This window comes from Ranitomeya variabilis, chromosome 1 (assembly GCF_051348905.1).
Source record: "Ranitomeya variabilis isolate aRanVar5 chromosome 1, aRanVar5.hap1, whole genome shotgun sequence".
NCBI classification, from domain to species: Eukaryota; Metazoa; Chordata; class Amphibia; order Anura; family Dendrobatidae; genus Ranitomeya; species Ranitomeya variabilis.
Genome location: NC_135232.1, coordinates 604,881,102 through 604,953,190, shown reverse-complemented (window position 1 = coordinate 604,953,190; position 72,089 = coordinate 604,881,102). Strand labels below are relative to the sequence as shown.

At 45.6% G+C, this 72,089-nt stretch overlaps 2 long non-coding RNA genes across 2 annotated transcripts; one reads left to right on the top strand and one right to left on the bottom strand.

Annotated features, from left to right (window-relative positions):
- Nucleotides 1-16,506: 16,506 nt before the first annotated feature.
- On the bottom strand, nt 16,507-39,657 carry LOC143770152 (uncharacterized). The gene is made up of 3 exons (XR_013214559.1): nt 39,535-39,657; nt 17,780-17,990; nt 16,507-17,521 (listed from the first exon to the last, which is right to left on the bottom strand). It is a non-coding gene; the product is annotated as an uncharacterized LOC143770152 (long non-coding RNA).
- Nucleotides 39,658-39,878: 221 nt separating this feature from the next.
- LOC143770158 (uncharacterized) lies at nt 39,879-54,732 on the top strand. Its single transcript, XR_013214561.1, has 2 exons — nt 39,879-39,977; nt 53,814-54,732. It is a non-coding gene; the product is annotated as an uncharacterized LOC143770158 (long non-coding RNA).
- The last annotated feature ends 17,357 nt before the right edge of the window (nt 54,733-72,089 follow it).

Below are 72,089 nucleotides of genomic sequence, written 5' to 3'. Positions count from 1 at the left end.
ACATTAAAAATGCCACTGGCTATGTTGGGTTCTGGGCAGAGACCAAATGATCGGCATGTGTCGCGATAAGGAAGCTGATAAGTGTTGGAACAGGAGCTTTGGCGTAAGTACTGGCATTTATTTTTTTTATTTTTTTTTTTAAAGAATAATAAAGGGAACACTTTGCAAAAAAATAAATGTCTACCCTGGAAAAACCCTGTAAAAATAATCATAGGCTCATTCCTGTTCTCTGGAGTCAGATGGGTAGAAAGGGGGTGTTTCGGATCTACAATTGATTCTTTTAAGCTGTCATTTTGTGTTGCACCAATGGATGCCTATAAGATTGGACATTGTACACGTGCAATACTAAAGCGAACACTGATTTGGGCCGGAAGAGTCAAGTGGGTGGTTTCACAGGTTTAGATGTGTAATTACAGGCTAGTTCTGCCTTTTTGCTCATGCGTCTGCCGGTGGCTCTATCAAAACACTGCCTATGCTCCTGCTCCCATTTCAAGTGCTGGAATCCTCCACTTCCCATGTGACTCTTCAGTGCTTAAAAGGTTTGTCCATCAGTAAAATGAGTGACTTATTAGAATAGGCTGTTAGTATCGGAAAAATGGGGTCCATTCACGCCTTATCGATTAGCTGAAGCACATCGGAGGAGACATCGGAGCAGACATATAAAGACTTTTGTTAAATGTGGAACTGTGCACTGGATTTTTTTTTTTTGTACATTTTAACTATTTAAAATGTCAAATGTTATTGCAAAAGTCATCTTTATGGGCTCACAAAGTGCTGTACAATAGGCAGCCATCCCTCAAGAGTCTGTGCTGTGATTGAGACAGAATTCGGGAAGAGTTGTGTCAAAGCTGTTGATTTCATGTACTTGTCGAGATGCGTTTTCAGCAGCCGTTTCTATGGAGACGGAATGTAAATTGTCACTTGATTTCGCCGGTCTGACAGCTTGATGGTGGACGTGACTGCCACATTCTAATGATGTGTGCCTGGAATAATCATTAAAGGGACTGGTATCAACACAGAAGGCCTGTTCAGATCAAGTACAGGTGCTTGGAGCACTCTTGGTGTGGCCAAATATTTGAGTGCACTTTCCATTTGCTTGATTTCTATTTATCTCCACCCTTCTCTAGATTTATAAAGCCAGAGCTGTCAATCAAAGAAAATAAAGAGAAAACAAGTAAATGGGAAGGTGCACTTAAAGGGGTTGGCCACTACTTGAACAACCCCTTCTCAATTGCTATAGTCCCCCTTCACCTCCTTTTCCAGCAGCCTTCCTGTGATGTCTGCACTGACTCTCCGGTTGCTCACGTCACGTGAGCACTGCAGCCGTTCAGAGGCCGGTTCATTCTCACTTCACGTGAAACTGACAGCCAGAAGTCAGAGCTGCGGTTGCTCCTTGACTTTTTCCGAATGTCCGTTGTGTCCAAAGAAAGTGAGAATGAAAATAATGCCAATTGGCTGCAGGGCTTGCATGACAAAAACAGGAGCAATGCGAGAGCTAGTTCTGACATCACTGTAACAACATCTGAGTTGAGTTTGTTATAAGAGGAATTATAATTGAGAACTAGGTTTCTGAGTAGTGGACAATCCATTTAAATCATGCTGAAGATGGTTGACGTAAAGTTCATCATCGTCATTTTTTTTTTCTTTCCCCTTTTAGTTATTAGTTTTTTTTTTGATTCAACAAAATTTTTACTATTGACAAAAAAGTCTAAATTTTACTTTAACTTGAACCAAATCCTTTCAAGACTTAACCCTCTGTTCTAGGCCATTTAAAATCTGAACTCTAGCATTTGGCGCATTGGATCTGAAACTTGACTTTTGTGAGTAGTTGAATTTATGGGAATGGGACTTTACTGGCAGCGTACAGTGCACAAGAACGATGGTCTTGGCCTTTTTGGTAGACCATATTTGGTGGACACTTGAAAGGCACTGTTCACACATCCGCGGTCCTTTCAGCAGCTCTAAATCTCGTTGGGTTGACTGTTGAGCCATGCTCAGTTTGTAGAGGTGGGACTTTAGGGGAATCATTCTTATCTAGGCGATCAATAGCTTAACCTCAGCGGGTTGAACCGGTGACTCATTCTTGGCTTGGCCAACAACTTGATCTTGGGTTGTTGAGCAGAAAACTAATTCTTGGCTTGGAGGTCGATAAACCAACCTCTTAAGGTTAGACCACTGACTAACTTACTCCTGCCTTGGGGATTAATAGTCTGGCCTCAGAGGGTTAGACCAGTGACTCATTCTTAGCTTAGGGATTGATAAACCAACATTGGAGGCTTGAACTGCTGATTCATTCTTGCTCTTGGAGATCAATAACCTGACCTCAGAAGGTTGTACCAGTGACTCCTTCATGGCTTAGGTATCGATAAGGCTGGGTTCACATTGCGTTACTGCAGTCCGTTCAACGCATGCGTTAAACGGACTGCGTTAACGCAAGTGCCCAAAAAGATCGCGGTATGCGACCGCACTAGTGCCGATGCTCTATGCGCTAGTGGTGACCCGGAAACGCTGCAGGATGCATCCGAGGGTCCGTCACAAAATGACGGCACATCGCTAGCGCATGCCCATTATGGCATGCGTTGGCGATGCGCCCGATAATAGGGGTTAATGGCAGCGTTAACGGACTGCGTTACACCACGTTATGCCACAGTGTAACGCAGTCCGTCTAACGGACTACCGTAACGCAATGTGAACCCAGCCTAACCCTGCCTGAGAGGCTAGAACTGATGACTCATTCTTGGCTTACTGATCGATAACCCAGCCTCCGGGTTGGTCTGGTGATTCGTTATTGGCTTATGAAACCATAACCCAGCCTCAGAGGATTGGACTGCTAGCTCATTCTTGGCTTAGGAATCGATAGCCTGGCCCCAGAGGTTTGGACTGATGATTTATTCTTGGCTTTGGGTTTGACAGCCTGGCTTTGAAGATTGGATTAGTGACTCATTCTTGACTTAGGGATCGATTGCCCAGCCTCAGAGGATTCGACTAGGGACACATATATTGACCTCTCAATCACTTGGCTAGAAATAAGAGCTGGACTATCAAGACCCCCTGTGTCCAATTAACAAAGTGAGAATTTGTGGCGTCGGGCTCGGACTGGCTCACCGGAGGATTCTCCGGTGGGCCCAGGCACTGACACCTGCTGGCATGCCTGCCAGCAGCTGCCTAGGGCCCCCACTGCTCCAGGGGCCCCCAGCCAGTGGCTATAGGGCCCTTGAGTCAAGGGGGCCTGCCCTGTGCCAGCGTAGCAGCAGTTGGAGACAGGATCCTGTCCCCGCTGCTTAAGCAAAATGAATATTCATGTTTCTCCACGCCCCTATGGGCGTGGAGAGGCGGGAATACCATTTCTCTTTAAGGCTGCCGTCAAACTAGCAGTATTTGGTCAGTATTTTACATCAGTATTTGTAAGCCAAAACCAGGAGGGGAACAATTAGAGGAAAAGTATAATAGAAACATGCACAACTTCTGCATTTCATTCTCGCTTCATTGGGGCACACAGGTAACCATGGGGTGTATGCTGCTGTCGCTAGGAGGCTGACACTATGCAAATAAAGAAGAAACAACTCCCCGGCAGTATACACCCTCCGACAGGCAATAGGCAGAAAACCTCTCAGGACGTCTGTTTCATTTAAACGGATTAAGCGTCCCTCTAGAGTTTTTCCCAATCACAAGGAGTTTGACAACACTACGTCTAGACACTGGGAAAACCCTGGTAAACGTTTCCCTGGAAGGAAATGGCTGGACGTTTTATACCGTTTTCACTCAAACCTTGTTAGCAAATGGTCTGAGTCTCCTAAGGTAGACCCCCCTGTGTCTAGATTATCCTCACAGACAGTTTTGTCTGTTCCGGACGCGGCATCCCACGGACAGACAAATCGAGGCGTTATCCAAATCAGCGTTTGAGGCTTCTGGAGCCTCCCTCTGTCCTAGTTTCGCCTCTTCATGGGTAGCGAAAGCTGTGTCAGCCTGGGCCAAGACCCTGCGCAGAGGCATTTTAGCCTCAGCTCCTGCTGACGAACTGTTTGATTTGGCGGATCAGATTTCTTTTGCGGGTAAATACCTCATGAATGCCTCCCTGGATGCGGCTGCTTGCTCGGCAAGGGCAAACAGTAATATTGTGGCTATTCGCCGAGTTCTTTGGCTTAAAGTGTGGAACGCAGATCCCGCTTCTAAAAAATCCCTCACTGGCCTGCCCTTCTAGGGCTCCAGACTCTTCGGCACACAGCTGGATCAAATGATCTCGGACGCTACTGGTGGTAAGAGTACCTCCTTACCTCAGTCTAAGCCTAGGTGTCCCTTCAACAAGATGGGCCCCATTTCTTTCTTTCGCCCCTTTCGGTCCTTTACCGCTTCAGGAAACCCCGCTCATCAGGACCGGTCTTCCTCCCAAGGAGAACGGAGGAAACCTTCCTTCTGGCCTTCCCCGCACTGGAGAACTAAGAGCCACTCCTCAAAACCTTCTGGACCTTGAGGCCACAGATTTTCTAATAAATGACGGGTCACCCCCACCTGGAAATCTTTCCAGGGTGGGAGGCCGGCTTCTTCTGTTCTCAGAGGTTTGGCTATCGGTAGTCGACGATGCCTGAGTCAGGGAGATCGTCACCTCAGGCTACAAGATAGAATTTTCTTTGCCTCCAGGAAGACGTTTTTTTCTCTCTCGTCCTCCCAAACAGTCCTCCCAGCTCCCAGGGCTTCTCCAGGCCGTCGATTCCCTCCTCGCCTCAGGAGTTATAGTTCCGGTCCCTTATCGCGAGCGGTTTTCGGGTTTTTACTCAAACCTGTTCGTAGTTCCAAAAAAGGATGGTTCTCTCCATCCAATTTTGGATCTCAAGCATTTAAACCGCTATCTCCGAATTCGGCACTTCAAAATGGAATCACTGCGCTCGGTGATCGCGTCCATGGAACCGAAAAAATTTCTGTGTTCCGTGGACATTCAGGATGCGTACCTACACATCCCGATTTGCGCACAGCATCAGTTTCCTCCGTTTCGCGATCCAAGAACATCATTACCAGTTCACGGCTCTCCCTTTCGGTCTGGCGTCTGCTCCCACTGTCTTTACGTAGGTCATGGCAGCGGTCATGGCCATTCTGCGTTCAAAGGGGATTCTCGTGATCCCCTACCTCGATGACCTCCTGATCAAGGGTTCGTCTCGTCGGGTTTGCAGCCAGAGCCTCCAGTTTAGGCTGGACATGCTTATCCGCCTCGGCTGGATAATCAACTATCAGAAGTCCACCTTGATTCCGACCCAACGTCTGGAGTTCCTGGGCATGGAATTCGACACCATTCAGGCTCAGGTCTTCCTCCCCAAGGAGAAGTTCCTTTCTCTTCGTCGGGGTGTCAGAGCACTAAAGGGCCTGAACCCTCTGCCTCCTCGCCTCGCCATGAGGGTTCTGGGGAAAATGGTCGCTTCCATGGAAGCGGTCCCCTATGCTCAGTTTCACTCTCGCCCTCTCCAGCTGGCCCTTCTGGCTGCCTGGGACAGGAAACCACTTTCCCTGGACCGCCCGGTTCGCCTCTCTCCCAAGGTGAAGCAGTCTCTCACTTGGTGGATGCTATCCACCTCCATTCTCCGCGGGAGGTCATCAACACCGACTCCAGCCTACAGGGGTGGGGAGCGGTCTTTATCCACCTCACGGCCCAGGGCCGCTGGACTGTTCAAGAGGCACGTCTTCCTATCAACCTCTTGGAAATCAGAGCCATCTTCCTAGCCCTCATCCACTGGCAGTCCCTCCTCTCGGGAAAGCCGGTCCGCATTCAGTCGGACAACGCCACAGCCATGGCTTACATAAACCATCAGGGAGGGACTCACAGCAGACAGGTCATGAAGGAAGTGGCAAAAGTTCTGCGTTGGGCGGAGAGCCACGTTCCCTCTATATCAGCCGTCCACATCCCAGGGGTGGACAATTGGGAAGCCGACTTCCTCAGTCGCCAAGGGCTCATGGCGGGCGAGTGGTCGCTCCTCCCCTCAATCTTCAGCCAGATTTGTCAGGTGGGGCGTTCCAAACGTCGACTTAATGGCCTCCCGGGCAAACCACAAGGTTCCCCAGTACGTTTCCAGGTCTCGGGATCCGATGGCCGTCAGATGCGACGCTCTCGTGATCTCGTGGGCCCAGTTCCAGATGCCTTATCTGTTTCCACCCCTCCCCTTGATCCCAAGGGTCATAAAAGAGATCAAAACAGAAGGGGTCCCTGTTCTCTTGGTAGCTCCAGATTGGCCTCGCAGGGCCTGGTATGCGGAACTAGTGAACATGCTATCAGACGTTCCATGGAGACTACCGGATCGTCCGGATCTTCTTTCGACACCCGAGTTCTCGGTCTCTGAATTTAATGGTATGGCTGTTGAGGCTGCGGTCCTGAAGGTTTTTCTCATAGCGTCATCCATCTACCATAGATGTTGGAAGGCATTTTTCCGATGGTGTGAGGACAACAGTCTGTTTCCTATGATCTTTTCCCTTCCATCACTTCTCGGTTTCCTTTAAGCAGGTCTTGATTCAGGGCTTTCCCTGAGCACCTTGAAGGGTCAGATTTCCGCTCTGTCCATCCTTTTTCAAAGAGACCTGGCCTCTCTTCCACAGGTGAGGACCTTTATACAAGGGGTCGCTCATATAGTTACCTCTTATCCTCCTATCGAGCCTTGGGACCTCAACCTCGTGTTAGACGCTCTCCAGCGTGCGCCTTTTGAACCGATTCAGGACATTTCTTTCTCGCTTCTATCATGGAAGGTGGCCTTCTTGGTCGCCATCACCTCGATTAGGAGAGTCCCTGAGCTAGCAGCATTTTCCTGTCGTTCTCCCTTTCTAATCCTGCACCAGGACAAGGTGGTTCTTCGACCTGTTCCTTCCTTTCTACCAAAGGTAGTTTTGGCATTTCATATCAATGAGGACACCCTCCTCCCTTCTTTGTGCCCTTCCCCAGTTCATCCCTTGGAGAAATCTCTTCACAAGCTGGATGTGGTCAGGGCTATCTGGATTTATCTTTCCAGAACTGCTTCTTTTCGTCAGGCCGATCCTCTGTTTGTCATCTCGGAAGGGCGTCGAAAGGGGCTCCCCGCCTCCAAGTCAACAATTGCTCGTTGGATCCGTTCGGCGGTTCTGGAGGCATACCGTGTCCAACACAAACAGCCTCCTTCGGGGGTGAAGGCTCACTACCCGGGCTGTGGGAGCTTCCTGGGCAGTTCGTCACCAAGCTTCGGCCTCGCAGGTTTGCAAGGCCGCAACGTAGTCATCCATTCACACCTTTGTAAAATTTTACAAGGTGCATACTTAGGCTTCTGCGGACGCGAGCCTGGGTAGGAAGATACTGCAGGCGGCGGTTTCTCACCGGCCAACCTAACTTCTCCTTTTCTGCAGAATATCCCGCCCCTTGGGACTGCTTTTGGACATCCCATGGTTACTTGTGTCCCCCAATGAAGCGAGAAAGAAACAGGGATTTTTGGTTCTTACCGTAAAATCTCTTTCTTGGAGCCTTCATTGGGGGACACAGCACCCTCCCTTTAGGTTGTACCGTGTTGGCCAACGTGCCGTTGTTTTGGGTTGGTACATAGGTTGAGTTTAATTTTACACTTGTTCCTACTACTGTTTTTGCACCAACTGAGTTGCCTGGTGCCTATCGGAGGGTGTATACTGCCAGGGAGGAGTTGTTTCTTCTTTATTTGCATAGTGTCAGCCTCCTAGCGACAGCAGCATACACCCCATGGTTACCTGTGTCCCCCAATGAAGGCTCCAAGAAAGAGATTTTGCGGTAAGAACCAAAAATCCCTCTTTATCACCCACTCCTGGCTTTGGCTTACAAATACTGATGTGAAATACTGACCAAATACTGCTAGTTTGACGGCAGCCTTAAAGAGAAATGGTATTCACGCCTCTCCACGCCCATAGTGGCGCAGGCCGCAGCTATCACTGCCCGCATGTAAAGCCCCACCACCACTGCACCACTTACACATGCGCACAAAACACTGCACACATACACAGACACACAGCTCACCTCCCGGCGTCCTGCTTGAAACAGCCCAGCTGGATGACGTCATCATCCAGCGCGCTGTATCAGACAGAAAGCTGCCAGTGAGGAAGAGGCTGCCGGGATGTGCTGCTGCTGCGAAGTGATGGGCAATGATGGTGAGGGAGTCAATGATGGAAGTGATTGGCAATGATGGTGGAGGAGGCAATGATGAAAGTGATGTGCAATGATGGTGGGGGACGCAATGATGGAAGTGATGGGCAATGATGGAGGGGGACGCAATGATGGAGGTGATGGGCAATGAGGGCGAGGAGGCAATGATGGAAGTGATGGGCAATGATGGAAATGATGGAGAGGCAACGATGGAGGTGATGGGCAATGATGGTGGGGGGGAGGCAATGATGGAGGTGATTAAATGGGCAATGATGGTGGAGGAGGCAATGATGGAGGTGATGGGCAATGATTGTGGGGGAAGCAATGATGGAGGTGATGAAATGGGCAATGATGGTGGGGGAGGAAATGATGGAGGTGATGAAATGGACAATGATGATGGGGGAGGAGGCAATGATGGAGGTGGGGGAGAAGGCATTGATGGAGCTGGTGGAATGGGCAGTGGTGGGGAGAATGATAGGGGTGGTGGGGGAGAAGGCAATGATGGAGGTGGTGATGACAATGATGGGGTTGGAGAGGGGCTACATTATATTCTGTGGGGGACTGCATTATTCTCAGGGGACTATATTATGGGGTGCTACATACTATATGAGGGGGCTGCATTATTCTCTCAGGGGACTACATTATATTCTGGAGGGCTACATATTACTATATGAGGGGGCTACAGTATACGCTATGGGGGCACCATTATATTCTGTAGTGGGGCTGCATTCTCTCAGGGGACTACATTATATTCTGGGGGGCTACATCATACCTTGTATCTATTTCTATGTAGCTACATAGTGGGCCCCAAGAATGATTTTCTCTGGGGACTACATTATATTCTGGGGGGGCTACATCATACCATATGAGGGGGGCAGCATTTTGCCCTATGAGGGGACTACATTTTATTCTGGGGGGCTGTATTATAGTCTGTGGTGGGCTGCAGTAGACTAAATGAGGGGGGCTGCATTATATTCTATGGTGGGGACTGCGTTATACCTAAGGGGGTTGCATTATATTTTGTGGGGTGCTGCATTATATTCTATGAGAGGGAACTGCATTATATTTTATGAGGGGGCTACCCCAACCCCTGCTACATAATTAAGACGTGTACTACCTTATATTATACCCCGATATTAGCGCGTTTTACTGCACACTTTGTGGTCTTGTATCTATTTCTATGTAGCTACATAGTGGGCCCCAAGAATGATTTTCTCTGGTGGGCCCAAGGTGCTCCAGTCCGACAATGAGTGGCATCCAGCCTGGCCAATACTTGTGATGTTCAGACTCAATGAGTCCTAAAAGTTATACCTACCATGAGACTGTGAAAGAAGTGGTTTGTGAAAAATGGAAACATTACCACAAATATGTAACGGGTAAACCATCTATAAGTAAACTGTTCACTGTTGATGCACCTTAGTATAACTCAGGTCAGCGCCTCTTACTTACACCTGTATAACTGGTGGTGTTCAATATCCCATGCGGAAGTCTGTTGAGCTCTCATAAAAATGCAAGATCCATCAACAGCTGCATTTTAATAGTTTCTCCCCATAATAAGTAGTCCTAGTTCTAAACTCCTGATCCTTTTTAGTCAGTTTGTATCTTTTCATAGTAAATGGAGGAGTCTGAGGTCTATAAAACTGTATAATACAGTGCCCTTTCTTGGAACTAGCTGCTATTTCTGCTGCTTTATAGGTACAGCATAGACCCATAGCAGACTGTAGGTGGCATTTTACGGATCTATGACTAGTAGTGTATGTAAACCAAAGTGAACCCAGGACACTGAAAAAGCATCTCCATTTTTATTGGATATTTCACATTGCGCACACACAAATAATGCTGGAGCACATGAACAATTCAGCAGATACTTTTGGGAGCTGGTATTTATCTTCCTTCATGTATATACTATTACATTCTGAAGTGCGCTGCCCGAGGCCTTATCTTCCTCTGTTATCACAAGGTAGAAACTTCAAGTTTCCATGGAAACAGTAGACATTTTTTTTTCTTTGCTCAGACAAACCTCCGTCTTTGGCACGAAAAGGATCATTCCTGGCAGTGACTGGTCCCGCTTTAAATTTCCACCCAGCGCTTAAAGAGGAACAGTCAGCTCTCCTGACATGTCTATTTAGGAATCGCATGTTTTCCTTCCAGTTTCACACCATTCCTCTGGAGCTCATCCGGTCACAAACTGATACCTAGCCAATCAATGTCAGAAACTGTAGAAACCCACTCCTTGGATAATGGAAAAAAGGAATCACCCAATTGTTAATTTATTTACATATCTCTAGGAGTGTTAAAAGAGGAGCAGCACAATGCAATGTTTGAACAAAAGATGCTTTTGATTTGGAATTTTGAAGGAAATATATTTACTGAAAACGGACATGTCAGTTGAGGATCCTGGTCCCCTAAATTAGAGATTGTAAATGTAACCATCAGATAACAGCGCTTTTTTTTTTTTTTTTAGGATTCTTTAAAAAAAAAAAAAAAAAAACAATAGAAGAAAAAATTGTTCAAAAATGCCCAACTTGTCAAAAGAAGGCAAACTTGGAATCTAAAAATATGCTTTTTTTTTGAGAAAAGACACCTGCACAAGATCATGGAAGGTTCGAGAAACAACCCCTTTGAATTGTGTTGCCAAAACTTTGTCCAGGTTTTTGGCTGGTCTTGCATTGGTGATGATGCTGTTGTAGATATGCGGTGAGATTTTGGTTTAGCATTACGATGCACTTGGTGTGCCGATAATCATTCGCATAGTCAAGAATAAAAACACCACAACTTCCAAATTCGTAAACATAGTATTTCTAGGTCAGTGTCTGTTCCAATAGAGGTTTTAGTTTTTTTTTTATCCTATCATTTTTTTACAAAAATTTTTGAAATATTTTTGAGGCATTTTGGTGTTTTCAAAAATTAGAGAACATTTCTAACCTTACGTCAACATAATTATGGATCGTGCAATATAAAGAGAAAAAATGAGCGGCACAGTCCCATCTACTGAAAAAACAGACAGTCACTTCTGTGGGGAAAACCCAGGTTGGGAACCCCTTAATGCATAAACCAGTGCGACCACGGTGCTCCTCATCGGAAAACAAAGGCTGTGTGAAAATGCTGAAGTTGAGAAAAAGCAGAGAGGGCACTCACCGGTCTTCTATAAAATCACTTCTTTATTTTAAACTTGACATCCAGAGTAAAGGCGGCGGCCGGGGGAGAGAGAAGGAGCAGGGGTGGACGACGGCCGTTTCGCGCTTGTCCTGCGCTTCTACGGGTCGACCCGTAGAAGCGCAGGACAAGCGCGAAACGGCCGTCGTCCACCCCTGCTCCTTCTCTCTCCCCCGGCCGCCGCCTTTACTCTGGATGTCAAGTTTAAAATAAAGAAGTGATTTCATAGAAGACCGGTGAGTGCCCTCTCTGCTTTTTCTCAACTTCATAATTATGGATCGTCTTTATTTTTAATTTAGATAGATCAATTTCTGGTCCAATAACTGTCTGTTCTATTTCCATTTTATAATTCGATTTTGTTTTTCAAAACTAAAAAAATATATATTTTAAAAAGCCCCTGGAATACCTCTAAAGTACAATTCAAAGCATAAGACTGAAGCCCAGAACGTTTCTAACCTTACATCTACATAAAAATGGATCTGCTTTTTTTTATTTCTATGCTCACCTTACAACATCAACACAGAACTCACAAAGTAGCGACGACAGTCACTGAACATTCCGGCGTAGGCTTGCACAAAAAGTGCGGTAACGAGGCTTAATATTTTTTTTGTATTGGCAAATCTATGTCAGCTTTGTGCCATTTAGTGCTTAGCGTTGTCGGTCACAAAGCTTCACAGTTGATGTAAACATCCCACACAATTCGGCTTTGAGAAATAAAAAACATGAATCCCCATCCCAACCCCTAAGCTGATTTCTCGAAGGCCACCAGTGAATGTTGGAGGGGGACGCAATCACATTTTTTTTTTCTTTATCCTTTGACAGGGGCCATAGTAACCTTATCAGGCCCAACGGTAGTCGAAGGTGTCTTTTTCCATGTAATCCGTCCACGTGGACGAGGGCATACTGCGGTAAGGATCGAGGAGGATCCTAAAGCAGCGTATGATGAGGAGCCCCAAGAAGATGAAGAGCAGGAACACAAGGACGAAGGCAGCTTTTTGCTCTAAGGTTAGAGAAGATACCGGCAGGGCAGCTCCTGATGTTGACATTGTAGTGCTTAGAATCTCACCGGCCATTGTTAATAGCATTGTGGCATGGATTGTCTTCAAACCTAGGAAAATAAAAAACATAGAGCAATATCATAGTAATTATATTCTTGTACATAGGGCAATATCATAGTATTTATATTCTTGTACATAGGAGCAGTATTATAGTAGTTATATTCTTGTACATTACATAGGAGCAGTATTATAATAGTTATATTCCTGTACATAGGGGCAGTATTACAGAAGTTATATTCTTGTACATAGGAGCAGTATTATAGTAGTGATATGCCTGTACATAGGGGGCAGTATTATAGTAGATATATTCTTGTACATAGGAGGCAGTATTATAGTAGTTATATTCTTGTACATAGGGGGCAGTATTATAGTAGCTATATTCTTGTACATAGGGGGAGTATTATAGTAGTTATATTCTTGTACATAGGAACAGTATTATAGTAGTTATATTCTTGTACATAGGAGCAGTATTCTAGTAGTTATATTCTTGTACATAGGAGCAGTAATATAGCAGTTATATTCTTGTACATAGGGGCAGTATTATAATAGTTATATTCTAGACATAGAGGAAGTATAGTAGTTATATTCTTGTACATAGGGGGCAGTATTATAGTAGTTATATTTTTGTACATAGGAGCAGTATTCTAGTAGTTATATTCTTGTACATAGGAGCAGTATTATAGTAGTTATATTACTGCATATAGGGGGCAGTATTATAGTAGTTATATTCTTGTACATAGGGGCAGTATTATAGTAGTTATATTCTTGTACATTGGAGCAGTATTATAGTAGTTATATTGTACATAGAGGGCAGTATTATAGTAGTTATATTCTTGTACATAGGGGAAGTATTATAGTAGTTATATTCTTGTACATTGGAGCAGTATTATAGTAATATTCTTGTACATAGGGTCAGTATTATAGTAGTTATATTCTTGTACATAGGAGCAGTATTATAGTAGTTATATTCTTGTACATAGGAGCAGTAATATAGCAGTTATATTCTTGTACATAGGAGCAGTAATATAGCAGTTATATTCTTGTACATTGGATCAGTATTATAGTAGTTATATTCTTGTACATAGGGGAAGTATTATAGTAGTTATATTCTTGTACATTGGAGCAGTATTATAGTAGTTATATTCTTGTACATAGGCGAAGTATTATACTAGTTATATTCTTGTATATAGGGTCAGTATTATAGTAGTTATATTGTACATAGGGTCAGTATTATAGTAGTTATATTCTTGTACATAGGGGCAGTATTATAGTAGTTATATTCTTGTACATAGGGGAAGTATTATAGTAGTTATATTCTTCTACATAGGGGAAGTAATATAGTAGTTATATTCTTGTACATAGGAGCAGTAATATAGCAGTTATATTCTTGTACATAGGAGCAGTAATATAGCAGTTATATTCTTGTACATTGGATCAGTATTATAGTAGTTATATTCTTGTACATAGGGGAAGTATTATAGTAGTTATATTCTTGTACATTGGAGCAGTATTATAGTAGTTATATTCTTGTACATAGGCGAAGTATTATACTAGTTATATTCTTGTATATAGGGTCAGTATTATAGTAGTTATATTGTACATAGGGTCAGTATTATAGTAGTTATATTCTTGTACATAGGGGCAGTATTATAGTAGTTATATTCTTGTACATAGGGGAAGTATTATAGTAGTTATATTCTTGTACATAGAAGGCAGTATTAGATTCGTTATATTCAAGACGTAGGGGCAGAATTAACTGATGCAAGTGATTTTACAGCTCGCTTCTCTGAAGTACAAATGAGGGTGCAAGAGACTCAGCCTGATATATTCACCATTGGCATTTACTTAAACCAAGACAAATGGTGCTGATGTTTCTGTCTATGCTCAGAGAGTGCAGCCTTGTCTACAAAGCAGGAAAGCAAAGCAGCTGCAATATACTCTAATGAGCTGAAATATTGGATTAGCTCCTGGGAAATGAGGGTTTCTGCACTGGAACATGTTTATCTGTATATATATATATATATATATATATATATATATATATATATATATATCTCAAAAAAATAAAGGGAGCGCTAAAATACCACATCCTAGATATCACTGACTGAAATATATAATATACTTTGTACTCACTTGACAGAACTGCAGTCACTATTTTAAAAGTGCTTGCTCAGTTCTGAAGCTGACATCTTCCTTAACTCCTTGCTGGTTCAGGGTACATACAAATATGATGTAGCAATAGACTGTAAAACTAAACATTTGGCACACCAGTCACAGAGCTACATTCATAATTTTGGTACTGCAAAATTGCACAGCCTGCTGGTTCAGTGTCTGCATAAGGCTTTTACACATACCGTTGTTTTGTGGCCCGTTTTTTGCGGACCCAATAGATTTCTAAAACAGGTTGCAATAATTCCACGGAGCGCCGTATAGCCGTGAGGGCCGTATTTACAGCCATGAAAAAAGATCGAGCCTGCCCGATCTTTTTCACGGCTTACGGACACGGCCCCCATTGTAAGTCAATGGGGCCGCAAAAACAACGGAAGGTTGTTTTTGCGGTGCACCCTGACTTCCAGTTTTGGGGAACGCCATTTTTTTCCCCAATACTTTTGCTATAGTATTAGGAACCCGAAAAACGGCGATCCACAAGTTTTTTGCTGTCCATTATTGCGGCAGACCGTGAAAATTGCGGCAATACGGCCCGCAATAACAGGCCTCAAAAAACAAAGACATTAGACTCAAAACAACAACATAAAGTGTAAAAGAAGCGCCGCTTCTCAGTTTCACCGGTGGAGCGTCTGATGGTGACTCTTAGGTAAGCCATTTTTATTGTATCTCCTCCTGTTAAAGCACATTTATAACTGTAATGTTGTTTCTGATATTTTTAAATTATTTTTATTGTATCTCCTACTGTTAAAGCTGACTTATAACTGTAATATTATTGCTGGTATTTTGTGCTAATTTTTGCCTTGCTTTTTTTCACAGATCCCTTGCAACTGGAGAATCCCTTTCGTCCCTCCATTTTCAGTTTAGACTTGGAATTTCCACCATATCAGGAATTGTGAAGCACACCTGCCATGCATTGTGGGACTCTTTACATGGCAAATTTATACCACATCCCACAACGGAGAGTTGGCTGGAGATCACAGACAAATTCCTACAAATTTGTCAGTTTCCCAATTGCTTGGGTGCAGTGGACGGGAAACATATCCGCATCGTCAAACCTGTTGCATCTGGATCTGAATATTTTAACTACAAAAAATATTTCTCCATTGTGCTCATGGCCATCGCAGATGCAGAACATAAATTTATAGCGGTTGATATTGGGGCCTATGGCCGCTCCAACGATTAGCAAGTTTTTAAAGTGTCTGCAATGGGGTGTCATCTGTATGGAAACACCTTCCAATTTCCACCCCCAAGACGAGTGCCTGAAACCTCTGGGCCACCAATACCTTTCGTATGTGTTGGAGATGAAGCCTTCCAAGCGTACCTGCTGAAGCCATACTCAAGTAGTGGATTGACGCCAACTAAGAGAGCTTTTAGTTACTGCCTAACATGAGCAAGAAGACTAGTGGAGTGCGCTTTTGGGATTCTAACAGCCAAATGGCGAGTTCTGTTGACTGCTATCAACCTGAAGGCTGACACTGTTGACGAGGTGGTGAAAGCTTGTGTGGTCCTGCACAATTTCGTAATATGCAAGGAACAGATTTCCATTGATGAACAGTTTGAATAAACCATCTTGAATGATTATCATAACATTACTTTTAAAAGTTCTGTGTCAGTTTCCAGAATGAGGGACAAATTTGCTGAATACTTTATTTCACCTCAAGGAAGAGTACACCGGCAGGATGAAATAGTTTGAACAAATAGTCTCTACCCTTGTAACCCAAAGTATTGGACCTGGTTGGGTTTTACCCAAAGTATTGGACCTGGTTGGGTTTCACCCAAACTTTTTTCCATATTGTACCCTAAGTATTGTACCTGGTTGGGTTTTACCCAAAGTATTGTACCTTTTTTCCCAAAGTTTTGTACCTGTTTTTCCCAAAGTATTGTACCTTGTTTTACCCAAAGTATTTAACCTTATAATTTAATAAATGAAAGACAAAATTTTGTAAACCAAAAAATTGTTTTATTTACAAAAGTCTTACAATTTTTTTATAAATTTAGGTAGTGTGGGGTGGAGATAATACTGGAGGGGCTGTCTGATTGGGACACTTCGACAGTGGGAGTGTGGAGAGAGGATTGTGGTGGTGATGGATCAGGAGGAAAAACAGAAGGTGAAGGGGTGGAGAAAGAAAGAGAACGTGTGGACGTAAAACCAGAAGTAGTGTTAGGAATTTGGAAGGCTTGAGGGGTGGAGTGGAGAATTGGGAGGCAGAAGAGGTGGTGGGTGGAGAAGTGGGTTGTGTTTGGGGCATGATGGGTGTGGAAGGAGACTTGTGGGAGTGGGCAGGGAGTACACGTTGGGCAGGTAGTGGAGGCACAGATGCTGTGGTTGGGAACTGGTACTGTGCAGGATGCTGGTACGGGGCTTGAAGCTGGTACGGGGCAGGAAACTGGTATTGTATAGGAGGGGGAGGAGGGACAGTGGCTGGAGGGGGTGCAGGTGCGGGAGGAACTACCGTGGTGGGTGAAGGGGCTTGAGGGTAACATGTGCTAGGGCAAACTGGCAGGCTTGCATTACATGCATCTGCTGGTCAGGAGATAGCTTGTCTATGCGCTTGAGTACTGCCTGGAAAAAGGAATGATTTGGCGATTTACTTGCATCCGAATGCATCCTATCCAGACGTGCAACTCAAGAATACTGTTGCTGAGCAAATTAAATCCTGCAGTTATTTGCTCAGACAACAGTTTGAGACAGTTCTGGAAGGCTGCATTCAGATGCAAGAACTCGGGCGCATAGCTCTTTTCCTGACCCCTTTGGCGCTGCCGCCCAGAACCCACAGGTGCTCTAGAGTTGGCAGCAGTGTCAGAGGGGTGAGATAAGGGAAAAGCTATATCCTCACCAGCAGCTTCATGTAATGAAGTCGGTCACAATGCTCCAGCGCTGGTGGATGGGACCGAGGGATCAGATGTGAGGGAAGGCTGGGAAGGTGCAGATGGGCCGGGACTGTCAAAGTGTCCCTCGGTGGCGGACTCCTGAGGGATTGCTTCCGAAGGGTTCAAATCTGCAGGCTCCCGAGTGCTGCAGGCGGTGCTGTGGAAAAAAGAAAAAAAAAAAGGAATTTACCCCTTTCTGCCAGCTGACGGAATAGTACGTTAGCTGGCAGATCTCCTGCTTTGAGGTGGGCTCCGGCGGTGAGCCCACCTCAAAGCCGCGACATGTCAGCTGTTTTGTTTTGTCCCTAAGTGACCGCTACTGCTTGATAACGCTGTCCCCTGTAAAGTGAAAGCACAAATTGGTTAGTATACAACACATTACATGCTGCCACATAACTGAACTGTGAATACTTACATGCTTGATTCTGGGCCCAAACATCAAGGTCCTCCTAATGTTCCACAACTTTGTGGCAAACTTCCTCCTAGAGCCGACGGGTCACACCTTGATCAGCGTGGCGGCGGTCCCCCATATTCCACAGCAGCTCCCGCTCTCGGATTAGATCGATGAGGAGGTCGATATCTAGACCGGCCTCCTCACCGTCCGAATCAGGAGCACGTTGTGAAGCCTGTAAAAAAAGACAAAAAACAAAGACATTAGACTCAAAACAACAACATAAAGTGGAAAAAAAAAGGTACTTGATGGCGACCGCCCTGACGCTTATTCCGATGACCCAGGGAGGCGCTTTGAGGGCCTCTGTACTGTGATGTCTGTAATGATCTGTTTTTGTGTTGTGTGTACTGTGATGTCTGTGATGATGTGGTTCTGCGATGCATGTAAGAAACGTACCAATTGTGAGCCTGCTCACGCGGGTGAAGGCTCCCAGAAGAAGACATGGCTGGCTGCTGGCAGGTTGTGGCTGGCTGGCTGCTGTCTCGCTGGCTGCTGGCAGGCCTTGGGCAGATTTCAGCTCTGGCGGCAGGTTCAGCTCTGGGGGCAGGTTCAGCTCTGGTGGCAGGTTTCAGCTCTGGTGGCAGGTTTCAGCTCTGGTGGCAGGTTTCAGCTCTGGTGGCAGGTCTGTGTCTTGCTGGCTGGCTGGTAAATGCATGAGTGAAGGCCTACCTGGCAGGCTTTATATCTGTTTCCTAATTGGGGGCTGGCCAATTGTATCGGAGCATGCTCAGTTAAAAAAAAAACAATCCGGTGCCCATAGGCTTCCATTGTAGCAAAAGCCGGACGGCGCCTACGCTGTCCGGTTTTTCGCCGCAGACAGAAAACGTAACTTGGTACGCTTTTTCCAGATGCCGGACAAACAATTTTTGCCGGATCCGGTGAAAGACGGATGAAACGTGAGGCCATCCGGCGCAATCCAGCACTAATACAAGTCTATGAGAAAAAACGGATCCAGCGGCATCATTCGCAGGATCCATTTTTTTCAAAATTGAAATTACTCCCTGACTCCCTGCTTGTTCGGTGTCTGTTCTGACAAATATTTATCTTTACAGCATTGATCCACATCATGTCTTATAGCATGCCTGCACAACATATGACCAATGGGCTGCATGCTTCCACCGAAGGGTTTCTTGCAGCCCCCGGAGAACCAGTAGATTCCAGCTCCCTTCTTCTTGTTCCCAATGAAATACACTTTGGCGTCGGGACAGGTGACACTTCTGCTGTCATTGCAGAGGCGGCACAGATGTGGCGGACATAACAGGGGACAATAAGCGCTCTATATAGAAGCTGAAGATTCATTTTATGGATTGTGTTGTGTTACCGTTTCAACACAAGGGGAAGTGGGGGTAAAATAGTGAGAGCAGGAGCCTTGTGGGAGGAAATTATGGAAAAGGATAGTGTGGGCAGGATATAGAGGGAGCAGTGTTCGGGGATTTTATTGAAAGGGACATTGTGGGAGGATATTATAGAGATGGACAGTGTGGTTAGTATGAAGAGGGGAAGTGCGTGGGTTTATATTTTGGAGAGGGTAAGTGTGGGGGGATATTTTGGAGAGGAGCAGTGTGGGGGGATAATATGGAGAGGTTAAGTGTGGGGGGATATTTTGGAGAAGGGTAGTGTAGGGGGGATATTTTGGAGAGGGGCAATGTAGGGGGATATTATGTAGAGGGGATGTGTGGCAGGATATTATGGAGAAAAGTGGGGGGATTTTATGGAGAGAGTCATTTTGAAGGGATATGAAGAGAAGGAAGTTTGGAAAATATGGAGAGGGGAAGCATGGGGGAATTTTATGGAGCGTGTTAGGGTGGGGAGATATTATAGAGAAAGGCAGTCTGGGGGGATATTATGGGAAGGGGCAGTATGGGTAGGATATTGTGGGGGGAATTTTATGAAGAAGGGCAGTGTGTGAGGGTTTCTATGGAGAGAGAGGTAGTGTATGCGGGGCAATAATTTAATCAGGGGCATAGCGTATGTTAGATATTTTTATTCATAGTACATGATAAGGACACTGCTATTTTTCAGGCGACGGTATCGGGTTTTTTTTGCAGGAGACCAGAGAAGAGGATAGTCAGCAGACGAACTATGGCTGTCCACAGTCATTATGGTGTCTGTACTACTTGGAGACAAAAGGGTTGAGAACTACCTGGATGTAAAAGTTAATATGTGATCCTGCCTGCGTCTCATCTGTGCTGTGGTTCATGTATGGTCCGCAGTCTGATGGTGGCTGGTAACAACAACTGCCAGCAAGTTGATGTGATACAATTGTATATGGGGCTGACCTGACATTACAACGAGGATTGTTTCACGGGACTGCAATCCAAGTCAGTGATACCTGGCAGCTAGATGGGAGGCCCGCAAATCTCTTATCTTCCGGCATCATTTGATTAGTCAGTGCTTGCTTGACGTCATCTTTGCATCACATTACACAGGACAGCTGTCAACCATTTTGCTACTGCATTTTTAATTCTGAAGCTCACATTTTCCGTCACTCCCTGTTGGTTTAGTGTCTGCATTAGGCCGGGATCACACATACGCGAGATACGGCCTAGTCTCGCAGGTGAAAACCTAGCTCTGGCACCGGCACTCCAGAGTGGAGTGTGCGGCCGCACAGCAATACATGGAGCTGCACGCTCCACTCCGGAGTGCCGGTGCCAGAGCTAGGTTTTCACCTGCGAGACTCGGCCGTATCTCGCGTATCTGTGATCCCGGCCTTAGGCAACTATTCAGCAACTATTCAGCTTTAAAGCCTTCAGCTAAATCATATTTTTTACTACCAGCACAGAACAGTAGTCATTATTATACCATGGCCTTCTTAATTCTATAGCATGTATCTTCAATCCCTGCTGGTTCTGTGTCTGAGCAAAATCACAATTTAATTATGAGAAAAACAGACTTTACAACAGACTTAATATATTACTTTGATGCTGCAAAAAAAGTGAATCTTCTGGATTCATCTTACAGCAATTTACAATCTTGTTAATGTGTTGCAGTAGAGGACGGGTGTGTAATTTGGATGAATATGAAACTGTCTGTGGGAACACGATCTTTGACCGATAATGTAGGGTGTTCTTCATCGCGGCGGATGAGTGTGCGCAGCAGCCTGTGATTAGACCACTTTGGCTTTTCCGGCAGTAAATACATATTAATTATCTGCTTATGTGAGCACAACAGTACCCGAGTCTGTTGCCAGCAGCTGCCAAGTGCCAGCCTGGATGTGTGATACACATTCTCATACATCGATCTTACAAAAACACTTGCTGCACAAGTCGCTATTTTGCCAGTGCCTTTGTGGACTCATAACTCACACCCTGCTGGTTCAGAGTCTGCAAAATTCAGCTTGAGCTAAATCATGTCTTGTGCTTTAGGTAGAGCTGCAATCACGATTTTGCCATTGCTTTCTTATTTCTGAAGCTCTCATTTCCCTTCAATCCCTGCTGGTTCAGTGTCTGTAAAGGAAATGGATTTGATATGACTAGTGTAATAAGCCCTAATGTAATGGGGCTTGTATTGGGGACATTTTGTCTTGGTGATCAAAAGTGGTAGAGTGCAGAAGGCACAATGGTTCATGACTGCTCATCAGAAAACCTTGAAACTCCCATGCTCAAAACTGATGGGGGTCTGAGCAGTAGGACCCCCAGTCAATGATCATACTGCTGTCTCTTGTTGCAAATTACTTTGATGTAGCTAACACACAGCGTAGCATTCTGGGTTTGGTTTTTAGGTTGGGGGATTATTCGTTGTCCACACACAGCGTTTTTGCTGTATTTTTTTTTCTGGAGCAAAAACTGCTCTATTGGCAATAAAAATGCTGCATTCTACAAGTATACTCACGTTTTTTTTGTGTTTTTTTATAGCATTCTTTTGAGCAGATTGTGCTTGTGCTTTGTCTACACTACATGTTTAATAGAGTTAATTCTATTCACCAAAAACGCTGCAGAATATGTGTTGTGTTATTGGCAGCGTTTTTCACTTTCTCATTGCCTTCTATGGGTAAAAAAAACATTGCAAAACACTGAAAGAATTGACATGCTGCAGATTTCAGAAACTGTGCTGTTCTTGTGGGCATGAGACTTCTGAAATATATATAGAGGGTTCTCCTAGAATCAGTCCTAGGCCTCCTCATCTTCTCCTTATATACTGCCCCTATTGGACAAACCATGAGCAGATTTGGTTTCCAGTACCATCTCTATGGTGATGACCCCCAATTATGCACGTCGTCTCCTGACATCACCCCACCTTAATGTAAAATACCAGTAATTGCTGTCTCTAATATCACGTCTTCCTTATTTCTGAAACTGAATCTCTCCAAAACTGACGTTCTCATTCAATCCATATACTAACCTAACTATGCCAGATATTTGAGCAGCAGAACCAACTTTGAGCAGTGGGTCCACAGACTGTCAGTCACCACCTTTGAGGAACTGAAGGATCTGATAGTGAAGGACCAATTTATTCATTTTTGTTCCATGGTGGTGAGACAGTTTGTGCTGGAATGGGAGGGAAAGGAGGCCACCAAGGCCATACAGATCGCCGATGCGTAGGAGGCCAATCATACAGCGGAGGTGCGGAAGTCAGCAGTCACCAGCTGGAAAGGGGGTAAGCTGACAACCAGTCCCAGTGCCCCTGCCAGCCGTCTCTCAGGGGGTCTGGCCCCATCTTCCAGCACCCGGCTTGCATATGACTCCCAGCGCTGCTATACTTGTGACTGGACCGGTCACATCAGCCTTGTCTGCCCGGAGAGGCAGAAGATGAACCCCACACCTTGAGGCCCCAGGGCCTAGTGCAGCCATTCTTTTTGTGGGTGGGGCGGTTGGGAGAGCCTGTGAGAATTTGCAACCAGTTACTGTGGGCAACACCATTACTGTTGGGCTCAAGGACACCGGCACAGAATGAACTCTTGTGCTCCCTGAGTTTGTGTTACCGGAGGAACTCTTTCCTGGGAAGACCCTGACCAGTTTTGGGGGTGTTCGCCGTCCCTTACCAATGGCCCAGGTTTTTCTGGATTGGAGTGCGGGAAGGGGGATAAAGGAAGTGGGGGTGTCGGGGAATCTTCCCACTAATGTTTTATTGGGAACTGATATGGGACGGTTGGTTGCCTGATACATCCCTGACAACCCTCCCAGATCTGATATGTCATGCAAGTGTCCATAATGTTAATGTCATGTATAAAGAAAATGTGTGTTGTGGTAAAGGAGAACTTAGCCACGTCACACTGCATGGTAGTGTTGCTGAGGATCCCCTAAAAGGAGCCAGCATAAGTGCTAAGAGCGATGGGAGCAGGCCCGGAGATCAGGCAGTCTGGGGGGGAGCAGGTGGTCCCATGCAGCTGACCAGTGTCACGACGGACTTTGACATGGCTGGTGGTAGCTGTTTCATGATTGGCACAGCTCCAGAGATAATGGAAAAGGATAGGGAGAAGCATGGGGATCATAAGGAAGGTGGTCGCATGCAGCTGATCAATGGCACGATGGACCGTGACATGGCCAGTGGTAGCTGCTCCACAGTTAGCAAAGCCTCTAAGGAGGCCAGAGAAGGTCTTACCCCCAGCCCGTCCGGGGTGTGGAAAGGTATGTCATACAGCTGGGCAGCGTGAGGGAAATGTGTGTCTCCCTGTCTTTCAAGAGGATAGGGGAAAGGTACCCCTAGCTAGCCTGTCAGAGGGGTGGGAAAATTGTGTCCACAGTCAGTCAAGGTGGTGGGCAGGTGTGTCCCACAGCCTGTCGGACAAATAGGAAAGTGTGATACCCCAGGGAGACAGCCTGTACAGGCGCTGTCACCCGCGACCCGAGAGCCCAGAATGCAGGAAACATCTTGTCTTCTGGACTCTCATCATCAAGTGGGATAACAGGACCTGTGATTGACCCAGAACAGGTCACAGAGGGTTCCTGTAAGTTTGGGGCCTTAGCATCACTTTTGGCTACTCCTAGCCAGGAGTCCCAGACCTGTTGGCAAACGCTGAGTAAACCCCCTGGAGAAGCCTATCTCTGAATTCCCAACGGAGAGGGTATTATGGGATCCAGGAAGGGTGGGCTGTAAGGTAGGCTTAAGGGGCGATCTGTTAATCGGCCCCTATGCTACCTCAAAAAGGGGGAGGTGTCATAGAAAATATAAAAAATCCTTGAGGTCCCTCATATACCTCTTCTTTTTTTTCTTTCATCTGACGTTTGTCTTGAGGAAACAAAAGGTGGATGCCTTTATGTAAACTGGCAGTGACACAGATTAATTAAAATGTGAAGATTCCTCTATATGTCCAGGTGACTGAAGAGGATGTGTATTGTCCACAGAGAGAGACAGGAAAAATCTTATTAGTGTCTGAAGTGGATCAAAGAAGATCTCGCACCCTTTACAAATAGCCATGGTCACAGCAGTACAATGAGAGTGCAGACAGAATGTCTCCTGGAGAAAATATGGAATATTGGAATTTCTATACATCCAGTGTTAATGAGACATACTTTGTAAGCACTAGGATAACTACACAAAAATACCCATATTTTTCTCATAATTATAACCCACACAAAAAAGCCCCAAATTCATAGGGGCCATATAACCACCAGCAGCTAACCCATGTTTGGTCTCTTCGCGTAGATAAAATCCTGATACAAAAGATCACATCAGTCTCGACCTTCTGTGATCACACTATGAGGAATTATTGCATAAATTGGGATTTCCTAAAATCATGAAGCGCTGAGTCCAGCCCACAACCGGGCTCTTGCGAAGTCATCACAGAGGGGTGTGTTTGTGGGACTCGGGGTCTGATAAAAGATCAATCCCAATTATCATCAGCGTTCATGCAGAGAGCTACATATCGTGTATGCAGGGGCCCTGTTTATAGACGGCCAAATCGAAGCGCTGTCGTTCGGCTAAACTGAATTGTCTGTGATCGGTGTAGTAAGTTCTCCTGTTAATCCCTTTTATTTTTTGTAACTGTTTATGCTGTATAGTTTTGTCCCCGTTGTAAAATCTTTTGTATATTTTTCATAAACGCTGCCTCCCTTTGGATTAACTATAACATTTAATAGTTCTGTTCTGTAAACTACGCCTCAAAACCATAAGCTACCATATTATTATTATTATTTATTTATATAGCACCATTAATTCCATGGTGCTGTACATGAGAAAGGGGTTACATACAGGGTTATAGATATCATTTACAGTAAACAGGTTTACAGTGACACACTGGTACAGAGGGGAGAGGACCCTGTCCTTGCGGACTTACATTCTACATACATTGTCCATTTGACAGAAACAGAGTGAGTGGTGGCGAGTAGTCTGGAGTTATCAGAGAGTTAGCTGTGACCATAACGGGGTGTGTACACATATTCCATGTGTTGGAATCCGGAGGTGTATATGGCGAAAGCTCACCATTAATTTTCCGATAGCCGGCCTAGTAGGACGAACAGACTGCGGCTTTCTCCGTTGATCGTCGGCCAATAGTGTAATTGTCTGGACAATAGGGGCAGCAGAGAGCGGTTCACTCCAAAGATCACCAGAGGTGGTACTTGTGACATTTGCAGCGCCCCAGAGTCCTGGTCGTTGCAGTGCTGTGGCTTCGCCGCTAAGGGGAGCCATGGTACGTTCGATGGCACCGAAGGAGTTCCTCCAATCAGGTATCACAGACACCAATATGTTTCATAGCTGGGCCTCCGGGGGGAGCTAAGGGTGCTATTCATTAGGCCACTCCCCACCATAGTGGGTAAACTGGGGGTCAGGCAGGAAGTTAGAACAGAACGCTGACGGGATTGAACAGAGCAACACCCTGTGGCAGGGGGTGTTGTGAAGGGAGAGACTGTAGGGTCTCTGCCAGGGGTGGGATCCTGGCAGAGGCTTGGCATTGAAAGAACGTAACGGGTCCGCGCAGGCTCCTGGAAGCGGCGGGACTCAAGAAAGGACTAGAAGCGAGATAGATTGTGCTGAGTGAGAAACGAGATCAAGCAGAAGGAGAATACCAGCAGGGGTTTTGTTGAAAGAGGCAGCACCCTGCTGAGGCGCAATACCGGTGGCCGGAACGCCGAGGGAGTGGATTAGAATACAGCTTCAAGCCATACTCCAAACAGCGGCAGGACAGTCGGTCTCAGGCGGGCTGTCTACCACATATCACCTATGAAGTCTTGGGGGGCAATTGCGGGAGAGGGGCGACTCTAGGGTCCCGGAAGAACTCCAGGCCTACCTGACAAACGGGTGCCATTCCAACCTGAATACAGGGAAGGGGTGGATTACAGAGGAACATCAAATCGAGTTGTGAGGGAACTTAAGAAACAGACACAACCGTTGTGGGGTTACTTTCCGTGAGCACAGCAGGGAAGGACTACAACACATAGCGCTAGAAGGAAGGCACAGATTTCCACCTGAGAGGAGAACTCTGGAGGTGCCATTGGACCGGCCGGACTTGCGTAGCCTGGTGAACCGTGTTCTGGACTGAGGACTCAGAGATCTCCAGTAAAGAGGTAAAGAGACTGCAACCTGGTGTCCTCGTTATTTACCGCGACTTACACCCCACAACCGCACCGCTCCATCGCTACCATTACTACCACCTATTACACCGGACGTCCCCCACTGACGGACAGGGCCACGGACCGGGTCTAGCCACCGTGACAACCCCGAGACTGAGAACTAGAGGCCCGGCTCCGGGTACCCCTCGGCCCTGCGGCGGTGCGGGGGCGCCGCAGACTTGGCGTCACGAACAGGATCTACTTAAGCCTGAAGAATCAGGTCATGTGTGCCTAGAGACTGTGATTTGTTGTGCTTGGACTGTACTTTATTACAAAGACTGTGCTGCGCCAGTTGCCGCCAAAATCCGCCGCCATTGCAGCGCTGAGGAAAGCGCAGGAAGAGAAGAGGGGCGTGGAGTGGGCGTAGACGAGCTGGAGAGCGCGAAGAATAATGGCCGCCCAGTCTAAATATTTCTGTGCAGTGAGGACGTGTCCGTCAGCAGCAGAGATCCGCCTCCTAATCCTTAATGGGGGGCGGAGGCAGAGAAAACGAAACTGCTCACGCAGGAGAGAGCGGGAAAAAGACCAGGAAGCGACCCACGTGGAGGACGCTATGGCCAGCAGCTCCGAACCCGACAGCGGAGTTGAAGTGGAAGTCTCCCCTGACTACCCGGATGAGCCCAGCAGCCTGTCCTCCGTGGATAACACCAAATTCCTGAGAGCCGAGATGGAGGATTTATATAACCAGCTCCTCCAACTGCATGTAAGAGTCCAGGCCCCGCATCAGGTGGGACCGGCAGTGGATTCCCGGACATCGGAAGAACCAGCGGGACCTGTTGCGGAAAGTGGAATCGTACCAGTGGGTGAGTCCGCCGATCCTGCCCCACCAGCAGAGGGTGTGTTAGTGGGTCCCGTAGCAGCACCACCTCTCCCGGGGACCCATAGACTTCAGCGCCTGTTACCATGGGAGGAAGCCACGGGCATGGAACACCGTATGCGAGCCCCAATCACCCCTACTCCCTTGCCGTGTGAGGTCAGCGCGGAGCGCACGGTGTGCCGCTGGGTGAACCCTGGATCCAATCTCATGGGGTTCCCCGGGGTGGAGACCCAGAAGGGAGAAATGGTACAGGCCCTAAGCTGGGAAGAATACCAGATCCAGCTAGAACAGCGGTGGCGAGAGGAAGAGGAAACACATCAGGCTAAACGGGAGGCCTACCATCAAAAAGATTTGGCGGTCAAGGACCGGGCCCGTAAGGACCCCACCACTCACCAGGCCCCGCGCAGGCAGGGCATCATCACCGTCTTTAAACTCCAAAGAGGCTGGGGCTTCATTAAAGAACCGGGGCTATACGCGGAGGTCTTTGTTAACCGACGGGATGTCGAGTCACACCTTAGAGAGGGTCACCCCGATCGAGACCTCTATCCGGGAGACAGTGTTACCTACACCCGGCATCTTGGGGAAAAGGGGTGGTTCGCTCTGAACGTCTACAAGAAAGAGAAACCAGCCCCTGTGGCCAAAGTGCCGCCGTGTGACCGATCTGTAACCACCCTGGTCGGCCCCACCTGCCTGACCACAGAACTTGCGATCTGCCACCCGATCGCCGCCACCACCGTCGTGCCTAAGGAGGTGCCCCTTCGAGTGACCGATGTTCCGGATGTACCAGCACAGAGAGAAGTGGGGACACAGACCTTGATCGCCGCGCACGACCTGGTCGTGCAACAGACCCGAACCCATGGGGTGTATCTGGCAGCGGGAGTGGACCTGAAACCTGAATTGCAGGGGTCCGCCCGCCAGGTGGCGCCTCATGGAAACTTCTGAAAGAAGAGTAAGATTTCGCTTTGTGAAAATGTAAATAGTTACTGTTTGTTCTTTTGAGTTGCTGCTAAACCTGTCTAGGGTTAATGGATCCCTTTGTTGACCCGGGATCCCCTTTGTTTGTTTTTCTTTTTCTTGAAGTTTTTGCACCAAGTTACACAAACTGCAGAAATCATGGACTGTGCATGATTCGAACTTTCTTTTGTAAATAGTTTGCACCTTCTTAAAGGTGCTCCCTACTGGTTTTAGCCAAAGACACTTTGCGAAGATATTTGCCCTATTGGTTTGAGCCAAAGACACTTTGTGAAGATACCTTTCCTACCGGTTCTAGTTAAAGACACTTTGCGAAGATGCCATTCCAGAGCCTTTGCGTGGACTGGTAGGCTGAGAAGACGAGCTACCTCAGAAAGGCTTGATCCCCTCTTAAAGGGGATGCGTGGAATTGAACTTGAAAGCGATACTGTTTTAGAACAGTAATGTGATAATGAAGCTTGAAAAAGAAATGTAACTGTTTTACATGCTAAGTTATATGTGTTGAATTTGTTGAAATGTGAAATCTAAATAATGTTTTGCAGAAAGAAAAGATGCAGAGAGCCCGTAGGGGTAGAGATAGAGATCTGCATAGCTGAAAGTAAGGAAGTAATGATGAAGGTGAGGATAGAAGGTCAACCCTGCGTCCCCATAGAAAGTTACTTTGTTACTAAGGACAGAAGGCGAACCCGTAGGGGTTAGAGAGTGAGTCCTTAAAGGAGCCGAGTAGAGCGGGCTCAGAGTTCTTTAAACGAAAGGAATGTTATGTCTATACTATGTATAGTAGCGAAAGGCAGTAGGCCCTGGCTGAACGGGGCGGTCCTGTAAAAGAAAGGAGAGGCAGTAGGTCTGGTGCCATAGGGACAGGCGGTCCTGCAGGTTCAAAGTAGGAGAATGTGAAGTTACCTTACCCTGTAATGTGATTATAGGAAGGCCTTTGGTAAACTAAGAGTGTATGTTTCTTAAAGGCAATGTTAATTTATTGTTCCAGAATTTGCACTAAGTAGAATACCCGGTTGGGTAACAGGAGTTATGCATAGCCTGTAATTTATAATGTTGACCATGTTTGTAACGTTAAAAGTGTCCTCACCTCCCATAAAGGGAAGCCTGTTCAAGTATACTTATCGTTTTGCACTCAACAAAATTGTATGTCTTTTTGCTAATCTGTATTGTTGTTTTTCTTCCCAGTCCCGGAGTACTGTGTTTAACCAGGGGGGAGTGCAGCGCCCCAGAGTCCTGGTCGTTGCAGTGCTGTGGCTTCGCCGCTAAGGGGAGCCATGGTACGTTCGATGGCACCGAAGGAGTTCCTCCAATCAGGTATCACAGACACCAATATGTTTCATAGCTGGGCCTCCGGGGGGAGCTAAGGGTGCTATTCATTAGGCCACTCCCCACCATAGTGGGTAAACTGGGGGTCAGGCAGGAAGTTAGAACAGAACGCTGACGGGATTGAACAGAGCAACACCCTGTGGCAGGGGGTGTTGTGAAGGGAGAGACTGTAGGGTCTCTGCCAGGGGTGGGATCCTGGCAGAGGCTTGGCATTGAAAGAACGTAACGGGTCCGCGCAGGCTCCTGGAAGCGGCGGGACTCAAGAAAGGACTAGAAGCGAGATAGATTGTGCTGAGTGAGAAACGAGATCAAGCAGAAGGAGAATACCAGCAGGGGTTTTGTTGAAAGAGGCAGCACCCTGCTGAGGCGCAATACCGGTGGCCGGAACGCCGAGGGAGTGGATTAGAATACAGCTTCAAGCCATACTCCAAACAGCGGCAGGACAGTCGGTCTCAGGCGGGCTGTCTACCACATATCACCTATGAAGTCTTGGGGGGCAATTGCGGGAGAGGGGCGACTCTAGGGTCCCGGAAGAACTCCAGGCCTACCTGACAAACGGGTGCCATTCCAACCTGAATACAGGGAAGGGGTGGATTACAGAGGAACATCAAATCGAGTTGTGAGGGAACTTAAGAAACAGACACAACCATTGTGGGGTTACTTTCCGTGAGCACAGCAGGGAAGGACTACAACACATAGCGCTAGAAGGAAGGCACAGATTTCCACCTGAGAGGAGAACTCTGGAGGTGCCATTGGACCGGCCGGACTTGCGTAGCCTGGTGAACCGTGTTCTGGACTGAGGACTCAGAGATCTCCAGTAAAGAGGTAAAGAGACTGCAACCTGGTGTCCTCGTTATTTACCGCGACTTACACCCCACAACCGCACCGCTCCATCGCTACCATTACTACCACCTATTACACCGGACGTCCCCCACTGACGGACAGGGCCACGGACCGGGTCTAGCCACCGTGACAACCCCGAGACTGAGAACTAGAGGCCCGGCTCCGGGTACCCCTCGGCCCTGCGGCGGTGCTGGGGCGCCGCACATTCCCAGCCAGTGTTACCAGGGATTTGTGGGATTAAGAAAGTCCTGACAATATTGTATCCCTGACATGGGGTAGAAGGCAATGATGGAGGAGGGGGAGAACAATGATTGGGGTGGTGGAGAGGACAATGATGGAGGTGGGGGAGAGGACAATGATGGAGGTGGGGGAGAGGACAATGATGGAGGTGGGGAGAGGGCAATGATGGAGGTGGGGAAGGACAATGATGGAGGTGGTGGAGATGGCAATGATGGAGGTGGGCGAGAGGGCAATGATAGATGTGGGGGAGGTCAATGATGTGGGTGGTGGAGAGGACAATACTGGAGGTGGGGGAGGATAGTGATGGAGGTGGGGAGAGGACAATAACGGAGGTGGGAAGGACAATGATGGAGGTGGTGGAGAACAATTATGTGGATGGAGGAGAGGACAATGATGGAGGTGGAGGAGAGGGCAATGTTGGAGGTGAGGGAAGGACAATGATGGAGGAGAGGGATTTATAATTGACATATGAACGGGGAGGAGGATGTTAGATAAGGATATACAATGAATTGGGTGGTGCTAAGTCCCTTATAGCGTCCTCCCAATCTCATAATTAATTGTGATGCTATCAGGGACTTAAAACTTATTGGGGATTGGGAGAGGAGAGGGTAAGGTGCATAGGACACTTTATAATGAATTGAAAGGTGGGAGAAGATGCTGTCAGGGATTTGTAATGAATTGGGAGATAGCGGAGGATGTTTGGTACCTGATAGCGCCTTCTCTCACCCCCAAATTCATTATGATGTTATCAAGTGCTTACAATGAATGATGAGGACACAGAACGGGGACTAAGGCTACGTGCTTTGCCATGTTTTTTATATGCTTGTGTTGCATGTTGTGTTGTGCATATTTTCCCCACTCATTAGTATGGGTGAAATATGGTGCAAGAACTGACAGTATTAAAATTTTAATCTGCTGCAAATCTGCAAGGAAAAATAAGCAACGTGTGCATGAGACTTCAGGGATCTCATTCACTTTTCTTGTACTACAAAATGTATATTTCCCGTAACAAAAAGGTAGCATTTGCACATAGCCTTACAGTTATTTGGGGAGAGTCACAGACTGAATAATTAATATCTATCGGGTGGCGGAGATTATAGTTAATGAGGGAACACAGTGCTGCTTATCACTGTATATTTTGATTGGTGGGTGGCTAAAAGTATATTAATGGTGGGGTACATATCTGTAGTCAGGGGCACAGTGCAGGGAAGACATGTATGTATAGAATATATGCGACCTTTTTATTTTCAGGGCTGCATCGATCATTGTGACAAGACGAGACGTGGCTGGGAGATGTCAACATGAAGGTCTGTCCAGATAGAGAAGAAACAGCAGAAAATGGCTCTAATCAGACGAGACGTCAGTGGTAAGTGCCTGGATGTAAATATTATTCTGTATCTGTACTGTATGAGTTGGAGGGATAATGTTATCTGTAAAATCCCTTAGGCAACGTTCTCACCCTTGTGTGAAATGTCTGTGTACTACCAGATTTTTTTATCGGACAGCACATAGACTTGTAGAGTTTTATAGATCCATACACACATCCATGAAAGTCACGGCTCTGAGAATGTGATCTTTGACGGTCAGAGAAAGTCCTGTTCTGATTTGATTTTGAGGATCAGAATAGGACATGCTGCCTGCTTTTACATGTCTGTTAAAGCGGGCAGCATACCGATAGACTGCACACGGATACAGGAATGTAGCCTTATTATTATAGCACAGTCCCTTAGTATATAGTGTATCACGTATTATGTATAGCACAGTCCCTTAGTAGATAGTGTACTCACTTATGTACAGCACCGTCCCTTAATATATAAAATATAATCATTATGTATAGTACAGTCCCTTAGTATATAGTGTACTTATGTATAGCACAGTCCATTAATATATAGTGTATACATTTATTATGTAAAGTGGGCACGGAAAGTATTCATACCCCTTAAAATTTTTCACTGTTTGTTGCAGCCATTTGGTAAATTCAAACAAGTTTATTTTTTTCCTCACTAACGTACACTCTGCACCCCATCTTGACTGAAGAAAAACAAATGTAGTAATTTTTGCAAATTTATTAAAAAAGAAAAACTGAAATATCACATGGTCATAAGTGTTCAGACCCTTTGTTCAGTATTGAGTAGAAGCAACCTTTTGAGCTAGTACAACCATGAGTCTTCTTGGGAATGATGCAACAAGTTGTTCACACCTGGATTTGGGGATCCTCTGCTATTCTTCCTTGCAGATCCTCTCCAGTTTTGTCAGGTTGGATGGTGAACGTTGGTGGACAGCCATTTTCAGGTCTCTCCAGAGATGCTCAATTGGGTTTAGGTCAGGGCTCTGGCTGGGCCAGTCAAGAATGATCACAGAGTTGTTCTGAAGCCACTCCTTTGTTATTTTAGCCGTATGCTTAGGGTCATTGTCTTGTTGGAAGGTGAACCTTCGGCCGAGTCTGCGGTCTAGAGCACTCTGGAAGAAGTTTTCATCCAGGATATCTCTGTACTTTGCCGCATTAATGTTTCCTTCAATGCCAACGAGTCGTCCTGTCCCTGCAGCTGAAAAACATCCCCATAGCATGATGCTGACACCACATTTCACTGTTGGGATTGTATTGGGCATGTGATGAGCAGTGCCTGGTTTTCTCCACACATACTGCTTAGAATTATCACCAAAAAGGTCTCTCTTCGTCTCATCAGACCAGAGAATCTTATTTCTCATAGTCTGGGAGTCCTTCATGTGTTGTTAGCAAATTCTTTGCAGGCTTTCATATGTCTTGCACTGAGGAGAGTCTTTCATCGGGCCACTCTGCCATAAAGGCCTGACTGGTGGAGGGCTGCAGTGATAGTTGACTTTGTTGCACTATCTCCCTTCTGCGTCTCTGGAGCTCAGGCACAGTGATCTTGGGGTTCATCTTTACCTCTCTCAATAAGGCTCTTCTCCCATGATTGCTCAGTTTGGCTGGACGGCCAGGTCTAGGAATACTTCTGGTGGTCCCAAACATCTTCCATTTAAGGATTATGGAGGCCACTGTGCTCTTAGGAATCTTGAGTACTGCAGAAATTCTGTTGTAACCTTGGCCAGATCTGTGCCTTGCCACAATTCTGTCTCTGAGCTCCTTGGCCAGTTCCTTTGACCTCATGATTCTCATTTGGTCTGACATGCACTGTGAGCTGTGAGGTCTTATATAGACAGGTGTGTGCCTTTCCAAATCAAGTCCTATCAGTTTAATTAAACACAGCTGGCCTCCAATGAAGGAGTAGAACCATCCCAAGGAGGATCACAAGGAAATGGACAGCATGTGACTTAAATATCAGTGTCTGAACAAAGGGTCTGAATACTTATGACCATGTGATATTTCAGTTTTTCTTTTTTATTAAATTTGCAAAAATGTCTACATTTGTTTTTTTTTTAGTCAAGTTGGGATGCAGAGTGTACATTAATGTGAAAAAAAGAACTTTTTTGAATTTACCAAATGGCTGCAATGAAGCAAAGAGTAAAACATTTAAAGGGGTCTGAATACTTTCCTTACCCACTGTATAGTACAGTCCCTTAGTATATAGTGTACTCACTTAACACTGGGGACATCATACTATATATGTGGGGGAACTGGGGCCATCATACTATATATATTTGGGCAGAACAGAGGCCATCATACTATATATATGGGGGAACTGGGACCATCATACTATATATATGGAAAGAACTGGGGCCATATATATATATATATATATATATATATATATATATATATATATATATATATATATATATATATATATATATATATATATATATAGAATTGGGGCCATGCCGCAGGTGCACACAGAGTGGGGAGTTCTTGTAGGTTGGGAAAATAAATGGAGATGTCGCTGGAAATGTGGGAAGGTAAATGTGTTTTTGTTGTCATCTGTGTAGATAAGTTGTGGCTGGAGAAGTTGTCATGTCGGTCTGGGCCAGATGGACAAGACAAGAAAAATTAAAGCCCTGAATCAGAAAGAACGTCATCTGTAAGTTACTATATATAACTGTACTGTAATCACATGTATGTTCTGCGGGACTGGTATCTACTAATATACAGTTACTGTAAGGTGGTAATATTACTCTTTTTAGAAGTTTTTTTTTCTTTTTTTTTATTTAGTAACTGCTTAATGTTTTTCAGTCATTGTGTAGTAGAAGGTGTATGGTGGTATCATTGCTCGCTGTGTAGTGATGATGTTAGTGGACATTGTGTTGCCGTATTGTTTTGGCCTTTTATAGTAGTAATTTTGATAATATTGGTCTTTGCATTGTGTGTTTTTGGTTAGCAACAGTGATATACTTTAATTATATATGTATAGATGCTATTTTAAATGGCTACAGGGAGGTCGTATTGGGAGACATGCACTTTGGGGTTTGGGCCCCTGATCTTTTAGGAACCCAGCAATGCCCCTGCCGTACTGTGTGTTTACATTTCCATGTTTCTGGAGTTGTATGTATGTTTGTAAGTAAACTCGGTTATGGTACCATATCTAAGCAGTAAGCTAGGTTCTGGTACTGTATCGATGTAGTAATATAGATTCTGGTACTATATGTATGCTGTAAGTTTGGTTCTGTTCCCGCATCTATGTAGGAGGCTTGGTTCTGTTGCTGTAGCTATGTAGTATATTTAGTAAGCTCTGTTCTGCTCCCTTATCTATGTAGTAAGCTTGGTTCTGCTCCCTTATCTCTGCAGTAAGCTCTGTTCTGCTCCCATATTTCTGTAGTAAGCTTGGTTCTGCTCCCTTACCTCTGTAGTAAGCTCCGTTCTGCTTCCTTATCTTTGTATTAAGTTCAGTTCTTCTGCCTCATCTCTGTAGTAAGCTCGGTTCTTCTCCCTCATCTCTGTAGTAAGCTCAGTTCTTCTCCCTCATCTCTGTAGTAAGCTCGGTTCTTCTCCCTTATCTCTGTAGTAAGCTCGGTTCTTCTCACTCATTTCTGTAGTAAGCTTGGTGCTGCTTCCTTATCTCTGTAGTAAGCTCGGTTCTGCTCCATAGCTCTGTAGTAAGCTCTGTTCTGCTTCCTTATCGCTGTAGTAAGCTCAATTCTTCTCCCTTCTCATCTCTGTAGTAAGCTTGGTTCTGCTTCCTTATCTCTGAAGTAAGCTCAGTTCTTCTCCCTCATCTCTGCAGAAACCTCAGTTCTTCTTCCTCATATCTGAAGTAAGCTCGGTTCTGCTTCCTTATCTCTGTAGTAAGCTCGGTTCTGCTCCCTTATCTCTGTAGTAAGCTCCGTTCTGCTTCCTTATCTCTGTAGTAAGCTTGGTTCTTCTCCCTCATCTCTGTAGTAAGCTCGGTTCTGCTTCCTTATCTCTGTAATTCTGGCTAGGATATTCAAGATGCCGACAATTCCGTGCTCCTCCAAAATCAGGCAAAAGAATCACAGAGTTCAGAAGAGAGGCATACTTTATTCAGGGCTATAAAACTACGCGTTTCGTGGACGTCCTGTCCACTTCCTCAGATACATTGCCAATACTAGCCACATGGTATTACTCAGCAATGAAAAAGAACAAATAATCTCCAGCATGGATCTTCTAAAAAAGTCAATTTATTAGCAACATTTTAAAATGCAAACATTTGCAAAAAAGAGATGGGGGTCCCAGGTGGTCAACACCGACGCGTTTCGACCATCAGGTCTTAGTCATGGCATTGGCATTAGTCACTGCCATGCTGGAGATTATTTTTTCTTTTTCATTGCTGGCTCTGGACTACGCCCTTGACCAAGGCGGCTCCGTGCGTGGACATCATTGCACTGTTGAGGGATTGGTGAGCTGACTTATTTTCTTCCCATTTTTTCCTTTTTCCCTATTTTTGTATTACATGGTATTACTCACATATATAGGGTGGGCTGGATATTGGAAAAATGGACGTCATACACACCTGACGCCTTGAATGCAGCAGTTATATTTAAAATACCGTATTTTCCGGCGTATAAGACGACTTTTTAACCCTTGAAAATCTTCTCAAAAGTCAGGGGCCGTCTTATACGCCTGGTACGAAGCTCTGAAGTCGCCGCATATGGTGCAGGGAGAGGTCCTAGATGATTCCCAGGGTCTGGAGGAGAGGAGACCACGACTTCACAAAGGTCCTTTGCGGCGCGCAATGCATCCTTGGGAACGGAAGCCGCAGCATGCATCGCGGAGAGCCAGGAGAACACCGGGGGCCGTTGGAAGGTAAGTATATCCATATTTTTTATTTGTATTCTTTTTTTTTACACGAATATGGATACCAGGGCCTGAAGGAGAGTCTCCTCTCCTCCAGACCCTGGGAACCATCCGGGACTGCTCCCTGCACCGCTGTATAAGAGGACACCCGGTGTATAGGATGACCCCCGAAAAGTTGGGGGTCGTCTTATACGCCGAAAAATACGGTACGAACATAAATTTGTTGCATATCTATACAACAGTGATTAAAAATGCAATTTGTTAGCATAAAAATTATATATGACATTAAAATGTAAGATTTATCTGCAAATAAAATTGAAAAGAAAGGAAATAAAAAGTCTGCTAAGATTAAAAAAAACTTTTTTCGTAAAATTCTCTTGTCTTAATTGCAGACCAAGATTAGAACCTACCATCCTTGGAAACATTGTGGAAGTGAAAGGACCTCGGGGCACAGACCACTGAGCTATTCTGTTGATTGACCCTTGAATCTTAAAAAAATTGAATACCTAAAGAACCATCGATAGTTGTATAAAAATCAATTAAAATGTATATTGAATTGAATGTCATATATAATTTTTATGCTAACAAATTGCATTTTTAATCACTGTTGTATAGATATGCAACAAATTTATGTCTTTATTTTAAATATAACTGCAGCGTTCAGGGTGTCATGTGTGTTTGACGTCCATTTTTTCTATGTCCAGCCCAATCTATATATGTGAGTAATAACATGTGGTTAGTATTGGCTATGTAACTGAGGAAGTGGACAGGACGTAATTTTATAGCCCTGAATAAGTATGCAACTCTTCTGAACTCTGTGATTCCCTTGCCTGATTTTGGAGGAGCGTGGAATTGTCGGCATCTTGAATAGCCTATCCAGAATTTCTTGAAGAGCCTTTGCGGGTCTGGTACCATCTGCAGCCCTCTTATCTACTTACTATATGTGTTGTGCATACTCACAACGTGCAAAGGTGAGAATTTTACCTTACAGTAAACTTATTGTTATCTTGGTAACTGCGCTATTGCGCCCCTCTCTTTACCGTTCCTTATCTCTGTAGTAAGCTCGATTATTCTCCCTCATCTCTGTAGTAAGCTTGGTTCTGCTCGCATATCTCTGTAGTAAGCTCCTTTCAGTTCCCTTATCTCTGTAGTAATCTTGGTTCCGTTCTTGTGTCTATGTAGTCAGCTTGCTTCTGTTACAGTATATGTAGTCAGTAAACTTGGTTCTGCTCCCATATCTATGCAGCAAGATCTGTTCTGTTCGCATATCTATGTACCAACCTGTTTTAGAAGCCTGTTGTCTCTGCTTCTTTAATACAGTGGACAGAGATAAGAAGCGCAGAGGTGGGCCACTGCAACTCGAGGGTCACTGCCTTGTGATTGCCCCCCAGGCTGAAAAGTGTCAGCGAGTCCCTGATACCCGCTCATTTGGGGTTATATCTGACACAGAACTTTCCTTTATTCCCTACACCTGATCACTCACTCTCTCATGTCACCTGCATCTAAAAAAACATCTCCAGAATCTCACCTTTTCTCACCTTTGAAAAGGCAAAACTCTTTCTATTGCTCTTATTCATTCTTGTCTGGACTATTGGAACTCTCTTCTGATCGGTCGTCTTCTAACCAAAAACTCTCCCCTCTCCAATCCATCCTGGATGCGGCATCCAGGGTTGTATTTCTGTCCAGCCGCTACACCGATGCCTCCATCTTGTACCAGTCATTACACTAGTTACCCATCTGCTACAGAGTACAATACAGACTTACCTATCACCCACATAGTGCTCAGCACCACCCTACATCTCCTCCATCTTCTCGGTCCATCACCCTACCCGTGCCCTCCGTTCTGCCACTGACCCTAGCCCTCACATTTTTAAGTGTGCTTTAAAAACACATATTTACGCAATCACCTCACGTGTCTGTTTTGTACATCTGTTTTGCATCTATATGTTAGAGCTTCCTGTCCTTATAATTGTAATGTATTTGTGAAAGATGTATGATATAGGGATGGTAGCGGGGAGGTGGGCTTTTTTTTGGAGCACCCCTTGACTTATAAGGTGCGGGTCTGCTTGGTGTGCTGCTGTCCATGAGGCCATTAAATGGTGCCGCACTGCGACCTGCAAGGTACTGGGACAGGGGCAAGAAAGTAGCAAAAGAATTGAACTGGTTTTACTTGCCCTGGTCATCATGGCACTCCATACACTTGAGGCTTGCTACCTCCAGTAGGGCAGCGCTCCATGCTTGATCGCTGCTCTTGTGTTTTGTGCATCAGATAACTTCAGCAGGATGATGGGTATTGTAGTCTCTGGGTCTGTATGACAATCCTCCATGACAGCGATTCTTTATCCCGTGGTAATTGACCCCCACGTGCCCGTCTGCACCAATTACCTCACCTCCCTAGAGGTGAGGTGACAATGGATGGCCGGCATCTATTTACACCAGAATTTTTTTCTATTTAATGTTTTTCACAAGACTGGGGCAGAAGGACTGGGGCATGCCTTTCTTGCTAAAAACATTGCATAAAAAACTCTCGCATAAAGTGATGACCAGAGCCTCGAAAGTAGTCACAAAAATGGTTTGACGTCCCCTCGAAGCATCTACACCTGTTGCTGAAAGGGTTAAAATGCGTCAGAACTGACCTCCCTGGGCAGAAGATGGGTCAGAACCTGCAGGTTAACGCCTTCACTGCTGGATCGTGATATGATCCCTTTGTCTGGATGTCAGGCTGCGATATATGTGGACCCCCGGCCACCCACCCTATGTTATATATGTCATGTGCCGTGTACACTGCTGGTGCATACAGATGCAGACGCTGGGCAGCACCCAGCTCCATGCCTCCGCCGCAGCTGACTCGTCGCCTCCTTACCTGTTGATGAGGAACTTCACTATTCCCATTCCCGTCCGCTGCCGCTTTAATTGCCTTCTGATGGGGGATTATTTGCTGATCTCCGGGGGTCTTCACACTGAGAACTGACTGTGTCCCCCCCAGCAGCTGCTCACCTGCTGCCTGCCCGGTTCCCTTCTGCATTTGGGGGAGCTCGGGGGATGCTGCTGGTGATTTGGTTGCTACTAGTAACTGGTACCTATAGCAACCTCTGTGCTGAGCATCTGCAGTTACTTTGTGAGAGGCAGTGAGTGGCGACTCCCACGCCTGCCCGGACCACCTATACTCCTGCTCGAGAGCTGTGATTGGCTGCTGCACTTACTGATGGGAGATGGAATAAGCCCCTCCACTGGTGGGAAAGCAGGGGGGACACGGAGGATATTAACCCTGTGTATGCCACAGCAGAGCACAAAGGAAAGCAACAGGTGGGAGAGACGAGAAGATACAGATCAGATAGTGGTGATCCTGACAGTGTGGGACTGGGGAGCCAAGGCCCCGCCAGGAACCAATTCCAGGGCCCCACTTTTCAGCTACATGCAAATAAGACATTATCCTCAATCACAGATGTATGTAACAATGCACTGGGTAGATTGTTACATGAAGAAGATGCTGCCTCTGTCTGTACATAGTGATTCTAGAATATTGTGCCAAGTACTGTTCAGATAAGAGGGTGGTGGCCCACTCCTACACAGGGGCCTACCGGAGGATTCTCCTGCTCTCCTCTTGGGCCAGTCCTAGTGTGTGACAGGGGAGTCAGGAAAGAGGGAATAGAGAATGACACTGGGGGTACAGGATAACGACACTGACTCGGGGTACAGGATAATGACACTGACACTCGGGGTACAGGATAATGACACTGACACTCGGGGTACAGGATACTGACGCTGACACTCGGGGTACAGGATAATGACACTGACACTCGGGGTACAGGATAATGACACTGACACTTGGGGTACAGGATAATGACGCTGACACTCGGGGTACAGGATAATGACGCTGACACTCGGGGTACAGGATAATGACGCTGACACTCGGGGTACAGGATAATGACACTGACACTCGGGGTACAGGATAATGACACTGACACTCGGGGTACAGGATAATGATAATGACACTGACACTCGGGGTACAGGATAACGACACTGACTCGGGGTACAGGATAATGACACTGACACTCGGGGTACAGGATAATGACGCTGACACTTGGGGTACAGGATAATGACACTGACACTTGGGGTACAGGATAATGACGCTGACACTTGGGGTACAGGATAATGACGCTGACACTTGGGGTACAGGATAATGACACTGACACTCGGGGTACAGGATAATGACACTGACACTCGGGGTACAGGATACTGACGCTGACACTCGGGGTACAGGATACTGACGCTGACACTCGGGGTACAGGATAATGACGCTGACACTCGGGGTACAGGATAATGACGCTGACACTCGGGGTACAGGATAATGACGCTGACACTCGGGGTACAGGATAATGACGCTGACACTCGGGGTACAGGATAATGACACTGACACTCGGGGTACAGGATAATGACACTGACACTCGGGGTACAGGATAATGACGCTGACACTCGGGGTACAGGATAATGACACTGACACTTGGGGTACAGGATAATGACGCTGACACTAGGGGTACAGGATAATGACACTGACACTCGGGGTACAGGATAATGACACTGACACTCGGGGTACATGATAATGACACTGACACTCGGGGTACAGGATAATGACGCTGACACTCGGGGTACAGGATAATGACGCTGACACTTGGGGTACAGGATAATGACACTGACACTTGGGGTACAGGATAATGATGCTGACACTCGGGGTACAGGATAACGACACTGACTCGGGGTACAGGATAATGACACTGACACTCGGGGTACAGGATAATGACGCTGACACTTGGGGTACAGGATAATGACACTGACACTTGGGGTACAGGATAATGACACTGACACTCGGGGTACAGGATAATGACGCTGACACTTGGGGTACAGGATAATGACACTGACACTTGGGGTACAGGATAATGACACTGATACTTGGGGTACAGACTGTATAGGTATAGGCATCTTTAGTAGTGATGAGCGAGTGTACTCGTTGCTCGGGTGACCTCTGAGTATTTGTTATTGCTCGGAGATATAGTTTGCATTGCCTCAGTTGCATGATTTATGGCTGCCAGATATGCTGAATACATGTGGGAATTCCCTAACAAACAGGCATTCCTCACATGTATTCAGCGTATCTGGAAGCCGTAAATCATGCAACTGAGGTGATGAAAACTATATCTCCGAGCAATAACAAATACTCGGAGATCACCCGAGCGTGCTCGGGAAAACCAGAGCAACGAGTCCTCTTCTAGGAATGCAAGGAAATCATCCTGTGTACATGTTTTCTTTCATGTCTTGCATTTCTGGTTATTCTTGTAGTGAACTGTGGATGTCACTGTGTACATGTACAGGACAGAGATGGGCGGGTATGAGTCGTGTACAGGACACAGACTTGTGAGTATAAGAGATGTGTGCAGGACGGAGACGTGTTGGTATAAGAGATGTGTACAGGACAGAGACGTGCGAGTATAAGAGACGTGTACAGGACGGAGAAATGCGACTATAAGAGACTTGTACAGGACGGAGACATACGAGTATAAGAGACGTGTACAGGCCGGAGACGAGTAAGTATAAGAGACGTGTACAGGACAGTGCCATGCGTGTATAAGAGACGTGTACAGGACGGAGACGTATGAGTATAAGAGACGTGTACAGGACAGAGACGTGCGAGTATAAGAGACGTGTACAGGATGGAGACGTGTAAGTATACGAGACGTGTACAGGACAGAGACGTGTGAGTATAAGAGACGTGTACAGGATGGAGACGTGAGAGTATAAGAGACTTGTACAGGACGGAGACGTGTAAGTATAAGAGACGTGTGCAGGACAGAGACGTGTGAGTATAAGAGACGTGTACAGGATGGAGACGTGCAAGTATAAGAGACGTTTACGGGACAGAGACGTGCGAGTATAAGAGACGTGTACAGGACGAAGACGTGTGAGTATAAGAGACGTGTACAGGATGGAGACGTGAGTATAAGAGACTTGTACAGGACGGAGACGTGTGCGTATAAGAGACGTGTACAGGAAGGAGACGTGTTGGTATAAGAGACATGTACAAGACAAAGACGTGCGAGTATAAGAGATGTGTACAGGACAGAGACATGCGAGTATAAGAGACGTGTACAGGACGGAGATGTGTGAGGATAAGAGACGTGTACAGGACGGAGACGTGCGAGTATAAGAGATGTGTACAGGACAGAGACATGCGAGTATAAGAGACGTGTACAGGACAGAGACGTGTGAGTATAAGAGACGTGTACAGGATAGAAATGTGTGAGTATAAGAGACGTGTACAGGACGGAGACGTGCGAGTATAAGAGACGTGTACAGGACGGAGACGTGCGAGTATAAGAGACGTGTACAGGACGGAGACTTGTATAAAGGACACAGTGTGCAAGGTTTTATTTGTCAGATGTTTGGTCGCTATTGTCATCTGAAACAGTATGGATTACTTCTAAATAATTAACTCTTGGCCGGTTGAGTCTTCTTGCTGCTTGAAAGATGTTACACATGCTCATTTGTCAGTTATGTAGACTATGTGAGCTGAGGCGATACAACATGGTGTTCCTGCCTGTAGCGGCTGGGTCTCATGAATTCATGTGCATGACAATATGTAGTTTAGGGCAAGTTGTATAGAGCAAAGAGAATCCAGGATGTCTCAACCTACACTCACCGGCCACTTTATTAGGTACACCATGCTAGTAACGGGTTGGACCCCTTTTGCCTTCAGAACTGCCTCAATTCTTCGTGGCATAGATTCAACAAGGTGCTGGAAGCATTCCTCAGAGATTTTGGTCCATATTGACATGATGGCATCACACAGTTGCCGCAGATTTGTCGGCTGTTCATCCCAAAGATGCTCCATACAAGGCAGGATGGATCCATGCTTTCATGTTGTTTACGCCAAATTCTGACCCTACCATCCGAATGTCGCAGCAGAAATCGAGACTCATCAGACCAAGCAACGTTTTTCCAATCTTCTACTGTCCAATTTCGATGAGCTTGTACAAATTGTAGCCTCAGTTTCCTGTTCTTAGCTGAAAGGAGTGGTACCCGGTGTGGTCTTCTGCTGCTGTAGCCCATCTGCCTCAAAGTTCGATGCACTGTGCGTTCAGAGATGCTCTTAGGCCTACCTTGGTTGTAACGGGTGGCGATTTGAGTCACTGTTGCCTTTCTATCAGCTCGAACCAGTCTGCCCATTCTCCTCTGACCTCTGGCATCAACAAGGCATTTCCGCCCACAGAACTGCCGCTCACTGGATTTTTTTTCTTTTTCGGACCATTCTCTGTAAACCCTAGAGATGGTTGTGCGTGAAAATCCCAGTAGATCAGCAGTTTCTGAAATACTCAGACCAGCCCTTCTGGCACCAACAACCATGCCACGTTCAAAGGCACTCAAATCACCTTTCTTCCCCATACTGATGCTCGGTTTGAACTGCAGGAGATTGTCTTGACCATGTCTAGTTGCCGCCATGTGATTGGCTGATTAGAAATTAAGTGTTAACAAGAAGTTGGACAGGTGTACCTAATAAAGTGGCCAGTGAGTGTATGGTGTAATGTTATCATATTTGACTCCAGATCAGAAGATAGTGTTTGAGGGTGAGGATTAGTCCCTTTCCTGCATCCATGGATCCACATGGTTGGCAGTTTTCACAGCCATGCCTATTCCCATCCACTTACCAGTTAAACTCAGAGGCTGATGAATCCCTGTTATAGCATCAAAAAAAAACCCTGGTGTGTGTCACTAGCTATCTGTTTAAATGCTGCTGTCGAAAACCACTGAGCCACCGTGCTGCCCTAAAATGTGCTTGGTAAGTCTGCTGCTCAGGTTCTCAAATACACAAAATCTATCATAATTGCCAAGTAAACTGTAATAAAGTAAAACAAATTTTAAAAGATTACTTACAAAGGTGTCACCTTGTCGCGTTTGATGGGCTCACATGAATTGGCCAATTTATGTGCTAAGAACCTATACAGAGGCCACTCAATTCCTAAGAAAGGAAGAGAGCCCAACCTGGCTATAAAGGGTTACCAAATGAATGATAGGTGTATTACTGTAAAAACGTAGCCTGTTTCACCTTAAGGCCGGTGTCACACTAGCGAGTTTTACGGACGTATGAGCGCAGAAAATACGTACAGAAAATACGCATTGCACACGGCCCAATGATTCTCTATGGCCCTGCTCCTATCTGCCGTATATTACGTATCCGTATTATACGGTCTTGTACGGCTGTAGAAAATCACAGCATGCTGCGTTTGTCACCGTATTGCGCAAAAAATCCACCAATGAAAGTCTATGGGGGCGAGAAAATTACGGATTACACACGGACCATTCGTGTGACTTGCGAGAAATATGCAGCGGTGTTCTATAGAAAAGCCGGCAATTCAGTGCGGTGTACAGTAAAATCACACTGACCGAATAGAATAGGTAGAATAAATGTGTACACATCGAATAGGTGTATGTATGTGTATATATATATATATATATATATATATATATATATATATATATATACACATACATACACCTATATATATATATATATATATATATATATACACATACATACACCTATATATATATATATATATATATATATATATAGATATGTCAGTGAGACACATATATATATATATTTATATTTAATTCAGCGCTAGATAGCATAAAAGTCGGTAATTCAATAGCCGGCTTTACCTATCTCCTTCACAAACCCGACAGGATATGAGACATGGTTTACATACAGTAAACCAGCTCATATCCCTTCTTTTATTACATATTCCTCTTTACTAATGTAAGAAGTGTCTCTGTGTAAAATTTGGGGGCTCTAGCTATTAAATTAAAGGGTTAAATCCTGGAAAAAATTGGCGTGGGCTCCCACGCAATTTTCTCCGCCAGAGTGGGAAAGCCAGTGACTAAGGGCAGATATTAATAGCCTAGAGAGGGACCATGGTTATTGGCCCCCCTCCTGGCTAAAAACATCTGCCCCCAGCCACCCCAGAAAAGGCACATCTGTAAGATGCGCCTATTCTGGCACTTAGCCTCTCTCTTCCCACTCTCGTGTAGCGGTGGGATATGGGGTAATGAAGGGTTAATGTCACCTTGCTATTGTAATGTGACATTAAGCCATGTTAATAACCCCTTCATGACCTTGGGATTTTTCGTTTTTCCGTGTTCGTTTTTCACTCCCCTCCTTCCCAGAGCCATAACTTTTTTATTTTTCCATCAATTTGGCCATGTGAGGGCTTATTTTTTGCGGGACGAGTTGTACTTTTGAACAACATCATTGGTTTTACCATGTCGTGTACTAGAAAACGGGAAAAAAATTCCAAGTGCAGTGAAATTGCAAAAAAAGTGCAGTCCCACACTGGTTTTTTGTTTGGCTTTTTTGCTAGGTTCACTAAATGCTAAAACTGACCTGCCATTATGATTCTCCCAGGTCACTACGAGTTCATAGACACCTAACATGACTAGGTTATTTTTTACCTAAGTGGTGAAAAAAAATTCCAAACTTTGCTAAAAAAAAAAAAAAAAAAAAATGGTGCCATTTTCCGATACTTGTAGCGTCTCCATTTTTCATGATCTGGGGTCGGGTGAGGGCTTATTTTTTGTGTGCCGAGCTGGCGTTTTTAATGATAGCATTTTGGTGCAGATACGTTCTTTTGATCGCCCGTTATTGCATTTTAATGCAATGTCGCGGCGACCAAAAAATGTAATTCTGGCGTTTTGAATTTTTTTCTCGCTACGCTGTTTAGCGATCAGGTTAATGCTTTTTTTATTGATAGATCGGGCGATTCTAAACGCGGCGATACCAAATATGTGTAGGTTTGATATTTTTTTATTGATTTATTTTGATTGGGGCGAAAGGGGGGTGATTTAAACTTATATTTTTTTCATATTTTTTTTTTACTTTTTTTTTTAACTTTTGCCATGCTTCAATAGCCTCCATGGGAGGCTAGAAGCAGGCACAGCACGATCGCCTCTGCTACATAGCAGCGATATGCTGTTCGCTGCTATGCAGAAGAAAATCAGGTGTGCTGTGAGCGCCGACCACAGGGTGGTGCTCATAGCTGCTGGGGATCTGTAACCATAGAGGTCTCAAGGACCTCTATGGTTACAATACTGAAGCATCACCGACCTCCGATCATGTGACGGGGTCGGCGATGCCGTCATTTCCGGCCGCCCGGCCGGATGCGGTAGTTAAATGCCGCTGTCTGCGTTTGACAGCGACATTTAACTAGTTAATAGGCATGGGCAGATCGCGATTCTATTGCCTATTGCGATCAAAACAGCTGACATGTCCCGGCTTTGATGCGGGCTCACCGCCGGAGCCCGCATCAAAGAGGGGCTTCTGACCTCGGACGTACTATCCCGTCCGAGGTCAGAAAGGGGTTAATAATGGAGGGGCGTCAATTATGACACCTATCCATTATTAATCCAATAGTACGAAATGGTTAATAAAACACACACACATTATTAAAAAGTATTTTAATTTAATAAAGACACATGGTGTTTTAATATTTTATTATACTCTTAATCCACCTGAAGACCCTTGTCACCTGAAACAAAGTTAAAAAAACAAACAACAATATTCCATACCTTCCATCGTTCAGTCTTGTCCCATGCTGTAAATCCATCTGAAGGGGTTCAATCATTTTACACCCAGGAGCTCTGCTAATGCAGTTGTGCTCCTGTCTGTAAAACTTGGTGAATGAATGGAATGCAGGGGGAATGTACTGTAGTTACCTCGAGTCGCGGTGATGCGCCCTCTGCTGGATGAACTCATATGAACTCGAGCGTGAGAAAATATTCTGAAAAGTAACCATTTCGTACTATTGGATTAATAATGGATAGGTGTCATAATTGACGCCTCTCCATTATTAACCTGGCTTAATGTCACCTTACAATAGCAAGGTGACATTAACCCTTCATTACCCCATATCCCACCGCTACACGGGAGTGGGAAGAGAGAGGCTAAGTGCCAGAATAGGCGCATACAGATGTGCCTTTTCTGGGGTGGCTGGGGGCAGATGTTATTAGCCAGCGGGGGTCCTATAACCATGGTCCCTCTCTAGGCTATTAATATCTGCCCTCAGTCACTGGCTTTCCCACTCTGGCGGAGAAAATTGCATGGGAGCCCACGCCAATTTTTTCCAGGATTTAACACTTTAATTTAATAGCTAGAGCCCCCAAATTTTACACAGAGACACTTCTTACATTAGTAAAGAGGAATATGTAATAAAAGAAGGGATATGAGATGGTTTACTGTATGTAAACCATGTCTCATATCCTGTCGGGTTTGTGAAGGAGATAGGAAAAGCCGGCAATTGAATTACCGGCTTTTCTGCTATCTAGCGCTGAATTAAATAAAAATAAAAAAAAAAAAAAAATATATATATATATATATATATATATATATATATATATATATATATGTGTGTGTATATGTGTCTCACTGACATATATATATATATATATATATATATATATATATGTCAGTGAGACACACATATATATATATATTTATATATGTTTTTAAGAATATTTGAGCCGATGGATTCATGATATGTCCATTTTGCAAGCCTGCGAGAAAAAAACGCCGCACGGAAGCCATACGGATGACACACGGATAAATTTGTGAGTAAAAATCGCATCCTCTCATTGAATACAGAACAGTGTTTTGGGACAATTACTGCGTATTACGCCCATAAAAAACGGACCGTATTTCCATACGCTGAGTGTGACGCCGGCCTATCACTTTAGTTCCTAATGGTCTAAACCATGATATTGAAAGTCTTGCTTTTCAATGATATCTTTCATTAATATTTAATATATTTGTAGCACTATATACCTTTTGTGTTTTTAAATTTATTAAAGAAAGCATGTAATTTTAATTACCAGAATATGCACTTTTTAGTCAGTCTGCGGACTTTAATTTGGGACTCAGTTGCAACTTTAATCCCATGCAGGTTGCTTTGGGATGTACTTATTCCATTTAACACGTGTGTTTACCCAAATACGGCAACTACAATACTATTTATGTACACCAAGCAGGCTACATTTTTACAGTAATACACCTATCATTCGGTCTTTCTTCCTTTCTTAGGAATTGAATGGCTTCTACATAGACTCTAACATGTATGATATGAATGGAAAATATGGAGTTGTTGCTATCTGTCGTCAATCAAGTGAACGATCACAACTATACTTATTACAGCCACTTTTTACACCTCTTTGTTATACTGGTTGCTAACTCACACAAGTGTCTCCTTGAGCTGTAAGTTGGTCCTGCTGGGCCATCTTCCTAGAGCAGTGGGTTTATATTATTTATTAGTGGTTCTTCTATACTTACTGTCATGTGTCTGGGTTTGAAGCCTTGAGAATGTGCTTTGTGGCTGGTTTCTCTGTTCTCTGAGGCACAGTATGGGTTTATGTTCTTCTGTTTCTTTTTTGGAAACAGGCAACAAATTGTCTTAACAGTACGATTAGCCTTCTATATTATTTCAAACATTCTTTTTCGGTGATTCCTTTGTATCTCCGTTCATACTGCACCCACACACAAATGATACACCATTTGAAATCTAAACTTGTCTCCTTCAGCAAGAAAATAGCCAAACAAACCACACATCCACGATGTGATCACAAAATACACTTTAAACATTAACTTTCATAAAACTGCAGTAAGGAAAAATGACCTGCAGGTGGCACCACACTACCCCAAAGCATACTAATACAAAGCTGACACAAATCGTAACATTTGCCTTGGGGGCTTTCCAGCTTGCCGAACTCCTTGCCCAGCTGATCTCAGGCAGGTACATATAAAATATTTGCTACATATGTGGAAGTAGAAGAAAAGTAAAACTTTACCTGTTTAAGACTTCAGCTTTAAAACTGAAGATATAAATGAATGCAGCCTAAAAGGGACCGGACAGGTTCTGAACCATTAGATTTTCCGTATTATTGGACAGTCAATGAAAAGTCTATCTTCCTTCTAAGGTTGCAGCTTATTGGTGATCTGGAGTCACCTCTGGTTCCAAGAAAAAAACTGCAACGTTGACATAACTCAGACTGCACATTGTTTCCCGATGGGAGAGATTGGTGGAAAAACCTTGCAAACATTGAAAAAAAAAAAAATCCAACCGTAGGGAAAAAAAAGGTAAAATAATCTGCTGATATTACTTTTTTTTTTTAAAGGGATATTCCCAATTATTATACAATGGTGTAAATACGCTCAGTTATGGGGTCAATTCTCCATCATTTTTACTGTCAAAGTGGCACTGCTGTACAGGGAGCTGCTCCGTTCACATACATAGGGCTGTACTTCCCTACACTGCAGATAGATGGCAGTGATGCTGTGGAGGGGAAAAAAATGCTGCTGCCCCTGTTCTTTTGCAAAGTCCTGACAATCAGACCCCTTCTGATCAGTAAGTAAAATACCATTATGCTTAATGTTGGGGGATCTCCTTTAGGCTGGAGTCACACACAAGGTATAAGAAAATCGGTCCGTTTTACATGGATGACAATCGCAGACATGTTCCCTGAGCAGTGATCCGTATGTCATCCGTGTGCAGTGCGAGGATGCGATTTTCTCGCATATAAGCACCCGTGTGACATCTGTATGGTGAGATTTTCTCGCTGGCTTGCAAAATGGACATACAGTTAGGTCCATATATATTTGGACAGAGACAACATTTTTCTAATTTTGGTTATAGACATTACCACAATGAATTTTAAACAAAACAATTCAGATGCAGTTGAAGTTCAGACTTTCAGCTTTCATTTGAGGGTATCCACAATAAAATTGGATGAAGGGTTTAGGAGTTTCAGCTCCTTAACATGTGCGACCCTGTTTTTAAAGGGACCAAAAGTAATTGGACAATTCACTCCAAGGCTATTTCATGAACAGGTGTGGGCAATCCCTTCGTTATGTCATTCTCAATTAAGCAGATAAAAGGCCTGGAGTTGATTTGAGGTGTTGATACTTGCATTTGGAAGGTTTGGCTGTGAAGTAAACATGCGGTCAAAGGAGCTCTCCATGCAAGTGAAACAAGCCATCCTTAAGCTGCGAAAACAGAAAAAAACAAGCCGAGAAATTGCTGCAATATTAGGAGTGGCAAAATCTACAGTTTGGTACATCCTGAGAAAGAAAGAAAGCACTGGTGAACTCATCAATGCAAAAAGACCTGGGCGCCCACGGAAGACAACAGTGGTGGAGGATAGAAGAATAATCTCCATGGTGAAGAGAAACCCCTTCACAACAGCCAACCAAGTGAACAACACCCTCCAGGAGGTCGGCGTATCAATATCCAAATCTACCATAAAGAGAAGACTGCATGAAAGTAAATACAGAGGGTTCACTGCACGGTGCAAGCCACTCATAAGAATCAAGAATAAAAAGGCTAGACTGGACTTTGCTATAAAACATCTAAAAAAGCCAGAACAGTTCTGGAAGAACATTCTTTGGACAGATGAAACCATGATCAACCTCTACTAGAATGATGGAAAGAGAAATGTATGGCGAAGGCGTGGTACAGCTCATGATCCAAAGCATACCACATCATCTGTAAAACACGGCGGAGGCAGTGTGATGGCTTGGGCATGCATGGCTGCCAGTGGCACTGGGTCACTAGTGTTTATTGATGATGTGACACAGGACAGAAGCAGCCGAATGAATTCTGAGGTATTCAGAGCCACACTGTGTGCTCAGATCCAGCCAAATGCAGCCAAACTGATTGGTCGTCGTTTCATCCTACAGATAGACAATGACCCAAAACATGAAGCCAAAGCAACCCAGGAGTTAATTAAATCAAAGAAGTGGAATATTCTTGAATGGCCAAGTCAGTCACCTGATCTGAACCCAATTGAGCAGCATTTCACTTGTTAAAGACTAAACTTCAGACAGAAAGGCCCACAAACAAACAGCAACTGAAAACCACCGCAGTGAAGGCCTGACAGAGCATCAAAAAGGAGGAAACACAGCGTCTGGTGATGTCCATGAGTTCAAGACTTCAGGCAGTCATTGCCAGCCAAGGGTTTTCAACCAAGTACTAAAAATGAACATTTTATTTAAAATTATTGAATCTGTCCAATTACTTTTGGTCCTTTTAAAAACAGGGTGGCACATGTTAAGGAGCTGAAACTCTTAAACCCTTCATCCAATTTTAATGTGGATACCCTCAAATGAAAGCTGAAAGTCTGAACTTCAACTGCATCTGAATTGTTTTGTTTAAAATTCATTGTGGTATTGTCTATAACCAAAACTAGAAAAATGTTGTCTCTGTCCAAATATATATGGACCTAACTGTATAATGGATCCATGGGCTCATATACAGTATATCAATGAAACACATACCTCTCTGTGTTCATCTCATTAAATACATTTACATTTGACCAGCTTGATTTTCCTGAAATTGCCTGCGCCCCCACAACCAATGTGCGAAAATTTTGCACAGGCCAACTAGTTAATCCTTTATTTTGTATTTCGTGGTTTGTTTTACTCACTTTGGGATCTCTTTCCATTTCAGCACACTTTCCCTTTTGTAAGTAATTTACCTAATTGATGCAGAAATACTGTAGAAAGCGGCAACATCAAAAGTCACCAAATCCTCATGTGAACTTGGCCTAAGGGTATGTGCACATGGTGTCTTTTTCAGACGCTTAAGGGCCCAAATCAGCAACCAGCTTATACTCATTAAGGTATGTGCACACGTTGCGGATTCCATTGCAGATTTTTCTGCGCGGATTCAGTAGAATCCGCAGGTAAAACGCCTGCGTTTTACCTGCGGATTTTGTGCAGATGTTTGTGGGGATTTCACCTGCGGTTTTACACCTGCTGATTCCTATAAAGGAATATGTGTAAAACGCTGCGGAATCTGCACAAAGAATTGACATGTTGTGGAAAATAAACTGCAGCGTTTCTGCGCGGAATTTTCCGCAGCATATGCACTGCGGATTTGGTTTTCCATAGGTTTACATGGTACTGTACAACGCATGGAAAACTGCTGCAAATCCGCAGCCAAATCCGCAACGTGTGCACATAGCCTAAGGCTACTTTCACACTAGCGTCGGGCCCGGCCCGTCGCAGTGCGTCGGGCCGAGGTTACCGACGCTAGTGTTCTCTGCGCCGCACAATGGGGGCAGCGGATGCATTTTTCCAGCGCATCCGCTGCCCCATTGTGAGGTGCGGGGAGGTGGGGGCGGAGTTCCGGCCGCGCATGCGCGGTCGGAAAAAGCGGACCGTCGGCAGCAAAAAACGTTACATGTAACGTTTTTTGCTCCCGACGGTCCGCTACAACATGGCGCAACCGTCGCACGACGGTTGCGACGTGTGTCAATGCGTCGCAAATGTGTCGCTAATGTTAGTCAATGGGAAAAAAACGCATCCTGCAAGCACTTTTGCAGGATGCGTTTTTTTGCCAAAACGACGCATTGCGACGTATTGAAAAAAAACGCTAGTGTGAAAGTAGCCTAAGTCCCCCATGGTCTTCATATTTGACCTAGCTGAATTTGGATGCCCATTTTAGGCTGGAGCACTGCATAGTCTGCACGTGGAGTAAAGTGGTTACCTTGATGTGGTGGGATGGCTTTTATGCTATTTTTGATCAAAAACAGTATTACTAAAAACTCTGTGTAATTTAGATGCACTATTTGCTTTTTACTTATTTACAGCAGGGTTTTTGCTCATTTTTTTCTCTTGTAGGTTTTATATGTTTGATGGCCAATGTGAACATGCGCTTATGTGCTGCATGTGTACCAAATTAAGTCAAGCTCAATTTTTGTGTTTTTTTTCTTTTTCTTTGTATTATTGCATTCTGTGCAAGCCGGGGTGTGGCCACCCTTTTCTGAGCTGGAAAGTGTATATAAAGCTCCCCCAGGCTGGTGTTCTACTGGTTGGGCCCAGTCCTGTTGTCTGCCCTTATTCACACTGAGGTCAACATTGACACATGGTAAGGTTTTTAATATTAGACAGTGTAGGACTGTCCCGGTCAGAGTTACCTTGACGCGGTGGGATGGCTTTTATGCTATTTTTGATCAAAACCAGTATTACTAGAAACTCTTATTTAGATGCACTTTTTGCTTTTTACTTATTTACAGCAGGGTTTTTGCTCATTTTTTCTCTTGTAGGTTTTACATAGTTGCACTAGAAGAGGACGCCAAGTTCTCTGTGAAGGAGAAGCCAATGTAGGAGGAAGCAATGGTAGCCCTGAAGAGCCCCTGCGTAAGGAAACACTGCCATCTGCTGACTGGATAAAACCATACAGAACCAATCAGCACTAGAAGAGTTGCAGGGGAAACAAGTTCATATGTGGAACCCGTTCAGGTACCTTGGATTAATGAGTTTGCAGATATAAAAGTCCTTGGAGCCAAGGAGAGGAGCGGTGTGCACACGGGTGAGACGATGAAAATTAAACCAGTGTGACATGCCTCAGCGGAGTGCGCGCACCAAAGGGTGCTGGCCACCATCAGACAAAAGGCCAAGACTACGCCAGTTGAAATCTGCAGACCTGAACTACGCTCAAGACCCAGAGCCCAAATTGCGCGGGTCAAGATCAGAACCTTCGCCCTACGCCGGTCAAGAGCCAGAGCTCAGATGATGCCTGTTGCGAGCTGGGACCCAGCCCTCTCTTCCCCAGGCCTAGAAGACACCCGACCTTGGTCAATCACTGAAGATCCGCGAGGAGACGAGGACGCCTGCAGTTAAAGGATGACGACATAAAGTACAAGGGTTGGCCTGGGTTAGGACAACGGGTGGGGTGGAGGACCGTCGGTAGACAGAAAGAAACTCAACTTTCCTTGATAGACTTTGTTAGAAGGAAAACCCAGTGATCCCCACTACGGCCATTGTTGCAGAAAGAGCTAACATAGTAGCTTTCAGGAACGGGTATACCATCCTTGTAGAAAGGACGCAAGTATAATCACTGAGAGACTTTTCCATTATTCTAATTGTATGTTTATTGTGGTATTGTTTCCTGCTGTTTATACCTTCATATTATTAGCTGTGAACTCCCGCTATATTGGAAATAAATAAATCGTTTCTTGACTGTTCCCGCCTCGTACCTCCTGTGCGTTACATTCAGTCTCTTGCTTTACACCAACACAACAATTTTCAGCACAATTTCATAAAACCTACACGTAAACTTCTGTCCTAATTCTCATTTTACCTGCAAAAAAAAGGAAACCATTTTATAATAAAATATGCAAATAAGGAACAAAATTAGTTTGGTCATAATAAATTATTAATATTAATTGCCCCTTCACCAAAGGTATAAATACAATAGCGGTGTCCAAGCTCCGCTGGGAGCTCCATCCAAATACTAGAATGTTGTGAAATTGGATTTTGGGCTCCCCCGGTGGCCACTGGTGGAATTGAACTTGTGTGCATCATCCCCTCTGTTCACCTGTTCCCATCAGGATGTGGGAGTCGCTATTTAACCTTGCTCCTCTGTCACTTCCATGCCGGTCAACATTGTAATCAGAAGCCTTTCTGTGCATGTTCCTGCTACCAGACTACTTCCAGCTAAGTCGGACTTTTGTCCTTGTTTGTTTTTTGCATTTTGTTCCAGTTCACAGCTGCAGTTTCGTTTCTGTGTCTGGAAAGCTCTTGTGATCTGAAATTGCCACTCTGATGTTATGAGTTAATACTAGAGTCTTAAAGTAATTTCAGGATGGTGTATTGATAGGGTTTTCAGCTGACCATGAAAGTACCCTTTCTGTCTTCCTGCTATCTAGTAAGCGGACCTCGATTTTGCTAAACCTATTTTCATACTACGTTTGTCATTTTCATCTTTAATCACCGCCAATATATGTGGGGGCCTCTGTCTGCCTTTCGGGGAAATTTCTCTAGAGGTGAGCCAGGACTATATTTTCCTCTGCCAGGATTAGTTAGTCCTCCGGCCGGCGCTGGGCGTCTAGGGATAAAACGCAGGCTACGCTACCCGGCTACTGTTAGTTGTGCGGCAGGTTTAGTTCATGGTCAGTTTAAGTTTCCATCCTTCCAAGAGCTAGTTCCTATGTATGCTGGGCTATGTTCTCTTGCCATTGAGAACCATAACAGTTTGACCGGCCCACAAAGGGTTAAATTAATTGGCAGAGAAAGGAGAGAAAAAAGAAGTCTGCTGAAAATTTTTTTTTTTTTTTTTCCCTTCAGTTCTGAGTGTGCTTTCAATTGAATCACTTGCAAGTCTGCCTATATTGCAGCCTTCCTCTCTCTCTCTCCTTCTAATCCTGGAATGGCTCTGTGTTCACCTGTTTAAAATGGATATTCAGAGTTTAGCTGCAGGTTTGAATAATCTCACCACGAAAGTTCAAAATTTACAAGATTTTGTTGTTCATGTTCCTATATCTGAACCTAGAATTCCTTTGCCTGAATTTTTCTCGGGGAATAGATCTTGCTTTCAAAATTTCAAAAATAATTGCAAGTTGTTTTTGTCCCTGAAATCTCGCTCTGCTGGAGATCCTGCTCAGCAGGTCAGGATTGTGATTTCCTTGCTCCGGGGCGACCCTCAAGATTGGGCTTTTGCATTGGCTCCAGGGGATCCTGCGTTGCTCAATGTGGATGCGTTTTTTCTGGCCTTGGGGTTGCTTTATGAGGAACCTCATTTAGAGCTTCAGGCGGAAAAAGCCTTGATGTCCCTATCTCAGGGGCAAGATGAAGTTTAAATATACTGCCAAAAATTCCGTAAATGGTCTGTGCTTACTCAGTGGAATGAGTGCGCCCTGGCGGCGAATTTCAGAGAGGGTCTCTCTGATGCCGTTAAGGATGTTATGGTGGGGTTCCCTGTGCCTGCGGGTCTGAATGAGTCCATGACAATGGCTATCCAGATCGATAGACGTCTGCGGGAGCGCAAACCTGTGCACCATTTGGCGGTGTCTACTGAGAAGACGCCAGAGAATATGCAATGTGATAGAATTCTGTCCAGAAGCGAACGGCAGAATTTTAGACGAAAAAATGGGTTGTGCTTTTATTGTGGTGATTCAACTCATGTTATATCAGCATGCTCTAAGCGTACTAAGAAGCTTGATAAGTCAGTTTCAATTGGCACTTTTCAGTCTAAGTTTATTCTATCTGTGACCCTGATTTGTTCTTTATCATCTATTACCGCGGATGCCTATGTCGACTCTGGCGCCGCTTTGAGTCTTATGGATTGGTCCTTTGCCAAACGCTGTGGGTATGATTTAGAGCCTCTTGAAACTCCTATACCTCTGAAGGGGATTGACTCCACCCCATTGGCTAGTAATAAACCACAATACTGGACACAAGTAACTATGCGAATTAATCCGGATCATCAGGAGATTATTCGCTTTCTTGTGCTGTATAATCTACATGATGTGTTGGTGCTTGGATTGCCATGGCTGCAATCTCATAACCCAGTCCTCGACTGGAACGCTATGTCTGTGTTAAGCTGGGGATGTAAGGGGATGCATGGGGACGTACCTTTGGTTTCCATTTCGTCATCTATTCCCTCTGAGATTCCTGAATTCTTGTCTGACTATCGTGACGTTTTTGAAGAACCTAAGCTTGGTTCATTACCTCCGCACCGGGAGTGCGATTGTGCCATAGATTTGATTCCGGGTAGTAAATACCCTAAGGGTCGTTTATTTAATCTGTCTGTGCCTGAACATGCTGCTATGCGAGAATATATAAAGGAGTCCTTGGAAAAGGGACATATTCGTCCTTCGTCATCTCCCTTAGGAGCCGGTTTTTTCTTTGTGTCTAAGAAAGATGGCTCTTTGAGGCCGTGTATTGATTATCGGCTTTTGAATAAAATCACGGTTAAATATCAATATCCGTTGCCACTGCTGACTGATTTGTTTGCTCGCATAAAGGGGGCCAAGTGGTTCTCTAAGATAGATCTCCGTGGGGCGTATAATTTGGTGCGAATTAAGCAGGGGGATGAGTGGAAAACCGCATTTAATACGCCCGAGGGCCACTTTGAGTATTTGGTGATGCCTTTTGGCCTTTCAAATGCCCCTTCAGTCTTTCAGTCCTTTATGCATGACATTTTCCGTGATTATTTGGATAAATTTATGATCGTGTATCTGGATGATATTCTGATTTTTTCGGATGACTGGGACTCTCATGTCCAGCAGGTCAGGAGGGTTTTTCAGGTTTTGCGGTCTAATTCCTTGTGTGTGAAGGGTTCTAAGTGCGTTTTTGGGGTTCAAAAGATTTCCTTCTTGGGATACATTTTTTCCCCCTCTTCCATCGAGATGGATCCTGTCAAGGTTCGGGCTATTTGTGATTGGACGCAACCCTCTTCTCTTAAGAGTCTTCAGAAATTTTTGGGCTTTGCTAACTTTTATCGTCGATTTATTGCTGTTTTTTCTGATGTTGTTAAACCATTGACTGATTTGACTAAGAAGGGTGCTGATGTTGCTGATTGGTCCCCTGCTGCTGTGGAGGCCTTTCGGGAGCTTAAGCGCCGCTTTTCTTCCGCCCCTGTGTTGCGTCAGCCTGATGTTGCTCTTCCTTTTCAGGTTGAGGTCGACGCTTCTGAAATCGGAGCTGGGGCGGTTTTGTCGCAAAGAAGTTCCGACTGCTCCGTGATGAAACCTTGTGCTTTTTTTTCTCGTAAATTTTCGCCCGCCGTGCGGAATTATGATATTGGGAATCGGGAGCTTTTGGCCATGAAGTGGGCTTTTGAGGAGTGGCGTCATTGGCTTGAGGGGGCTAGACATCAGGTGGTGGTATTGACCGACCACAAAAATTTAATTTATCTTGAGTCCGCCAGACGCCTGAATCCTAGACAGGCGCGCTGGTCGTTGTTTTTCTCTCGGTTTAATTTTGTGGTGTCATACCTACCGGGTTCTAAGAATGTTAAGGCTGATGCCCTTTCTAGGAGTTTTGAGCCTGACTCCCCTGGTAATTCTGAACCTACAGGTATCCTTAAGGATGGAGTGATATTGTCTGCCGTTTCTCCAGACCTGCGGCGGGCCTTGCAGGATTTTCAGGCGGATAGACCTGATCGTTGCCCACCTGGTAGACTGTTTGTTCCTGATGATTGGACCAGTAAAGTCATTTCTGAGGTTCATTCTTCTGCGTTGGCAGGTCATCCTGGAATCTTTGGTACCAGGGATTTGGTGGCAAGGTCCTTCTGGTGGCCTTCCCTGTCACGAGATGTACGAGGCTTTGTGCAGTCTTGTGACGTTTGTGCTCGGGCCAAGCCTTGTTGTTCTCGGGCTAGTGGATTGTTGTTGCCCTTGCCTATCCCGAAGAGGCCTTGGACGCACATCTCGATGGATTTTATTTCGGATCTTCCTGTTTCTCAGAAGATGTCTGTCATCTGGGTGGTGTGTGACCGTTTCTCTAAGATGGTCCATTTGGTTCCCCTGCCTAAGTTGCCTTCTTCTTCCGAGTTGGTTCCTCTGTTTTTTCAAAATGTGGTTCGTTTGCATGGTATTCCGGAGAATATCGTTTCTGACAGAGGAACCCAATTCGTGTCTAGATTTTGGCGGGCATTCTGTGCTAGGATGGGCATAGATTTGTCTTTCTCGTCTGCTTTCCATCCTCAGACTAATGGCCAGACCGAGCGGACGAATCAGACTTTGGAGACATATTTGAGGTGTTTTGTGTCTGCAGATCAGGATGATTGGGTTGCTTTTTTGCCTTTAGCGGAGTTTGCCCTCAATAATCGGGCCAGCTCTGCCACCTTGGTGTCTCCTTTTTTCTGTAATTCGGGGTTTCATCCTCGATTTTCCTCCGGTCAGGTGGAATCTTCGGATTGTCCTGGAGTGGATGCTGTGGTGGAGAGGTTGCATCAGATTTGGGGGCAGGTGGTGGACAATTTGAAGTTGTCCCAGGAGAAGACTCAGCTTTTTGCCAACCGCCGGCGTCGGGTTGGTCCTCGGCTTTGTGTCGGGGACTTGGTGTGGTTGTCTTCTCGTTTTGTCCCTATGAGGGTTTCTTCTCCTAAGTTTAAGCCTCGGTTCATCGGCCCGTACAAGATATTGGAGATTCTTAACCCTGTGTCCTTTCGTTTGGACCTCCCTGCATCTTTTTCTATTCATAATGTTTTTCATCGGTCATTGTTGCGCAGGTATGAGGTACCGGTTGTGCCTTCCGTTGAGCCTCCTGCTCCGGTGTTGGTTGAGGGCGAGTTGGAGTACGTTGTGGAAAAAATCTTGGACTCCCGTGTTTCCAGACGGAAACTCCAGTATCTGGTCAAATGGAAGGGATACGGTCAGGAGGATAATTCTTGGGTGACTGCCTCTGATGTTCATGCCTCCGATCTGGTCCGTGCCTTTCATAGGGCTCATCCTGATCGCCCTGGTGGTTCTGGTGAGGGTTCGGTGCCCCCTCCTTGAGGGGGGGGTACTGTTGTGAAATTGGATTTTGGGCTCCCCCGGTGGCCACTGGTGGAATTGAACTTGTGTGCATCATCCCCTCTGTTCACCTGTTCCCATCAGGATGTGGGAGTCGCTATTTAACCTTGCTCCTCTGTCACTTCCATGCCGGTCAACATTGTAATCAGAAGCCTTTCTGTGCATGTTCCTGCTACCAGACTACTTCCAGCTAAGTCGGACTTTTGTCCTTGTTTGTTTTTTGCATTTTGTTCCAGTTCACAGCTGCAGTTTCGTTTCTGTGTCTGGAAAGCTCTTGTGATCTGAAATTGCCACTCTGATGTTATGAGTTAATACTAGAGTCTTAAAGTAATTTCAGGATGGTGTATTGATAGGGTTTTCAGCTGACCATGAAAGTACCCTTTCTGTCTTCCTGCTATCTAGTAAGCGGACCTCGATTTTGCTAAACCTATTTTCATACTACGTTTGTCATTTTCATCTTTAATCACCGCCAATATATGTGGGGGCCTCTGTCTGCCTTTCGGGGAAATTTCTCTAGAGGTGAGCCAGGACTATATTTTCCTCTGCCAGGATTAGTTAGTCCTCCGGCCGTCGCTGGGCGTCTAGGGATAAAACGCAGGCTACGCTACCCGGCTACTGTTAGTTGTGCGGCAGGTTTAGTTCATGGTCAGTTTAAGTTTCCATCCTTCCAAGAGCTAGTTCCTATGTATGCTGGGCTATGTTCTCTTGCCATTGAGAACCATAACACTAGAACAGACAAGCACCCGACCTACCGTCTCAGTAAGGAGGAGGTGACATTGTAGTGACGGGCAGATCCCTCTTCTCTGTTTGCTCTTAGGCTATGTGCACACGATGCGGATCCGCACTGTGATGTACAGTATAATGTTATTGAATGGGAAAAAAAAAAGCTGTGAGGAAAAATCAGTGCAGAATTGCCGCGGATTTCAAAGAAGTGCATGTCACTACTTTTGTGCGGATCTGCAGCGTTTCTGCACCCCTCCATGTTAAAATTCTGCAGTGGCAAAAACCGCATAAAATCCGCACAAAATCCGCATAAAAAGCGCGCAAAATCCGCATAAAAACTGCAGCAAATCCGCGGCTGCGGATTCTGCCAGGAGATGCAGATTTTGTGCAGAAAATTCTGCACCTCTTTTCCTACGTGTGCACATAGCCTTACTCTTATGCACTCCTGACGATGTAGGCAGAATCTAGAGCAGGGACTGCGCTCTACTAAATGCTTCTAGGTCGCGTTACATGATTATTACATATTCATACACAGTATTTGACCTTCCTCCAGGCCTGGCAGCTCTTTTGAAATCAAATGTCCAAAGATCCGCTCATCTCTAGGGCTTATACAATACTGCCATCGTCATAGCAGTGCCCATCCAATAATGTGGATAACGGCATTATGTGGATAACCATATTGTATGGGCATTGCTGTGTAGATAACAGCATTGTATTGGTACTGCTGTGTGGATAACAGAGTTGTATGGGCACAACTATGTGGATAACAGTATAGTATGGTGTCACAAAAACCCCTCTCACAAGAGAGTCGGGGGATATGGATATCACCCCGCCGTCACCAGTCTGTGATGAAGATTACACAGTCGCAGCCCCCTTACCCTCAGGTCAGCCAGGGAACTGCACCTAGGATAAGTAGTTGCTGGAGAGGCTGCCCTGTTCCGTACTGGTTATCGGGCACTCTGCAGTGAGTGCGGTATATATATCACTAGTCCCAGGCCAGGGATACACATATAAACTTCCATCCGTCACTGCCCGGATCCCCCAATAATACCAGAATGGTATGCTACTACCAGTTCCTCGTTAGATATAAGCTGATCCATTACCAAGCCTATATCGGGTCAGAAACCAAAACCGGGTAACGTGAATTTGAGTGGAGTATGTGCCGGTTTGATAATAGAGCAAAAGAACGAAGCTAGGAAATGTATAAGTTTACTCCAGAAAAACTTGGCAGTGTTTACAAAAATTACAAAAGATATTACAAAAGGGACAAAATCCAAATATGTACAGTTATAAAATAAAAGGTTCGAAACATCTCAGTCACAGGTTTGACGTGTTGATAAAGGGGAGGAGAGTTCCCAAAAGAATGATTCAGCACCCCAGCATGGTGTTAGCTGCTGTCTCTTAGGCTCTGAATCCCTCCCAAAATGGATGTTTTATGGTTTGGCCATAAACTTAGGGATTGCCACCTTGCTGACCTCACATGTAGGCTGTTTTCCGGGAGGTACACCTATTTTGGAAAGTTATCAAAAACTCCTTTTTTCCATATCTTTGGCCTGGAAGCTCAAAGGCCAATGATATTGGCATTATTTTTTCCTCTGTGGTTTTACCGTTCTTTAGAGTCTAAACATGGTTTGTCTGTGCTAGCTGGCAGAGTCATAAAACTCACATTCCAGAATGACCATTTGGTTGAAGGGAGGGGGAGTAGAAATTCACAAAGAGGGAGAAAGTGGAGGCTGCTGCTGTGCGAAGGGCTGCCAGCAGGACTTGGTCCCACAGCATAATGGAAAAATAATTCATATCTTCCTGACACCTCCGCCTTTAGGGTATGTCTCCACGTTCAGGATTGCATCAGGATTCGGTCAGGATTTTCCATCAGTATTTGTAAGCCAAAACCAGGAGTGGGTGATAAATGCAGAAGTGGAGCATATGCTTCTATTATACTTTTCCTCTGATTGTTCCACTCCTGGTTTTGGCTTACAAATACTGATGGAAAATCCTGACCAAATCCTGATGCAATCCTGAACGTGGAGACATACCCTTAGACTGCACTACAGGCCTCCTGGTACTCCTCCATGCGCATCTCCACTGGCTCTCCCTGCCGGGACAACTCATCTGCATTCCAATGATCGCTGCCCTTTCATTGTTGAATGGTAGTTGTACTGCTGGAGTGCGAGGCTCCAGCGTAGCAGCCTTCCGTTGATACCGGACACAGTGTGGAGCCAACTCAGGGGATTGTGATTGGTCACGATGGTGAAGGTGCGCCCATACAAGTAGGGCTGCAAGCGTTGCAGAACCTAAACCATGGCCAGGCACTCCTTCTCTATGGTGGAATAGGCCACTTCCCGCGGCTGGAGCTTCCGGCTTAGGTACAACACGGGGTGCTCTTGGTTCCCCGAGTCGACCTGGCTGAGCACAGCACCAAGGCCAAACTCACTGGCCTCGGTCTGTACTAACAACGGTCAACTGTAATCGACCGCCCTTAGCACAGGGGAGCAGCTCAGGGCAGTCTTCAAAGCCAAAAGGCCACCTCACAGTCATTGGTCCAATCGACTGTATGGAGTAGGTTTTTCTTGTTGAGGTCCTTCAAGGGCTTTGCAAGGCTACTATAGTTTTGTACAAAGCGCCTATAGTATCCTGCAGTGCCCAAGAAGGACATCACTTGCTTTTTGGTCCTGGGGGCTTGGGCCAGCATGTCCAGGAGGGGGTCTTCCATCCCATCCTCTGGCAGGTTGCAGACCGGTAGGACGCAGGCTTCACAATCTTGATGAGCCTTCATCATATTAACGTAGAAGGCCTTTCGCCTACCCCGAGTATGGTCAAGAGTGACCACGTAGGTATCAGGACATTTTTTATTACCTTTTGTGCATTACTGCCCTTTTCCAAGATGGCATCTTTGGTCTCATGTGCACTGTGTCTTACAGCTATAAAACTCCACCCCAGCCTTCAGTCTGTGCTGGAGTGTTCTGCCTTGCATCCAGCTCCTGACCTCTGGTTACTCCCTGGCTATATACCTGCTCCTGTGAACCTGTGGGGTTATCCTGCTACTCTGCTTTGAGTTCCTGCTGCATACACCAGTTCCAGTAATCCTCCTTCATCTGCTGCTCGTGTTTACTTCCATCTGCATTTGCTGGACATGTAAGCTGTTTCTGCTCTGCAAGAACCTGAGACTATTACCCAGGCCTCCCTGGTTGAGCTAAGATATTATTTGAACTGCCTTATAAGCATATCTATCTGTGTTTTGGACTAAGCAAGGACTTATTTGTGTCAAGTATCCTCACGAGTGATTGTGCTTCATAGACTTTCTGCGTGATTGCATTTTCCTCTGAAGTTTCCTATAGACTGCTAAGCTGCATTTAATATTTACTCCAAGTGTTGTGGACTTGAGTTTCTCTCTGCACCTGTTTGAATCACCGTGTGATAATATAGACTTTACCACTTATAAAACTGTGTCCTGTAGTTGTCTTGTTCCACGCAAAGAGTCTCCTGAGTTATCCCCTATAATTATTACACTTATCTTGCTGCTTCCTCAAGTGAGACTAGGACCGTTTATGCTGGCATTGTGTCTGGGGAGGAGGCATATTTTCAACCACACAAGTACCCCACAATCAAAATCTACTAGTTCCGGCCCATACCGTAGCCCCAAAAAGATAGTAACTTCCCTACGCCTTTCGTTTTTATGTGCTCATCAGGAGAAGATAAGATGTCTCTCTGTCCATTCATATGAGAGACTTTTATAACAACGGGGGTAGAGAAACGGCCTGCCATACCTTTCGCCGGCTGCTGTTAAATAGACCACCAAATAGTTCTCATGTCGGGTGTTTTACCGTCACATCCTATGTGCACTGTCATGGAGCGCATAGATGAACCACATGCGTCATTTCCCGTTCCAAAGCATGTCTATTATTAAGTGACTTCCGGAGTACAAGCAATTGGAACGCAGCACTGGAACGCATACATCATATCTTAGACTAACCCTGGAGTTTAGATATTTAAGCCCAAACCATGTGACTGATCACATGTCTGTGACATCAGCAAGTTCCTGTCAGCACACGATGGTAACGGCTCTCTAGGTGGAGATAAGTTGGACATTCTCCTATCCGCTCTATGGATGTCCACATAAAAACCAGCCAATAACGAGACTTAACTTTACCCTTGCAAAACTTACTGTGCTGAAAGAATTAAAACTGGACTTCATATCACTGACACCATTAGGCGTAGTGAAACATATCTCCCCTTCAGCACTTTACCGGTGACTTTGTCAGACTGCCCAATGTCACTGTACAGTCAGTTACTGATGTACAGGAAACAGTCATCCATTGAGAGCAGGTTATCAGTGATCAGACCTGGGGGTGGCGGATGGGGGGCAGGCTTCTGCACGTATATGTTTATTGGGGACAGAGAGGAAAATCATAAAGTATACTGACCAGATGGGTGAGGAGGCAGCGGTGACTGGTGAATGGGCACCATAAACTGCAGATACAAGTCGGCTCCGTCTCCTCACCCTGCTCCCCCAATTGCTCATGTGCACTAGGATACGATAACTGTGTGCAATGGGCAGAGGGGAGTAAGTTGCTGCCGGGGGCATAGGAACATCGCAGGTACATATTTTTCATTATTAACAAGATGCCATCAGTTCCCAATTTTTTTGCCACAATTTTCTTAAACTGAAGAGAAATTTTAGACTGCACTATGTGACCGAACCCCAGAGGATGGCGTCAGCCCAAGTCTCCAGAGAGACAAGGCTATATAGCGGATCACTGCTTCATCGCCAGCCCCTTATGAAACCAGCCCCCACACACAGCCCCTCATGTACTCTGCCCCCACACACAACCCCTCATGTACCCCGCTCCCACACACAGCCTCTCAAGTACGTCGCCCCCACACACAGCCTTCCATGTACGCTGCCCATCCCCTCATCTACTCAGCCCCCCACACACCTGTACCTGACATCTCGGGGAATGCCCATTCCCAAACCTTCATGGCTGGCACCTGGAACACCTGCACTTCAGCCCATTTGGTGTCCAGAGAAGTGAAGACGTTAGAGATAAGAAAACGGCAGGATAATCCCATGAGATGGGCGCCCTGTAACCTGGGTGATGCTGTCGGGATGTGGACTGTGTTACCCCGTTCCTGTCCCTGAAGATAACAGACACACTGCGAATACTGTCGTAAATTTTATATGTGAAGTAACGTGTGCCTAATGTAATGTGATATAATGTATTTTGGTGATGTGCAGTATATAAATATATATATATATATATTAATAAATATACATATATTAATACATAATGTGAATATAGCCAGAGGCTAGTGCAGCGCCCCAGAGTCCTGGTTGCTGCAGTAATGTCATTCTTCCACCAGGGGGAGTGATATTACGTCTGAAGGTAATAAAGGAGTTCATCTTTCCAGGTATCACAAACCAAACACCACACTTCACACTCCAATCCACCAGGGGGAGCTACGCTCCTATCTAGTAGGGCACTCCTCACAGAAGGGTAAAACTGGTGGTTTGGATAGAAAGTTAGGGAGACGCTGGCTGGGCTTTGCCCAGACAACACCTGTCAGGCAGACAGGGGGAAAGGAGGAACATCTGAGCTGCAGACAGAGGGTCCCTGTCAGGGGTGGAATCCTGACAAAGGCCTAGCGAGATAGAAAGCTACGGAATTGCACCTGCCCCACGTGCGGCAGCATCCTAAGAAAGGACACGAAGAGAACTGTGTTGTAGAGAGTGGGAAACGAAGTTACAGCACAAGGAGAAAACACCGGGAGGAGTTCTGCCCTGTAAAGGCTGCCTCCTTCTGAGGCGCGTAGCCGGTGGCCGGAACACCGAGGGAGTAATTGTCTCTACGCATTACTTCAGAGACCGGCAGGACAGTCAATTCCAAGTTGGCTGCTCGACCTTAATACCTAAGAAGACACAAATTGTGGGGTCGGGGCATCTCTAGGGTCCCTATAAACAAGCCTCAGGCCATCAGTCAAACGGGTTTGTCCTATCCATACCATCTGGGGGACAGAGAGGAAGAAATAACATCTAGAATATCCACGAAAGTTGTGAGGACCTTACCGAGTTGCTCAGCAGGGAGGTACTACAACACACAGGCGCTAGTAGGAAGGCTACTGATTTCCACCTGGATAAAGGGACTCTGGATTTGCCTTCGGACCGGCCGGACTCTGCCTACCCTGTGGTCCGTACCCTGGACTGTGGATGCTGAAGCTTCCAGTAAAAGGTAAAGAGACTGCAACCTTGTGTCCTCGTTATTTCCTGCGCCTTGCAACTTCCACCATCACCATCTACATTTCTAGGAAGCCCAGGGGATAATCTTCACCGGTGGGAGGGTATACCATCTTGCTGCCATAACATCACCCCAGCGGACCCCTAAGCAGCGTCGGTCACCCTGACCGAATACCACAGGTGGCGTCATGAACATTATACAAACTACTCCTTTAATGGGACTCCCCTCAAAGGGCCACGGACCGGGTCAGGCCACCGAGACAATCCCCGAACCGAAGGACCCGGTGCCGAGTACCCCATTGCCCTTACATAGGGGCGATCAAAATCTTGGTGTCACGAACAGGATCTACTTAAGCCTGAAAATCGGGTCATGTGCGCCTAAGAACTGTGCCAGAACTGTATTTGAACTGTGATTTGCTTAAAGACTGTGTATTGCCATTTGCGGCAAAAATTCCCACCAAAACCGCCGCCATTACAGCGCCACGAGGAGCGCAGGAGAAGGAGAAGGGCGTGGAGTTGTGGGCGTGAACGAACTGACAAGCGCGAAAAATAATGGCCGCCCAATCTAAATATCTCTGTTCCTTGGGGACGTGTCCGTCAGCAGCTGAGACCCGCCTCCTGATCCTCTATGGAGGGCAGAGACAACGGAAATGGGGCCGCCTGTTATGATCCGGTGACCTTGGAGCTGCATGAGACTTTCTCAGGAGAAGGTGGAACCTGTACTGACCGCAAACCCTAAACTGACACCGCAACTAGAAGTAGCCGTGGGGTGTACCTAACACATCCTAGACACCTCGACACAGCCGGAGGACTAAATACCCCTATAGATGGAAATGGGAATTCTATCTTGCCTCAGAGCAGAACCCAAAGGATAGGCAGCCCCCCACAAATATTGACTGTGAGTATAAGAGGAAAGACAAACGCAGGCAGAAATCAGGATTTAGCAAAAGAGGCCATGCTAGCTAAATAGGAAAGGATAGGACAGAATACTAAGCGGTCAGTATTAAAACCCTAAAAATATCCACAGCAGATAATACAAAAATTCCACCAACTAACTAAAGTCATGGAATGTATCTCTGCATCTCCTGAGAATCCAACTGGACTGAAAATATCCAAACACAGTCTAAGCTGGACAAGAAAAAACAATGAATAGCACTGAATTGTAAAGCACACCGCATGTGTGCAGCAGAAACAAAACCAGACACTTATCTTGGCTGATTTGGCAGCAGGGCAGGAGGAACCAGACAGAGATGTATAACCTCCAAGAACAATGGACAACTGGCAAGGGCTAATGAATCCTGCACACCTAAATACCCCAGTCAGAGCTGCAATCAGCAGGAACACCTGCCCAGGACTGCAACCCAGGGACAACTGCATTACCACCAGCAACCACCGGGGGGAACCCAAGAGCAGAATTCACAACAGTACCCCCCCCTTGAGGAGGGGTCACCGAACCCTCACCAGAGCCCCCAGGCCGATCAGGACGAGCCAGATGAAAGGCACGGACCAAATCAGCAGCATGGACATCAGAGGCAAAAACCCAAGAATTATCCTCCTGGCCATAACCCTTCCATTTGACAAGGTACTGAAGCCTCCGCCTCAAAAAGCGAGAATCCAAAATTTTCTCATCCACATACTCCAACTCCCCATCAACCAACACAGGGGCCGGAGGATCAACAGAGGGAACAACGAGCACCACATATTTCCGCAATAAGGATCTATGGAAGACATTATGGATAGCAAAAGAGGCCGGAAGGGCCAATCGAAAAGACACCGGATTAATAATCTCAGAAATCCTATAAGGACCAATAAACCGAGGCTTAAACTTAGGGGAAGAAACCTTCATAGGAACATGACGGGAAGACAACCAAACCAGATCCCCCACCCGAAGCCAGGAACCAACACACCGACGACGGTTAGCAAAACGTTGAGCCTCCTCCTGGGACAACACCAAATTGTCCACCACATGAGCCCAAATCTGCTGTAACCTGTCAACCACAGAATCCACACCAGGACAGTCCGAAGGCTCAACCTGCCCCGAAGAAAAACGAGGATGAAAACCAAAATTACAAAAGAAGGGCGAAACCAAGGTAGCCGAACTAGCCCGATTATTAAGGGCAAACTCGGCCAATGGCAAGAAAGCCACCCAATCATCCTGATCAGCAGACACAAAGCATCTCAAATAAGTTTCCAAAGTCTGATTAGTTCGCTCGGTCTGGCCATTTGTCTGAGGATGAAATGCGGAAGAAAAAGACAAATCAATGCCCAGCCTAGCACAAAAGGCCCGCCAAAACCTAGAAACAAACTGGGAACCTCTGTCAGACACAATATTCTCCGGAATACCATGCAAACGAACCACATGCTGAAAAAACAACGGAACCAAATCAGAAGAGGAAGGCAATTTAGGCAAAGGCGCCAAATGAACCAACTTAGAGAACCGGTCACAAACAACCCAGATAACAGACATCCTCTGGGAAACCGGAAGATCAGAAATAAAATCCATAGAAATATGCGTCCAAGGCCTCTCAGGGACCGGCAAAGGCAAAAGCAACCTGCTAGCATGGGAACAACAAGGCTTGGCCCACGCACAAGTTCCACAGGACTGCACAAAAGAACGCACATCACGTGACAAAGAAGGCCACCAAAAGGACCTACCCACCAAATCTCTGGTACCAAAAATAACAGGATGGCCAGCCAACACAGAACAATGAACCTCAGAAATCACTCTACTAGTCCATCTATCAGGAACAAACAATTTTTTATCGCCGTTTCATTGCTAACTTTTCCAGCGTGGTTAAACCCTTGACCGATTTGACAAAAAAAGGCGCTGATGTGGCGAATTGGTCCTCTGCGGCTGTTTCTGCCTTTCAGGAGCTTAAACGTCGATTTACTTCTGCTCCGGTGTTGCGCCAACCGGATGTTTCTCTTCCGTTTCAGGTTGAGATTGACGCTTCTGAGATTGGCGCAGGGGCCGTTTTGTCCCAGAGGGATCATGTTGGTTCCTTGATGAAACCGTGTGCATTCTTTTCCCGTAAATTTTCACCTGCTGAACGCAATTATGATGTCGGCAATCGGGAGTTGTTGGCTATGAAGTGGGCATTTGAGGAGTGGCGACATTGGCTGGAGGGAGCTAAGCACCGTATTGTGGTCTTGACCGATCATAAGAATTTGATTTACCTCGAGTCTGCCAAGCGGCTGAATCCTAGACAGGCTCGATGGTCCTTGTTTTTTTCCCGTTTTGATTTTGTGGTCTCGTATCTTCCGGGTTCTAAGAATATTAAGGCTGATGCCCTTTCTAGGAGTTTTTTGCCTGATTCTCCTGAGGTCCTTGAACCGGTCAGCATTCTGAAAGAAGGGGTGGTTCTTTCTGCTATTTCCCCTGATTTACGATGGGTTCTTCAGGAATTTCAGGCTGACAGACCTGATCGTTGTCCAGTGGGGAAACTGTTTGTTCCTGACAGATGGACTTGTAGAGTGATTTCTGAGGTTCACTGTTCTGTGTTGGCTGGTCATCCTGGTATTTTTGGTACCAGAGACTTGGTTGGTAGGTCCTTTTGGTGGCCTTCTTTATCACTTGATGTGCGTTCTTTTGTGCAGTCCTGTGGGACTTGTGCGTGGGCCAAGCCTTGTTGTTCCCGTGCTAGTGGGTTGCTTTTGCCATTGCCGGTCCCTGAGAGGCCCTGGACGCATTTTTCTATGGATTTTATTTCTGATCTTCCGGTTTCCCAGAGGATGTCGGTTATCTGGGTTGTTTGTGACCGGTTCTCTAAGATGGTTCATTTGGTGCCTTTGCCTAAATTGCCTTCCTCTTCAGATTTAGTTTTGTTGGTTTTTCAGCATGTGGTTCGTTTGCATGGTATTCCGGAGAATATTGTGTCTGACAGAGGTTCCCAGTTTGTTTCTAGGTTTTGGCGGTCCTTTTGTGCTAGGCTGGGCATTGATTTATCTTTTTCCTCTGCATGTCATCCTCAGACAAATGGCCAAACCGAGCGAACTAATCAGACCTTGGAGACTTATTTGAGATGCTTTGTGTCTGCTGATCAGGATGATTGGGTGGCCTTTTTGTCATTGGCCGAGTTTGCCCTTAATAATCGGGCTAGTTCGGCTACTTTGGTTTCGCCTTTTTTTTGTAATTTTGGTTTTCATCCTCGTTTTTCTTCTGGGCAGGTTGAGCCTTCTGACTGTCCTGCTGTGGATTCGGTGGTTGACAGGTTACAGCAGATTTGGGCTCATGTGGTGGACAATTTGGTGTTGTCTCAGGAGGAGGCTCAACGTTTTGCTAACCGTCGTCGGTGTGTTGGTTCCCGGCTTCAGGTTGGGGATCTGGTCTGGTTGTCTTCCCGTCATGTTCCTATGAAGGTTTCTTCTCCTAAGTTTAAGCCTCGGTTTATTGGTCCTTATAGGATTTCTGGGATTATTAATCCGGTGTCTTTTCGATTGGCGCTTCCTGCCTCTTTTGCTATCCATAATGTCTTCCATAGATCTTTATTGCGGAAATATGTGGTGCCCGTTGTTCCCTCTGTTGATCCTCTGGCCCCTGTGTTGGTTGATGGGGAGTTGGAGTATGTGGTTGAGAAGATTTTGGATTCTCGTTTTTCGAGGCGGAGGCTTCAGTATCTTGTCAAATGGAAGGGTTAAGGCCAGGAGGATAATTCTTGGGTTTTTGCCTCTGATGTCCATGCTGCTGATTTGGTTCATGCTTTTCATCTGGCTCGTCCTGATCGGCCTGGGGGCTCTGGTGAGGGTTCGGTGACCCCTCCTCAAGGGGGGGGTACTGTTGTGAATTCTGCTTTTGGGCTCCCTCCGGTGGTTGTAGGTGGTAATGCAGTTGTCCCTGAGTTGCAGTCCTGGTCAGGTGTATCTGCTGATTGCAGTTCTGACTGGGGTATTTAGGCGTGCAGGATTCATTAGTCCTTGCCAGTTGTCCATGGTTGTTGGGAGGTTTTGGTCCTGGTTTGGTTCCCTCTGCCTTCTGCCAAATCAGCAAAGATAAGTGTCTGGTTTTGTTTCTGTGGCACACATGCTGTGTGCTTAATAATTCTGTGCTATTCAGTGTTTTTTTTTGTCCAGCTTAGATTGTGTCAGTATTTTCTCAGTCTTGTTGGATTCTCTGGAGTGGCAGA